The sequence below is a fragment of the Emys orbicularis genome, chromosome 2, assembly GCF_028017835.1.
Source record: "Emys orbicularis isolate rEmyOrb1 chromosome 2, rEmyOrb1.hap1, whole genome shotgun sequence".
Classification (NCBI taxonomy): Eukaryota; Metazoa; Chordata; order Testudines; family Emydidae; genus Emys; species Emys orbicularis.
This window is the reverse complement of record NC_088684.1, coordinates 113,603,491-113,675,579: the sequence shown is the minus strand read 5'-3', so window position 1 is coordinate 113,675,579 and position 72,089 is coordinate 113,603,491. Positions and strand designations below refer to the sequence as shown.

The 72,089-nt window shown below is 41.8% G+C and overlaps 1 protein-coding gene across 2 annotated transcripts; it reads right to left on the bottom strand.

Annotated features, from left to right (window-relative positions):
• Positions 1-39,837: 39,837 nt before the first annotated feature.
• Positions 39,838-49,359, bottom strand: RBM24 (RNA binding motif protein 24). 2 transcript variants are annotated; one of them, XM_065398594.1, is made up of 4 exons: positions 48,842-49,359; positions 47,725-47,848; positions 46,412-46,466; positions 39,838-40,235 (listed from the first exon to the last, which is right to left on the bottom strand). In XM_065398594.1, the coding sequence occupies exons 1-4, from the start codon at positions 49,007-49,009 to the stop codon at positions 39,902-39,904; spliced, it is 681 nt and encodes a 226-aa protein (XP_065254666.1). In that variant the 5' UTR covers positions 49,010-49,359; the 3' UTR covers positions 39,838-39,901. The 2 variants fall into 2 exon arrangements, with proteins under 2 accessions (XP_065254666.1, XP_065254667.1); XM_065398595.1 differs by lacking the exon at positions 39,838-40,235 and adding an exon at positions 45,481-46,081.
• Positions 49,360-72,089: the final 22,730 nt, after the last annotated feature.

The following is a 72,089-nucleotide window of genomic DNA, read 5'->3' as shown; positions in this document are numbered from 1 at the left end:
GGTAAATTCAATAAGAGGAGAAAATGAATATGATATTGTAAATGACCTTGAAATACAGAGGAAACCTAGTAGAAACAAAAGACCTAAAAACAAGTATGTGTCAAAATATATAGTCTTAAGAGCCATGTCCACATGCATCCGAAGAAGTGGGATGTAGCCCACGAAAGCTTATGCTCAAATAAATTTGTTAATCTCTAAGGTGCCACAAGTACTCCTGTTCTTTTTATGTCCACTTCTGTTGCTATATAAATAATAAAAATAATATTAAAAGACAATACCAGGAAATAGAATTCTTATTAATGGTCTTCTAAAAAGGATAAAAGACCTGCAAAATAAGTCTTATGAGCCTATTTGTAGTTTACAGAATACTGTATATGCAAAGGTAATGAACAGATGACTCATTATAAACCATTTCAACCTCTCAAGAAAAAAAGACAAGCTTTGGATCGCAATAGAGGAGGTGATATAAAACTATATGATACTGACTTCAAATGGAAATACGTGTGTACGTAAGGATTGCAGGATCAGGCTGTAATGGCTGAGCACTCTGCCCATGATCCAGCAAAACATTTATCCAGGTGCTTAACTTTATGCACATGAGTTGTCCCATTGACGTCAATAACAAATAATAATGATTACCTTTCAGCATGTGCTTAATTATTTTTCTGGATTGTCAGTGTGTTCAGTCTCTTTCAGGATAAAACCCTAAATCTTCAGAGAGACTTCAATACTACTTATTAATTTATGGAGGCCTGTCCTACAATTCGTACTCAAGCAAAACTCCCATTGAAATTAACAGGCGCTTTGACTGAGTTAAAAACTGCAGTAGTAGCCTCTTGCTAGAAAATTTCTGAGATTAAATTTTAATGCTGCATGAAGTCTGTTGTGTTGTATTTTAATGGATCATGTTTAATATACCTTTGGTTGTATCATTTTTTCATTTTGCTTTTTGACTTTCACACAGATTGTTGCTGCACCCAGGGCTTACATACTTTAGTTCCTTTTCTGGAAGAAAGAGTAGTTCTGAAATTCTGAACAGATCCCACAATGAACTACAGAGTCTGCTACAGAGATATTCTATGTCAAGCTCTATAAAATAAGAGAATTATATTCTATTAAAAAATACTATGATGCACTTTTTTACCTGCATACTCATTTTTACAGAGAAGGAAAATGTTAAAAATCCTCTCCTCAATCCCTATAATAATGCACTGGGAATAAAATTACAAAGCATATGTTTGAATTTGTACTGTTGAAAATTTTACCAATGACATAAGCCATATCTGAATGATAGATGAAACTTGGAAACAAACAAATATGGTTATTAGTTACCTTGATTTTATAAAGGCTATTTTGTTGAAGCATTGCAGAACAAAATACCATTGATTAATATTAATTAGATATTGATTTCAAGCCAATATATGTATATAACACAAATGGGAATAGTTTATTGAGAACATCTTGGCAGTTTGAATTGCGAGACATACCTATCTCATATTGCAATCTATTCAGGACATATCTTGATATCTTTCATCTATAAAATCTGCATCTTAACCTATTGAACCAAGTACATATATATAATTAATTAATGGAATGGAGCATTTTGTAGACACCTTGCCTGTATCAGATATCAAGATATGCAATGAATGAAAGAGATACTACCAAAAAAGCAGAAATATACGCAAACTAGTTAAAAACAAGGGGAGAATCTGTCTTCATCCAATTTGACCGCCTGTAAGAAAAGGTTAGAGAAGATTCAGATTACGTGTAGTCTCAGATAGGGTATTATACTGCCTCTTTTTGGTCTCATTTACTTGTTATGTCTTAGCTTTTAGATTGTAAGCTCTTTGGGGCAGTTACTGTTATTTAATGTATATTTGTACAGTGCCTAGCCCAAGAGGGTCGTGAGGTGGCTGACCTTTAAGTACGACCACATACAAATGTTAAATAATAAACACATGGTTAGCTTTAAGCATGTGGATAATCCTTTCCCTATTTAGCACAGCACATAAGCATTCCACATGTTTGGATATATCTACGTAGCAAAAGATACACCCAAACATGAGCTAGCCTACCTGAGCAAGCTTGAATCCAGCTAGCATGAGTAAAAATAGAGTGAAGACAGCATAGCATGGAATTCAGAAAGGGTTAGCAAGCCAAGTACACCTCTACCTTGATATAACGCTGTCCTCGGGAGCCAAAAAATCTTACCGCGTTATAGGTGAAACCGCGTTATATTGAATTTGCCTTGATCCACCGGATTGCGCAGCTCCGCCTCCCCGGAGCACTGCTTTACTGCGTTATATCTGAATTTGTGTTATATAAGGTCGCGTTATATCGAGGTAGCGGTGTACATACCCGGGTCCTTACCAGGCTTGGACTGCCCACAATGTGTTGTCTTCACTGATATTGTTACCTGTCCTAGCTGGATTCAAGTTAGGGCTAGCCTAACTCATCTATGCACAGCTTTTGCTTAAGTGGTCTGCTAATCAGAGATGGAATTACTCACACACTTAAAGTTCAGTAGATGCTTAAGTGTTTTGCTGAATCAGGGCCTTAATTTTAAAAAAAAGGTGTAATCTAGTGTCCTGAGCACTTTACTAACATAAATAAAGTTATTCAGGTGTCCGTTTCATTAAGTTCAGGGGACAGTTAACGTGGGTAAAGCACAGGATAAGGCCCTAAATGTGCTCAGTTTTTGCATTGCGCTTCTCCATCTCTGTGACGAAAGGATGGGTAATGATTTAGGGTTACAATATACAGGTATTCATTCTATTGATAAAGAAAAAGTCCTTCCCTACAATATTGCTTTTCTGAATCAGTTTCAAATGAAGTTTTATGTTTTATGTTTTCAATACAAAATAAATAAAAACACAACAAACACACACACAAACCCAAGTGTTTTCAAGCAGGGTTACTTATTTGAGAACCAGGAAAAGCAACAAAGAAAGAACAAATTCAGTTTTCATGAGAGCCAGCACAGTGTTGCTCTGTATGGATTTACAGCACACTGCCCCGCACCAGAGAGCTTTACATTTAAAGGTGCAGCACACACTGACCCAGACTAACTTTTTGATGCACTTCTGTCTCATTAGTTTGTAAGCACCGATGAAACAATAACTCCAAAGCAGTTGTGTACTCTTAGCCATAATGGGCTATTAACTTTTTCAGCATCTCACTTTGAGCCCTATTGATCTTCCCATGCTTTTGGCTCTCTATTCTTTTCATTATTCTTTTCACCTATGCAGATTGGGTTCCTTTAAGAGATTGTCCGTATGTCTTAGTGGTATTGCAGTTGGATGGAATGAGGCACTACTTCCAGCATAGTAATTGAATGCACTGCCTCTGCTTTACGACAAACTCCAGCACAAGGCCACCATGCCTGCCCCAAATGCAAGTTATGAAGCATCTGAGTAGGGTAATTACAGCTAGTTAAGTGTCAGTGCTGGAAACCTGGTCATTGCTCAGGGCTTTGTAATCCATCTGTGCCTGGGGAGTAGATGTGAAAACCTGATGCTTTCTGCATTTGAGAAGCAATACCAAAAATTCCACCTCTCTTCTCCAGACCACTGATTCTCCCTTGTTGGGTGCATTCAAAATGCCTTATCCAGGAACTCCAATCATCCTCAGGCCCTGTAAGTGGTTCAGGCCTAAGAGTGTAAGGAGGGTTCTTACTCTCCCATAAATGGGCTTGTGCTGCGAGTCACAATCTAGCCATAAATATATATCTCCTGTAGACAGATTGAGTAATTTTAGCACAATGAATGGCCATGTCAATATTATTATTTAGGTGATCGCACTCATGAAAGGTACTGAACCGAACTAACCCATATTTTTTTCCCCACAGAAGAGGATCGGGGCAGCCACAGTGTGAGCTTTCCCCAAACTCCATTTCCTCTGTGCCTCAACCAAGAACTTGAAGAATCACATCTAGGATGCAGGATATCTCCGTCTCTGTGTCCTTCTCTGTCCTCTTAAATGAGTGTGATGACATGGATGCCAAGGTACATTACATTATATTAATTGTTCAGTTTAGTCTATCTGAATCAATATCTTTTACAAGTGATGGTTCTTTCTGCAGGATTTGTTATCGCTGAAGCCTTTTTTTCAAAAAAGAAATCAAATGTAGCCTTACTGTTTTGGGGTCTTTGCAGTGTTGATTCATATTGGTCCTAGCCTTAAAAATGGCATTGTACCCAACATAAGCATGTTTAGTGTCCTATCAGCACAGTGTGTGACTGGGGGACAATGCCTTTAAGGGCTGAGCTTCCCAGGCGGAGAATCTGTGTGAGGTGCTATGAAGCATCTTGTTATGCACAGCCAGTTGGAACTTGTTACCAGAGACAGAATAAAGCAGAGCTCTTGAAATCACCTGAGGCATTGAATGATCAATGACAACCACACAGTGGTTCTCAAACTGCGGTCTGAGAACTCCCTAACAACCTGTGAAAAGCTGGATGGGGCTAACTCACCTTGTTTCCAACAGATAAGATGAAAATCAAAAGAAAATTTAAAATAACATTAAATACTTTTCTAATATTAATTTTCCACATCAGCGATTGATGTAGTTGCTACAGTAATGTCATGAATGTGAGAGAAGCGTCTGCGAGACAGTTGTTCTGCTACAGTGTGATCCAAGCTATGAAATCTAGGGTGGTCATTTTGTATTGTAAAATACTGGTGAAAAAAATAAAGGGCATCCTGCAGACTTGACTCAGGCACAATTTTCATTCAGGTCAGTGAGCAAGGACTGCATGATTGGTGTAGGTATGCTCAGTCTTTCCATTATGATACTCCATCACTGTGAAGAAAGGACTGGTATCTTTTTAATTTTTCAATTTGCAAAGGGTTCTTTTATGGTCAAAATAAAATAACTTCATCTGCAGTCTATGGTTTTGCCATTCAATTTCAGCAGAAGGTCATCTTTCTTTCAGTAAAAAAGAAATAATAATGTGTGTTCTCCCTTTGTAAGTATTGCAGTATGAGGGTCTTAACAGACACAGCTTTCTTCTTGTACCTTGGTTTTTGAATTGTGCTCATCTATGGATGAATTTCTACAATGAAAATACAGAATACATAAAAAATAAAGAGAGCGAGAGGGAGGGAGGCTTTAAGATGAATGTTGGCATTGCAAAGGCTCTCATTCCATTTGCCATATTTTGCTTTAAAAATGTAGCAAAAATTAATTCATATTGATGCATAAAAAATGGACTAGAATGATCTGTAGATGCTTCAGGCTCTAGGGGTGAAATCCCAGTCCCATTGAAATCAATGGGAGTTTTGCCACTGCCTTCAAAGGGTCCAGAATTTCACTCCAAGTTCCAAGACTAAAGATTGGCTTGAATAAAGATAGGCTAAAATATTTATGTAGGAAAGTTCAATACCATGTGTCAGAAATATTTTTCTTTTTATTTCCAAACCATTCCTTCATTTAATACCTCTCTTTCTCACACACCCCCATCCCTGTATTTACACTAGCTCTGTACCATATATAAAAAGGCTATAATTTTCCTTGGAAAAGGAATTGTTTGTTCTGCTAAATATTTCCTCTTCAAAGTTCTCTTATTAATTCCCCATCAAATACTCTATTCCAACATCTTTCAGAGAGAAAAGAAATGAACAAAACATTCTAAAGCTGATTTATGAATTAAAACATGAACATAAAAAACCCATAAAGGGTCATTACAAATTAGAACTTCAGGCCAGATTCTGATTTCAGTTACACCTGTGTAAATCTGGAATAAGTTCACTGACTACAGGTTTTGATCCGTGTAACGAAGATCAGAATTGGGTTCTTTACATTGTTTGAAAGATAAGCATAAGAGAGAGGATTTGAGGGAAATTTGGTATTTATTCCTGGAACAATATAGTGAATGATATACAAGAGATTTTTGGGGAAAAGATATTAGTTTGTATAATGGTTAGATACCAGAATTAACACAATACAAACACTACAGTAGACAGAATATGGTTTGTAATGTGTGCATCTGCAACCACTTCCTTTATCACTTTTCTTCCCAAATATGTTGGTAAACTACAAATACTTTAAAAAGAAAGGAAAAAACCATAGTGTAGCCACTAAAAAACTGTGGCACAGAGTTACACCACGTGTTCAATCTTTCACTCTACCTACTAACTTATATTAAATCCATAAATGAGATCAGTGAAGCGGCCTTTTGGCAGCATGCACCGAAGTTCAATGGGAGCCTGTCAGTCTCATCTGCAGGAGGTCATCTAGCCCAGCTGTTGAGTTGGAGTATCTCCAAGGATTTGTTGAAAGGGGACCCAAGCTAACTATACTTTTGTCTGTACAAGAAGGGTTCACACCTAGCATCTTACATTTTAGTGTTGTTTTCAAGTCCTATAGCTCATGGATGCTCATAAAACAATGCGGGATAATAACCAGAACAGTTTTATAGTATCTCCTTGAAGAAGGTGTAAAGAAATGTTTAAGGTCAAGATCATATTAAACACACATGTTGGTTCCACAACATTTAGACATATTAAAAATATATAAAAGACTGTTAAATTACATCTCAGCTGTCAAGTATCAGAGGGGTAGCCGTGTTAGTCTGGATCTGTAAAAAGCAACAGAGAGTCCTGTGGCACCTTTAAGACTAACAGATGTATTGGAGCATAAGCTTTCGTGGATGAATACCCACTTCATCAGACGCGGGTCTCAGCTGTGCAATCCTGAAATCTCAACCTCTCTCAGCTTCTTCAGAAAATATGTCTTCCTGTTCCACTTGGCTCATGATAACCAGGAGAACTGGTTTTCCATTTCTATAATCGGTTGTCTCCGCATGCAGTGCTCCATATCTTGATCACAATTGTTTTCTGCAGCTTCTGTGGGCAACCCCTTGTAGTCCGTTGCGGGGAATGGCTCCTCCTCCTCTGGGTCTGTGGGCGGCCAATCCATCCCACTACATCTCCGAGGATCGCCTGACGTGGGGAATCAGCGGGGCAACGGGAGACATGAGCTTGGGCCTGTGGTCAGGGCCGAATAATAAACACAGTTACGGAGTCCCAGCCACTGGTCGAGGTGGGGTAGCAAAGAATCTCACACTCAGGCCTGTACTCAGGCTGGGCAGCCAACAGTCAGTTAGCCCAGACCCTTGATCAGGGCGGGGCAGTAGCGAGTCTAAGGGCTCAGGTCTGCACTCTGGCTGAGCAGCAAACAGTCAATCAGCCTAGGCTCTGGTTCAGAGCGGGGCAGTAAAAAAAGTCACTCAGCTCCAACCTGCACTCAGGTGGGGCTGCGAACAAAGTCAGTTAACTCAGGCTTTCCTTCAGCTAGCCTGAAGGAGGGGGAGACTGCCACCCACCACTTGGCTGGCAGGGGGGACATAGGCTCTCCCACTCCACTGCGTCCCGGCCCAGGGCCCTAAGGGTGGCAGAGGGGTCTGCCACTGCTTCAGCGGGGATCCACACCGCAACACGCTGACTCACCCTCTGCCAGCGTTGCAGCCAGACAGGGGTCTACTACCCCTGGGCCACTTCCACACTCCCCCTCCAAGGGTACCTGCTGGTCTGGTGAGGTAAGGTAATCGGCAGGGGCCTCAGTTGCCAGCAGAAGCTCTGCTGGGGTTGTGCCAGCCAGCGGTCCGGGCCAGCTGTCTGTCTCCTGCGGGGTCAGGTCATCCCAGGGTCTGGGTGGTCTGGGCCAGTCATCTGCTTCCTGTGAGGTCAGGTTGTCCAGGAGTCCACGTGGTCCGGGCCAGTCATCTGCTTCCCCCGGGGTCAGGTCAGGTTAGTCCAGGGGGTCCAAGTCAGTCGTCTGCACTCTGCAGGCCTCCGGCCAGCGCGAGTGCTCAGGGGACGCATCTGTCCCCTCCAGTGGCTGGGCCCCTACTGAGCTTCCAGGTCTTGCCTTTATACTTCTGGCCCCAGCCCTTGGCTTCCAGGGGGTGGAGCTAGGGGTTAGGGCTCCTCCCACAAGGGGGTGGAGCCACCCTCTTCCTCTGTGTCTGGAGAGGGCCAGTCCACCTCACTACACCCTCCATGATTAATGAGCAAGGCCATGGACCACACTGTAGGACTCAATGGTCACATTTAATCTGTGGTCCAGACTATAACCCCTCCTGTTGTGTACACAGAGGACAATGAGCAATGGACTGCTGAGAGTTTTTTGTGCAGTACTAAATGAGACAAAATTAAAAAGGGGTTAAGGAAGGGGTAGACTGAATTGTCATTTGGAAAAGAAAAGAAAAGAAAAGAAAGGAAAAGAAAGAGTCCCCATGTTAAAATATTCTGCAGGTAGATCTACAGTATCAGTCGCAGGGAGCAACATATGCAATATCTTGATTTATAAGCCATCAATAAAAGTTTAAAGTCATTCATCAGATGTCCCATTTTTAAAGGGACAGTCCCGTATTTTAGCCCTCCTGCAGGTGTCCTGACTTTTTCTTAAAAATGGGCAAATCGTCCCGTATTTTCTGTCTCCCCCGCATCAGTACTAGCGGGTCCTGCTACTGGCCGGATCCCTGCTTGCCAGCCGCCCGCCCACCAGTGGTGAGTGGGGGGAGGGGAGTCCAGTGGCTGACAATGGGGGTTGGTGTGCAAGGCTGGTGGTGGGGCAAAGCTCACAGGGCCGGCTGCTCTTCCTGCAGGTCCTTCAGTGCAGCCCCTGCTGTGTGCCGGCTCTGGGCCAGCAGGGCCCTGCCCTCCGTCCCATTTCCAGCCCGCACTGGCTGCACGCTGTGAGCTGCAGTGGCTAGTGCCTCACCTGCTCACCCATTGGCCCTTTACGTGTTCCCCCTCTCGCTGTCCTCTCCTTGCTTTGCCCCTTCACACATACCCCAGCCCCACTACTCCTTCATATCTCCCCCAACTGGGCGCATCCCACTCCCAGTGTTGTGCCGAGAACCAGTCCCTGGTCGGAGCGCTCAGCTCACCAACAGTCTGGCTGACAGCTCATTCCTTCCCCCACTGCATTGGGCTGGGCTGGTGCCCCGGGAAAGCCCAAGACCCTCCAGCCCGGGGCACTGGCCAGGAGGAGCCGAGCCCTGCGTGTGCCAAAGCCCTGCACAACACTGGCACGGGCCATCCCCTCTGCCCCTCAGCTAAGCTCTGGAGTGGCAGGGGAAAGCAATTTCCAGCCTTTTTGCACCCCAACCCTGCAGGCTCCACAGCAGCCCCTGGGGCAGGGACTTAGAATTTTCTTCACCTGCCCCCCACCGCCCCAGGGAGCATGGGGCTGCTCCATCTCTTAGGCACCCTCCTCTGCAGAGCCTCCTCTCTGGCCAGGTTCACTGAAGCCCTTACAGTCAGGTTCCCTGGGCCCTGGTGCATCCTTAGGGCTTAACACCTTCCTGCCCTCGCTGTAGCCGGGACACAGGAGGCGGCTGGGTTATGTTGGTGGCCAGCAGCAGCCTGGAGGTGTTAGCTGCCTTTCGACACTGTGTGGGCAGGAAGGGACAAGCTGCTTCCAGCCACGGGAGGGGCGGGGGGAAGAGATGAGCTGTGCTAAAACACGGGCCAGGTCATCCCTCCCCTCCCCCTCCCCTGTGGCTGGAAGCAGCTCCTGTCCCTTCCCTCCCACATAGTGCCGAAAGGCTGCTGCTGGCCACATTCTGGTGTGAACGCTGGCAGAAATCTGGGGAGGAGGGCATGTGACCCTGCGTGCCCCCCCACTCCCACGTCGCTTCGGGAAGATGCAGTGCCAGGTCCTAGGAGAGGCATGTCTGTCACGGGGGCCAAGCCAGACATGGAGGGCGGAGAGCGCCAGGCAGGGAGGGTCGGGTTGGTCGGTCACCCCCCTCCCGGGAGAGGTGTACGGGAGTGTAGGTGTGTCACCTTTCCCCCGTGAACCCTAAAGCCTTAAAGATCAGGTAAATAAAAAGAATCCAACTACACAGTACACCTCTACCTCGATATAACGCTGTCCTCGGAGCCAAAAAATCTTACTGCGTTATAGGTGAAACAGCGTTATATCGAACTTGCTTTAATCCACCGGAGTGCGCAGCCCCCCGCCCCCTCCCCGGAGCACTGCTTTACCGCATTATATCCGAATTCATGTTATATCGGGTCACGTTATATCGAGGTAGGGGTGTATTTCTTTTTAACAGGGGCTCAGTCAACTTGATGTTAATTTGAACATTTGTACTGCATAGTTCTGATTGATTGCCGTTGGACTCGCTTGAATATGAGTAATTTTACCAAGTGTCCCGTATTCAGCATAGGGAAATATGGTCACCCTAATCATGGCTGACGTGATAACATTTAAACCAGATAAAGTATGTTTAATGTGCACAACTTTCCCTTGAAGTATCTGTGCATTCCAGAAACACTTCCTTACATCTTTTTTCAATGTCAGTGCACAAGTCTGTCAGAGAATCCAATATTTCATGGCATTCCATATAGTACTTGGAACCATGTTTTTTTAAATACCCCAGTGTCCCAACCAAAACGTTGTAGTCCTTTTGTATGGGCTTGGTCACTCTCCCATTCCAATATTGTTTGGACAGCTGTGGGAGCTATGAATATGTCTTTGCTCTTACTAATTCTAATATTTATTAGCACTACATTTTCTCTGCTGTTGTCATTCCTGTGATGTCGGTTCTAAGAGATGATTAGTCACTACTCTGCGCTTAACATGACTCATAATACCATGTTTTTCAAGAAGTGCAAAGTTCATGTTATAAGTAATAAACTAAGCTAAGCTTCAAATTAACCAAGACTGATTTCTGATTGGTTGCATGCCAACAAATTACAGCAGTTAAAAAATTAGCTTCACATAATCATAAAAAAAAGATTATTTTTCATATTTAGGGTCTGATCCTGCACCATTGGAAGGTTAGCCACTGAAGTTAATGGGCACAGCCGCAGGCCCTTAGATCCCAATCCAGCACCAGTTGAAGTCAATAGGGGTCTTTGCTTAGGAGTTGGCTGGGGCCTTTGGTCTAATATGAGGATTAATATAATAGCATAGTGGACAGCGGCATGTACAGCCACATCAGGTTCTATAGTTCAGAGTACAGCTAGTCAAAAATATTCAAAATGAAAAAAAAAAAAGATTATGTAAAAAAGGGACACACATTTTACAAAAATGTTTGTGAAAAATGGTCTCAAAAGCATAAAGGAGGATGAGTTATTATTTTAAATTTTGATGAGGAAGGGTGCCCCCCTGGTTAGGGTGTTAGCCTTGGACTTGGGGGATGTGAGTTCAATTCCTTGCTCTGTCTCAGACTTCCTCTAAGGCCTTCAGCAAGTCATTTAATTTTACTGTTCTTTAGTTCCCCATCTGTAAAATGGGGACAATGGCACTTCCCTTCCTCACAGGGCTGTTGTGAGGATAAGTACGTTAAAGATTGTGAAATGCTCAGATATTAAGGTGATGGGGAATATATAAATACCTAAAATAGGTAGCTAGGTAGGTAGATTATAGTAACACCAAAAGGCTCCAAATGAGATCAGGCCGCACTCTGCTAGGCACTGTATACATGTTATAAGAGACAGTCCCTTTCCCAAATAGATAAGACCGACAAAGGGTGTGAGAAAGGGACTATTATTATCCTCACTTTACAGATAGGGAACGAAGGCACAGGGAGGTCTGTACCAGAGTCAAGAATTGAAGCCAGAGTTCTGTGGCTTACCCTTCCTCTCTGGAGTTCAGTAAATATTGTGCTCCTGAACCTTTTCAAAGTTGAGTCACCTGCAGTTTTGGAGGACACTGTTCACTCTCCGACACCATAAAGTTATAGACTAGAACAGCAACAGTGTGCGTGCGTGTGTGTGTATGTCCAGCAGTCACCATTCACTGGTGGAGTATTTCACCAGTCACATTGTGTCTCCATAGGGACTGATTACTCAGTTTCTATGCAGCTGCAGTGGATTTCACCTGGAGTGAATACCTAATCGAAAGGCATTTATCCTGCATATCCTCACTTTAAAAAAACACCAAAAAACTTAATGTAGATGCTAGGATGAAAGTCAGTGGCCAAATTCTGAGTTCAGGCACAGCTATATGACCTCCATGGCTGCACAGTTGTGGCTGAGGGTAAAATTATATATATAACTGAACAGTACCAGATCTGGAGGGGGCTGTCTCTCACTATGTGTATATGCAGCCCCAAGCACAATAAGGCCCTGATCTATGTTGGAGCGTCTAGGTGCTACTATAATGAAATTAAATAATACCATATTTGTCCTTGTTACATACATTGTTTTAAATACAATGTGCTACTTCAAAAACACAGTGGACCAGAAACTAAAAAGAAATTCCATTTGCTCCCTTCTCCCTACCCTCTCCCCCCTGGAATCCTTTCCTTCATTGATACTTTTTTGATTTGTGCCCTGGATTTTTTTTAAAGATAGATATTTATTCTGCTGTAGTTTTCCATCACTTACCTGATTTTCTACATCCATAGTGAATGCACTCATGTGGAAAATGAAAGTCTTTTATTTAACATCTTTCATCCAAAAGAATGACGAGATTCCCAGGCAGTACAAACCATCATACTTAATTGACATTGAGAGTGTTAAGCTGATTTACACCATTTGAGAATCTGGTCTCTTTTGAATTGTTCTAAACTCTCTTTCTATATTTAAAGTCTTCTACTTGTTCAAAGAGCTGGTTTGGTCACTCCATATCTGAGCCACACCTTGAAAAACTGAAAGGCTTTACACACCTAATTTAGAATTTAGTCTAATATTAACGCTTAACCTTTTATTTTGTTCTAACTTCCAAAGTATCCTTACACTTAGAGTGCCATTGTACTCCAGTTTTTGGTTTGTTTAGCAAATCAGTTTAATATAAAATGTAGTGAGTTAGAATCAGATTCCCTAAATAATTAATTTTAGGGGCATGTTAGATAAGCAATTGGATAGGGCACAAAATGGAAGCAACAATCATAAATATGTAGCGGGCTCATTTTCTTCCATCAATAGTCGTTGTAAAAAAAGAAAAAAAATCTGTCTCTTGAAAAGTGTGTGTAGTGCAGTGAACAGAGTCAGACTGATAGCACTGTAACCTAAAGTCCTCCATTTATCCACAGAACAGAGACAACTCAGACAGCAGCAAATCAAGCTTCCTCACATTATCTTGCCAATGTCCTTCAACCCTTGACCTAGTGAGTGTAGTATAGCCTTTATGTCCATGGTGTCCTTCACTCCTCTGCTGAGATTTTTAGCAGTGGTTACAGTTAGAGCTATTTGCTTTGGTGTTTTTTTTTTTTTTATGTGGACACTTGTTAAATGGACTGATCCCACCAACTGATTTCACCTAAGAAATGGCAAAGATTTGAAAAACAATCTCTTATTGATTTCTGTCCTTTTAGAGCTTGATGATGATCTAGCCTAAAATATCCACAGCCTTCTGAGCAGCAGAATCCCTGGAAGGCTGGGGAACCTGATTCCATGACAGGCTGACCTTTTCTGAGGAAAGGTCAGCCTGCCACACACAGACCAGCCAAATCTATTGCTTTTCACAGTAGACTAATGCTTTTGGTCCCTTTCTACAGGTCTGTTATGAAGCTTGACCAGCCTACCTCTTTTTGTGATTTTGGGCACACTGGGAGTGGGAGGGGGATTTTGTATTAAATCAGAGTGATTTGTGTGTGTGCTGGAAATAGACTTGGGAATAAAAATGTTTAAAAGTCATCTTCTGACTTCCTGAATTATCTTCTAATATAGATTTTATTATTCCAGACTCTCTAACAAAACAGAATTCTAACAAAATATTTTTTCTCTCTCATTTTCATGTCCACACTTCTTATTTCATCCCATTAAAGTTTGAAATGTATGTGTTCTTCTTGGGGTTACCTTGCAATTGTTCAAATTATTCTAGGGTCAGAAGGTAAACTCTCTGGCAAAGGAGAAAATGGGAAGGTGAGGTTTCTACTTTTATTTTATGGGTCCTTGACTTTCCAGTTTAAATCTCAACACATCATTGCCAGTTCTCCTGCGTACATCAGTACAAATGAATCACAAGTGGCTTGACCTTTTTTGGCATCAGTTGATGAATAGATCAAGTGATAGTACTAAAGGCACATGTTCTCCTCATCTTCCACCTTTTCTTGGAACTTGTCATGGTGAGGAAGATAATAGGAATAATACTGGAAATATAGCAGAAGCTGAATAACAACATGATCTTGTTGTTCTAAGCCTTTTCCTTTCTCACCACATCCCCCCTACTGCTCTTTATCCCCACTCACTGTGTTGTGTCTAATATTAAATTGTAATCTCTTCAGGACAAGGAACCATATCTTCATAAGATGATCTTATGTAAGATGCCTAGGATGCCTTTGGGCACTGTTAAGTAAAAAATAGAGAAATATCTTAGATGTATATTGATTTTATTTTATATTTATATTAAGAACCTATAGTAATTACTCTAGGCCTGATTCTCCCTTGAAAGTCACCGTAGCTGCATTGAAGTCTTACATCAGTTAAGATCTGGTCCTGTGTGCCCCATAATGCGTGTAATTATCTTCCCTTGGGGTTTTGTTAGAATGTAACTTCAAAATAGGAAGGTGCATACTTCTGGTAGTTCGTACCTAAATTTATGTGAATTTATATGCAAGTTTGCAAACTATTGCTTTTTTGTTATAGGATGTTGTCAGGTCTTCATGGAAGCCCCAAAATAGAATTAATAACAGTAATTTTAAAAAGTAGCTCTCTGGCTGCAGATTGTGAAGCCACCCAGATAGTCAGGTCAGATAACATCTACTGTGTTTCACAATGCTTGTTTAGGGGTCCTCTAACCTTCCCTTCCCAGCTGTAAATCAAGCCATAGTCACTCCATAACTCTCCTGTGTCAACAAATAAGGCAGACAGGTTCAGTCGTCAGAGGCTGGGAGTGATGGGTTCCTTCTGGTTGCCCTTTTAATTTCCCCCCCCTAAAACTTTAATAGCCTAATAGTTCAGCATTTCTTTTTTTTCCCTCTTCTGTTCTTCCCCAATCACCTTTTAAAAAACAAAGACATTAAATTTAAAAGAAAATTAATGTGCTTTTAAGTTTGAAAAACCAGTCAACAGTTAGAAAATTCCTTAAATTAAGGTTGCTCTTATAATCTTAACTGAGCAATATTGCACATTTCTAGTATTTGACATTTCTGTTTTCTTCATTAACTATGATTCTTAAAGTATTTGTCTTTTCACAAAGACTGGCTATGGATAGCAGTATGGAGGCAGTTGTTTGGAATATGTCCATCCCACATTCAAACCTTTATACCAGACCATGACATCATGTATTTAGTCTCTCATTCTCCCCCTTCAATATACGGTCCCCATAACAAATTATGGGTTGAGGAGATTGCATTTGGCTCTAATTTAGATCTCCAGGTTCAAGGCCAAATCAGGATTAAGGTTTGTGATCGGATTAGATGATATCAAAATGCCACAAGCTGTTCTCACAAAGTTTTGGTCCAAAAGGTTGAAAGGAAGACAAATCAGCTGTTCTCATGATGTTCCAACCACATCGAAAGGGAGACTAGAAAACAGACACATTCCTACTTTTGGATTTAACACAGATTATCATATAATATCAATAGAAGCATGGTAGAGATCCAAAGAGACTCAGAAAATTTTGGTGCTGGATAGTTTAGGGATGAAGGGTTAGGAGTCTATGTTCATGGGTCAACATGCAAAAAATAGAGAACAATGGGGAGAAACTCAGTGAAGGAAAGAGAGAGGGAGACACATAAACTTCTGGTTTTCTGGTAAATCTACAGGAAGTAGAAAGAAATTGCACCAAAATCTTTGCAATCTGGTGCAAGGAACTGTTCTATGCCAACCAGCTTAATAAAAAATCATAACAGGCAACTGAAACAAGTTGTTGCACATCATAACTTAAAGGGAAGACTGACATTGTCAGATTACATTATACACTGATTCAGAAAATTCTCAATTAGATCAACCAGGTCCCTCTGAATTAGGAGCTGTAACAAAAAGCTCAGTTTGTGAATGTGTTAGCAAGTTGCCCAAGATTGTATTTGTTACAAAGAGGCTCAAGCTTCTTACTATCAAAAAAAGATCAAAGAAGTCCTGCCTTTGAATGAGTGCTCTTCAGGGAGCAGCAAGTTTTTTCCCCCCTTCACTAGTTTGGGTGAACTGGGAAGTTGGAAATAAGAATGTTGGACTTGAAAGTAGGTGCTTTCAGACTGTGGTACTGATGGGTGTCTCATGTGAAGCATCACTGATATGTGTATTGGACATCAGCATTTTGAAAAAAAGATGTCACTTTATTAATTTCATTGACCATTTGGTAAGCCTCAATCCAGATGTTTACTAGTGGAACAGAAGGGGGAAAAATCAAGTTCCTGAAATTTGTAATGGCACCTTGGCTATCAAGAACAGTCCATTTTCAAATCATAGGAAATCAAAGGTAAATTAAGTGGTAGTTATTTGCAGATTGTCCTGCTTGTAGTAAAGTTCCCTCTCAATTCCAGCAGTCAGAAATACATACTGGATCAGCAGGACTTTAAAGAGCACTATTACTTCTCAGTCACTTAGCAAGGATATAACTAGGTCAGTTTTGCAAAATGCATAAGTAATTTAGGGTATGTCTGCACTATGGAGCCTATATTGGCATAGCTATGCCGGCATAGCCCCCTAGTGTGGATGGAGCTTACACTGACAGAGTTTTTCTGTCAGTGTCGGAACACCGCCTTCCCGAACAACATTAGCTATGTGGACAGAAGCCCTCTTCCATTGACATAGCTACATCTATATTGGGGATTATGTTGGCACAGCTATGTTGACCGGGGTGATTTTTTCGCACCTCTGACTGACGTAGCTACACCAACATAACTTTTAAGTGTAGACCAAGCTTTAGGGTATATCTATACTACAAGCATTACATTGGCACAGCTGCAGCTATCCTCCTGTAGCACTGGAGTAGAGACACTTACTTCAGCGGTGAAAGTGGTTTTTCCATCACTGCAGTAAATCCACCCCCTCAAGAGACAGTAGTTAGGTCAATGGAAGAATTCTTCTGTTGGAGTTTCACCAGGCAAGTAGGTGTTGGAACAGAGCAATAATTCTGAAGGTTTCTGTGGTTACTGATTCTCCTGTACAACCGCAAAAAGACAAGAAGCAAGTAATAAAGACCAGCTGTAGGATTCTAATGGACTCTACTCATGTTTCCATTAGGGAATCCACCTGAATATCAGTTGGATTTTGTTACTTTGTTTTCATTGTCACTGCCACTGAGTGCAGAGAACAAGAAATTCAAGACCACTTTAAAATTAGTATTTGGCATTTTTAATTCCTGTCAGGATAATATATTATCACTGATTACTGGAAAGAGCCTCATTGTTAAAGACCACAAATCAAAGCACATTTTGCCATTGTTTCACCTTCTTTGATTAACTGAGTACACACTTTATTGCCCAAAATGTATAGAAAGAGCTGTCTGAGAAGAAGTAATTCTTCCCTATTCTGGCCTGTTCTTTGGCAAAATATTAATTGCCGCATGTGACACTTGAAGGGGTGCTAAGTAGACCACATTCTCATGTATGTTTGATCTGTTTAGACCAGCGTTTCTCATCCAGTGGTTTGTGACCCCCAGAGGGGTCAGAAGAGGCAATCGGTGGGAGGAGGTGTTTGCAAGATGTTGAAAATGTTATTACAGTCTAAAGCAAAGAAAATCTCACTCCCCCACTCCCTGCACATCCTTACTCTTCAAGGTCAAGTATTCTCTCTCAACTTCTCAAAACATACACAAATAAATTATATAGGCTTATCATTATTATCATTGATACAATTTTTACACTGGCTTTTATAGTAAATCTAACAGGGCACTTGGAAGAAGGGGTCACGAGCCTGAGAAGATTGAGAAACACTGATTTATAGCATAGTTCCTGATGTGTCTAAATAGCTTCTTCTCTAGTGATTTCATAGGTTCTCTTGGGTTATTTATGTTCTATGGCATTAGACCCAGCCAGAATTGTTTTGCAGTTTAAAAAAATAAATGTTATAAAGGCACAAAATAAGCAGGTAGTGTTTGGGTGCAGATTGTAAATTCTTCGTAGGGAGGTCAGTCTGTCTCTTGTGTATTTACAGAGAAGTTATTTGTATTAAATATGTCTTATACAAATGTAGAATTATTTTCTCCCTTCCAGTTTATCATGTTTGGGAGATGGACAACAGTCCAGCTGCAACATGATATCCATAACAAACTGGTGATTCACCATATTTAGGCATTAGGAGATGCTGCTAATAAGAGAAATGAGCACATCACAAATCTACTGCATGCACTGCATTTTACAGTGTCACTGATTTGGCAGTTTCCAAGTCAAAAATAAATAAACAAATGAGACTCCATCACATCCAGTGTTATTCCTCCCCCCCCGAAATTGCTAGTTATTTTGGATCCGTGTGTCAACGACACCAAATGCAAGGGGCTTCATAGTACACAGTTGGGATTAAAAGATCAGACATTGAACTTTATGCTGGACTTTATAGGAATAACGCTGCATTATCTTTGTATTTGAGAGTCTGAGGGATATCTGTTATTAAGGATGCAGGACCCTTCTGGTTGCAGTATAACTCAGTTTAGCATAAATGTGTTCACATTTATGTATTTCCCAAGGTATGTAACAAGTTCCATCCGATCAAGGCTGCATCCTGGTTATATATTTTTGATGGTTAAAGATGCAAACAGATAATTTGTGTCAGGGTCCGTGGGAGAAGGCAAGGGAGTACATTTAAATCTGATCTTCTGCCGGTTTATATATGATAGTAATTGCATTTTCCTTTAAGTTCTGTCTGTTTCAGAAGGGTGACAGACTTGAGCTTGTGGGTGTCCTGTCCTTTGGAAGGCCTAGAAGGAAGCCAGTTATTAGACGGACAGAGAGGTATATTTGAGTCTGGCAGTTATTTGGGCAAGTGTCAGAAGGGATGAACTGTGATTAGCAGATACTCATGTTGTGTGTGTTTAGTAGCAAACATTTGGTTGTCTCCATGGGTTGTATCCATAGACAGGATATCTTTGGTGAGTCAAGAGTCCAAAAAATGTGAGGTATTAATGGCAGAAATGCATAACACAGTGCTCAAATGTGTATTATTGCTGTGTTGCAATAATTGAAGGTATGTTAGCTTTTCCATTATGATCCCCTAATTTTAGGGATTTGAAAGTCTGATGTAAAGATTCACCAAAAAGTGAAACTTTCTAGCAATTTTCAGATCACATGTGAATTTATTGTACAACTTTTAATATAGCCCCTCTCCCTCCGAATATTACTAGTTTCCAATTATCTTATTAAACAATTACTCCATAACATGGGCCAATCCCATGCATTAATTTTTATAACAAAATTAACCTTTAAATCAGTACCTCTTTCCAGATTACCGGTCCTACTAGTGCTTTAGAGGATTTTATATGTATTGTGTGCCTCTCCCTTCAAATGGTGGACATGGCATAATTAATTTTGAAAACCGGTATCTGTATTTTCCCATTAATTACTTTTCAGAGAACATTCACAGTAGAAAATTATGGGACAAAATCATTGGGATTACACCAGGGTGAAACCTGGCTTATTGATTCCACAGTTATACCATAGCTAATAAACCCCTCAAAAACATATTAATCGTATTTCTTATAACACTACAGAGTTTACAGTCTGTGCCCGGATTAGAAATTTGTAAAGATCTGGACCATGAGGCACCTAAAATATTTGGAAACCATATATGGTCATCCTAGGCTATTTTCCACTTCATGATACTCCATTCTGTATGAGTTATCTGGTGATCCCATCTCCCACATTTCACAAATTCTTTCTCAATCCACAGGTGCATGCACACACATAACTACACCTAATAATAAGTGAGTGATCAAACTGATATTGTAGTGTGTACCATGTACAACATGGGATTTACTGATGCAGAGAGGATTTAAAAATAATTATATATTATGCATGTAATCAAAAATTTTATCTCAAGCTCACAATTTTGTGCAAATTAGCAGAAAATAATCCCATGTGGAAAAGACATATGTGTATTATACACATAATGGATTACATATTACATATGTGTGTAAGCTTTTATATTAGTTCCTATCTGAGACCAAACTAGGAATATATTTAATATATAAATATGTAAAACAATACACTATTTATATTGCATTTGCATATTACCTATATATTTTTTCCATGTGGGAGAAATTATATCTATCTATCTATCTATCTATATATAAAAAAATGGGATATTTGTTTGTGTCTTTGAGATAACATTGCAAATGATCATTTGTATAAGCCAGTGGCTCTCAACCTTTCAAGATTATTGTACCCCTTTCAAGAGTCTGATTTGTCTTGCATACCCCAAGTTTTACCTCCCTTAAAAACTACTTGCTTACAAAATCAGATATAAAAATACAAAAGGGTCACAGCACACTATTACTGAAAAATTGCTGACTTTCTCATTTTTACCATACAATTATAAAATAAATCAATTGGAATATAAATAGTGTACTTTCATTTCAGTGTATAGTATATAGAGCAGTATAAACAAGTCATTGTCTGTATGAAATTTTAGTTTGTACTGACTTCACTAGTGCTTTTTATGTAGCCTATTGTAAAAATAGGTAAATATCTAGATGAGTTGATGTCCCCCCTGGAAGATCTCTGCGTACCCCCAGGGGTACGTGTACCTCTGGTTGAGAAGCACTGGTATAAGCTAAATAAAAATATGGTGTTTTTTTAATCTTTCTCTGCATAAGTACTGTAGAGTGTGCATGCAACAATATCAGTTTGATTATTCACTAAATACTAAATTTGTTGAAAGAGCACACTGTAAAAGAGTCAAAACAAAATATTTATATCTTTCCTCTACAAGTACTTACAGATCATCCTTTTCCCTCCCATTCATAAACGTATGTAATTAATAGTAAAGCTAGTTGAATTTTTTTTTAACATAAAGGTATTTTCATTTAAAAATTACCTTTTTCCATTTTTTTTGTGATAGTTATCAACATTTTTCATTTACCAAAAAATGTTTTTTTGGTGTTTTGGGTTTTTTTTTCCCCTGTAAATTTTTTATTCAAAGCTCCAGTTTTCAGTAAATTAAAAACGTTGATAATGGTTTCAATAAAGAAAAAAAACAGAATAGGAATTCAGTAAATGAAAAATCAGTCCATTCTGATCCCTGTGAAACAGAAACAGCTTTGAAATATCTCATGGACATTTTTAATTATTTTGACTCACTGTACTTAATAGTTAGCATGTCTTGTACGTATCTCTTATTGTTAATCTTCTTCATTATCACTTAATGTTGTATCTTTCACACTGATAATATGATTGTTCTAAAAGCTAGCAACAAAATAATAATGCTGGTAATAACAATAGATTCCCAAACTATAGCTTGGCTGCATTGTTTTTATGATGGTCTATACAATCTATCTTTAGTTGATTGTCTAACAGTTCAGTCTTAAGTTAGAGACTCAAACTAAGGCACTGGTTGTATTAAATATTTAGTTTGAAAAACTAAAGGAGAACTGCATAAAGGCAGTCCAACTTTTAGTAAAATAAATGGGAATTCATCTGAGATTCTCTTAATTAGCTACAAGTACAGTTTTGGATTAAGAATTTCTTTTAAAACTAAATGTATATCCAACAGAGTGCAATACTGTGGACTGGTAAAATGCAATATATAGTGAATTAAACAGTGTTTCTGTCTAATTCACTTTAAGGAGGGGGGGACGACATAAATATCTTCTAATCTCAAATATATGTTTAATCCCATTCCTGTTACCGAATTTGATATATCCCTTGATCATCCAAAAGGGTGGAGCTGTGTGGGTATGCTGAACACAGAGACATACCCGGTACTCTACTTTCTCACTGTCAAAGATATCTGGTGATCTAATATGGGAAGTTCACAGTGCGGTGTTACAGTGAGCATATTTGGTTTCTTTGAAACTAGGGCATCATTGGCTTAGTCTTTTCCAAATAACAGCATTTCTTATTAATAGAGTTCTTCACATGGCCATGGATTATTGATAGTGCTTGATCGTTATGTAGACCTGCTTGCTATCCTAGACCTACGTGGCCGATTAACTATTTAGTTGTAGAGTTTACCTCTGCTGCAGCTCTTGAGCTAACACACAAAACCAAGTTTTCTCAGATTGTTGTCAGAGATTCTTTTGGGGGCAGTAAAATCTGAGTAGGGGAACAATATTGGGATTCTTGTTCTCTGGCCTGGTGATGATCAGGTACCTTACCAAGACCCTAGGGTTGACATGACAACATTACACATTTTTAAACACCACTGCCTTTGTCTGCACTAAGTTTGAAAATATGTTGATTAACCCGTTAGCTAACATTTGTTAAAAACACCTAATTTCCTAGTCTAAACAGGGCCTCATGCTTGATCCAAAGCTCATTGAAGTCAATGGACATTTTCCTATTGATTTCACTAGGCTTTGGATCAGGCCATTAGACTCTGAGGAAGGGCAATGGATGTATTCTCAAAACACATGCCCTACTGGCTAATTCATGGCGCACCACCTGCTTTGGTCTTGGAGGATGTCACTCAACCAGCCCATTAAGGTGGGGGAGGTAGAGTGGTCCAAGATTATACCAGGATAAATAGTTGCGTTACAATGAAACTATGCAGCTACAGTGATTCAGATAGGAAGTAAAGCTATGCAATGATAAGACCTTTATGTTCTGTCTTTTGTATTACTTTATGATCCTTCAAGGATGTTTTGTTCAGATGGCATTTTCCTATGGGGCTTTTATAGAGTCCTAGCCAGGTTTTACATAATATCTCCTACGTACCCTCAAGTTCGTAAGCACTTTCAAAAGTCTTTCTTGACTTCAGCCAAAATAGTGGAAGACACTAAAGGCTTAATAGTAATGTTTGTCGAGGTTAACTTAGAAATTTACTTCTGCAGCGAATGTGAAGATTCATCACAGTAGCAGAACTAGCCAATGATCACAAGGTACTTAGGCTACCCCAGATTCGGGTTTAGGTGCCTAATCCCAGTTTTAGGCCCCACTGTGATCCACAAAACTCCCACTGAACCCTGTAGGGACCTAAACTTATTTGGCACCTGACTTTTCAGGGTAATAGTTCCCTCAGCACCTTGTTTATGCCTCTGGGCATATCCACTGTTGCCTCACTCTAGGCATCTGGAGGCCTATTTTCTGCCTAAGCCCCACAGCAATACATGAGCCATGGGGAGCTAGGCATTCATCCACCTATCTTGCATGCAGGGCCCGATCTGGTAGAAGTGCTCAGAGGTCACCTACCGGATTGGGTCTTATTCAAAATCTGGCTGCTGGAGGAGGAGGTGCCACCCACCTTATAACTTTTAGCTCAATGGTTACAGCACTCCTCTGGGATGTGGGAAAGACAGGTTCAATTCTCACCTCTGCCTGAATTTGAATAGTGGTCTCCCACCTCTTAGGAGCATGCTCTAGACTCTGGGCAATGGGATAGTCTGATGTGGGGCTCCCTCAGTCTCTCCTGTTGAAGCTGTTCCACTTTGTATAAATACTTAGGGTTTATTGGGCCACAGAGCAAGAGTGACAATGACTTTGTAGCCTGGTGCTTAAGGCAGCCACATGAGAGACCCATGGTCCAGTCCCCCTGCTCCAATCACTCTTTTGTTATACATGTTGAATAGCCCACAGCTCAGTGTTTAAAGCATGTGCCTGTGTGTAAAAGGCTGCTGTTCAAATCCTTTCTCCCCCTTAGGCAGAGTGGGGCATTGAACCTAGCACTCCCACATCCCACGAGAGTGTGCCAACCACTGGACTAAAAAGTTATAAGGTGGCTGTTACCACTGCCCCTGCAATCCAAAACAATAGTTTAAGAATTAGGTTTTTGGTGTATTGATGACATTAATTGCATGCTGCAGGAGTAAGGAAAGAATCAGGAAATTGGTTTACCTAATCATTCTGAGTTGTTGTTTGAAATTTTTCTATATTTCAGTATTTACATTTTTAATGTAATGTGGGATGCTGAGTAGATTTTCTTAAACAGAGGGTGTTACAAACTCCATGAAATGATCATAACTGAGCTTTAGTCATACTAAGGCAAAGAGAAATCTTGTACAATCATGTCTTTGATAATTTAGCACCATGTGTCTTTCTGTCAGCTTCCCAGCTTTGCCCTTAGCCATAAGGAACTCACAGTTGGATTCATGACAACTGTGAAGAAGCTTAGATGAGATTCTCTTTAATAGATTTCTATATGGTAAGAAATTTTTCAGATTTTGGAAGACAATCATCCTTGTAAAATTAATCCACGATAACATGCTAAAAAAACATATTCTGGGGAAGAGGGGGGAAAGGGGGAATGAAAGATGTCTGGAGAGCCAAATGTGGCAGCTGGAGGAGAGAAAAAATAGACAGATGGAGTAGGCAAGAAATGCTACAAGGGGTAAGAGAGGCAGCTGGGAGATTTAAAAGAGATGGCCTGAGAGATGCCAGGAGTCTGTCGGAGAGAGAGACTGGGAGCTACGTGGCTCTGGCTGTAACGAGAAATGTGCCAAAAATGAGAAGAAAAACAGCTGTAGGAAACAGAACTTCAAATGTTTTAAAAAACATTGGTGGATGTGCAAATTTTATAACTACTAAATGAGTACATGGATTAACCGCTCCTTTTCTTCCGGGGTACCTGATCTTTCGTGGCTCTGAAACCACGCTACCCTCCCAGCTCGGCTTTCACCCGGGACCTCTTCTTCCTCCAGGCCCTTCAAGATTCTTCTCCTGCTCCCATGTCGTACACCCTGGTTTCCTGATGCTCTGCTGACCCCTTCTACTGCTGTTCCTGGATGCCTTCTCCTCTGCGCTCTTGGAGTCTGATCCAAAGCCTGCTGAAGGCAAGGGAGACTACCATTCACTTCAATTGACTTTGTGCCAGGCCCCTGTACTGCCTCTTTTGCTGTTCATCTTTCATTTCCTGGCCAGCTCCTGTCCATTATTCAGAGAATGTCAGTTTTAATAGTGGGACATCTGTCTCTCTAAAGAGGATGTGCTGGCAGCAGACAGTTTTAATAGCTCCTACCCATAAGGAGTTTTTACTATAAGTTTCAAAGGCTTATACTCTAAAGCACTAATTGGAAGAGGAGCAGGAATTGGCAGAATTGAAGTGTCTGACTGAACAGTTCCTAGAACTGGCAGGTTCTTTCACAAGCTTGTAATGAGCACACACTGTCTTTGATGAAAAGGAAACAGAAAAAACATGGATGGTTAGGCACTTAACAGGCCATGTGCATGTACAAATGTACAAGCTGTGCACACACATTGGGGAAATACACATATAAGCTAGGCAGATGCCAATGTCTGTAAAGTATATACTTGTATGCTCCTACCTTTGAAAACCTGGCCCTGTTGTTGTTAATCAGCAGTAATGACAAAGGGAAAGAATGATCAGAAGGAATTAAGGTTGTGGAATGAAGGGCCTGGAGCAGGACTGAAGGAGATCATGGTGAACCCTCTTCCATCAAGAACTCTGTTATGCAGCATCATGAAAATTACAGACATGCTGTCTAGCTTCTCCAATGTCTCCCAGGGACTCTGATTTACTAAAGAGATAACCAAGGGACCAGGAGCTGCAGCACACTCAACTAACACATGGGAGGACAGAGATAGACAACCAGAGATCCCTACAGCAGTTAGAGAGCACAAGGAAGGAGGGTGGGATGAAAGAGAGTGTGTGTGTGGGGGGGGGAAGTGGGGGAAGAAATGGAGACCAGAAAGAACAAATTTCCCACAAAAATAAATAAATCCCTACTATGCAGCAGACTTTTACAAACTGCCTGACCTGTTGTGATGTTTTGGAGTCCACCCAGACCCGTAAGGAATTCTGTCACCACCTGCCCTATAACTTTGGGAGCCTTTGTGCTGTGCAACTATGGTTCAATTCCTTGACACCAGTAGCTTGCCACAAGCATAAGGTCTCGCCCTGGCTTTCACCAGCCTAATTACTCTCTGCAGGGTGAACCAACAACTCTTCCAGTCCTAGGTCTCCCCAAATATGTTCTTCCTGAGTTCTTAATTACCAGATACTCAAACTATTCCCCTCTGGTTTGCACACCTATATGTTACCAACAGTAATAAGGGCAGGAGAAGGAATTTTGGGGTTCATGAACTAGGGTGGTAGCATAATGAATAGTGGCAGAAATTGCAGGGCTGCATGTGTGTGCATGCGTGCGTGCACTAGGCACATTACACAAAGAAGAAGATAGGGTCCTCTCTCCAAAGGAGTTTATAATCCAAGCCGACTACATACCAATTGAAACAGGCAGAGCTAGAACAATGCTTAAGCATGAGAGGGTTATGCAGGCTTTGGAGTGAGGGAGGATCAGTGGTGATGGATGTAGGAATGACTGAGCAAGAAACTTTCACACTGTGTTTATTTTCAAATAAAGAGTTAAAAACAGCAGAGGCATTCCACTAATTGGAAATCTTTGATTTCATATTTTGAAAGAGAAGCTTTTCTATGGAAAAATCTGACATTGTTCTTGTTAGGGCAAATCAATTAATTAAAAAATAATTATATATATATATATATCCCAGCATTCCCCTCTTTTTATTTAAATAGTTAGAGGAAATTATTATAAACTTCATGTGGAATAGGAGATTTCTGCATGCCCACATAAGACACTCCAATGTTCCTATGATTAGCAGTGGCGTGGGGAATTTCATATTTTAAATTGTTTTAAAGGTAGATTCCATTTTAAAAAATTGTTCATGGAAAATGATCAAATTGCACAGATGCTTATGGAAAAAGATACATGTTGATATAAACAATAGAGGTAGCATTTCCCAGCTATAGTCTCAATGCGTTCTCTTTCATGGTAAGTTGAAATGGCAAATTGCATACCAAATTGCCCTGGTTTCTGATTGGTCAGAAGAACCCTCTTCAGTCAATCTTGTGATTTAAGTGACCACCAGACCTTAAATGGCTCATGTCCATCTAGTGGAGACTCCTAGGCCCAGATCTTCAAAGGTATTTAGGTGCCTAACTCCCACTGACTTCAAGGACTTGAACAGGGGGTCTCCCACCTCTCAGGAGGGTGGCCTAACCCCTGGGCTATAGAATATTTTGATGTGGGTCTACTTCAGTCTCTCCCGTTGAAGCTGTTCCACTGTGTATAAATACTTAAATAGTCATTAGCTCAGCGAGACAGAGACATTCTATAACTTGGCAGTTAGGGCACTGAGGTGGGAGACCCAGGGTCGTTGGCCTGTGCCAATGACTCTTTAGGCAGAGATAGGAGCTTCCCTGCAGCCTGGACTTAGGTGCCTCACTCCATGAGGACTAGGGGCTTGGCCCCTCTCATCAGCTTCCTTTTGGCTATCTTAGGCAGCTCCCCTCCTAATGTGCTGGCTTTGTGGATCCCATTGTTAGTTGCCTCTCTCCCCCCATTCATTCTATAGGGAGCGTAGGCACCTAACTCACGCTTTGTGGATCCCAATGTTGATCCAGTGATTTCTTAGGCACCTAAAGGTTAGGTGTTGCAACCCCTAAGTCCCTCTGTGGAGCCAGGCCTTACTGCCTCAATCAGATAGTGTGATATCTACCTATGGAAGGACAGAACCCAGCAAAAATGGAGATGAGCCTCTTTAGATCATGAATAGGGCAGGAGGTGCCTGATGCTTTTGGAGTACATTCTTGGGCCTACCTCAGATGTCAAGATTTGCTCTGTAGCTCCATTCTGTAACAGATGGTCTGGAGTAAATCTGGCAGTCCTCCGTTCAGTTGGATCTTCCAAGGAAAAGTGGGAGGAATTGAATCTCTCAAAGTCATTAGAGAATCCACGAGATCTGTCCCTTCCCAGGACAGGATTGTTCTACAGTATTTTCTCTGATGTTTTGGCCAGTTTGTTTATAAAAATTCTACCCACTTCCCATGAGACACTATCCTCTACTGATAGATATCACGCCACCAGTCATCAGCAGTAATAAAACCTGAGGCCTTCAGCACCTAAAATACAATATTCTACCCTCTTCCTCCTTGTTTCACATTACAATAAAGAGAATAGGAAAACAAAAACAAAACCAACAAACCCTCCCTCCCCCACATTCATAATTAAAAAAAAAATCATGACCGCAACCACAGCCGCTCAGAGCCTGTTTGTGTACACTGGAACAGCCAGAAGCTATGGCAACTCTTTTCTGAAGAGAGGTCATTGAATTATGGGATTGGTGAGCCAAGCTGTGAAGTTGTTTTGGTTTGGTTTTTTCTTGAGATGATTTCTGTTTTATGAAGGCCACAATACGTTTGTTGTTCTAAATTTCTCACCTATCTTTATGACAAAGAGCTCAGACTATGTAATAACCTGGGCTAGATTTAACCTAGTAAAGGGTCCATAGTCTCATTACCAAACTCCTGCATTCCCCTTGCTCTAACGTTGTAAGATTCTATTAGTTTTGTCTTTGAGAATCATGAAAACTGGAATAATTTCACTAATTTTTAACCAATAATGATCTGGAAATTCTGGTTTTACATTTTCCTGCCCACCTTCACAAGAATCAAAATACTTTATTCATAGCCTTTTGATCTGGTAGGACCCAGCATTGCAAAACAATGTTTACAGCATGTTAGAGACAAGATACAGGATCTCTGAAGCTGACAGCTTGGTCCATTGCCTTTCTAGGATGTACTCAAGTGTTCTTATTTTATCTTAAGCCAGTGTGTTACTTCCCTGGTTGCTCTTAACTTTATTAAATTAGATCAGTACATTCACACCAAAAAGTCTTGTAACCCCAATATAATCTATACAGTGATAACTAGGTTACAGATCCGTATCCTTAGGTACTTACATCACAGCTCCTACAGTATTTATGACATAACTACATATCGCCTCCACTTCGGTCATGAGCACTTTGAAGTTTGAACAGCACACTTCTGTTTTCACAATCCACAGCTACTCTCTGGGTTTCAATCTAGATTTTGATTTCTTTTGGCAGGTTCTCAGGTGGTGTTATACAAGACGGGGAAATTGCTGTTCTTGATAAGGTCACAGGAGAGCCAAGATACAGTAGTGTAAGTGGAACTGGTGACATTTTAAAAAGATCAAAGCTTAGAGATTCTTGAAAATTACCTTATGCTTTTGCAGTTGAACTCTGTCTTGTATGAATGACAATTTATAGCATTATTACGTTCAGATGTTACTCAAAGAATGCATTTCATAAAATAAATGTATCCGTTTTTATTTATTCTTAATAGTTCACCAAAGGAAAAAACCACTACATATGAAAAATAAACAAAATATGCTTAGACTTGCAAACTACAGTATAATAATATTGGATTTTAAAAAGACCATATTTTCCTTAAATAGTGGTTCTGATAACATCTACTCCTATGAAGGGAAACTGCATTGCAGTTTGTTTTATGATAAAATAGGATTTGTATGCATCACCTATGACTAGCAAATTAAATATAATATGAATCTTCTAAGGTTAGTGATAGCACATTGGACTAGGAGAGCAGCATACTCAGTGTGCTACATAACTAATGTGATGAACAAATGCACTGGATTTTGTTTAGTGCAATAGTCAAAAGAACGACTAAAATGGTCTTTGAAATATCATAGGGATGGGCAACTTTTGAAATATCCAGAGTTTTAATTCAGTTAATCCTGCCCTGCCCCCCAGATTTGCATACCTTAACCAGAACTTATCCAAATTATTTAAATATCCTGAGTCTTCATAATCCAGTTGGAAATCTTGTGAGAACAAGATTTGTTTCCAGCTTTCAGTATTTCATAAATATTGCACTAACAACCAGGAGAGGCATATTCTAGTAGTCTGTGCAAATGACAAGGAACCAGGGAGTCCTGGATTCTAACTGTGGCTCCGGCACTACCTCTGTGGCCTTGGGGTGAGTCTCCCTATCAGCTTCCCTCTCCGTAAGACGGATAACTGCCTGTTTCACAGGGGTGTTGTGAAGACTATGTAATGCACTTAGATACTGCGGTGAAGGGCACTATTAAGAAGCCTACGATAGATCAGAAGTTCCCAAATATTTTTTCTGTGCCCCCTCCCCCACCACTTTACAGATTCATCTCTCGTGTGCCCTGCCCACCCTCGTAAGAAACAGTATTTCAGTATTTCTGAAAATGATAAGGGACTGGGAGCCCATCTTGGCCACTCCGCCCCGCTGCTCCCTGGCCTGCGAATGTCCCTTCCTGGGACATACTCCGAGTGGACGGTTCTAGCAGGACACAGCCAGCCAGGTTGCACCCCTATCCTCATGCTCCTGGCCCTGGGAACAACCCAGAATCACTCACAGGCCAGAGGCTCGTCTGGCCTTGACGCAATCCCATGCTCACATGCGCAAGAGTCTCCCAAGAGAGTGCATGCACATCAGCCTTTGGAGAGACTAACAAGTTGGAATACCCCCTTGTACAGGAGGAGGCCACACCCCCTTGCTCCTCATCTCTCCCTCCTCCTAGGTCTTCCAGCCTGACAGTAGCAGAAGGAGATCCAGATAGTGAGAGGAATTCTTATTTTATTAACAATATTTTCAAGAAACAAGAAAAAAATTCTTAATCAGTCAGGTCCTCGCCACCCCTCCCCGCCAATAATCTCATTGCTCCCTGCATGGGGGCACACCCCACAGTGTGAAAACCAATGTGATAGATAACGAGTGCACAGAGTGTTACAGATGAACACCTACCCTGTATAAAATGCTAAGATTTCCTATTCGGCACCCCTGGTTCTTGCCTCAGATGGCATATGGAAGTGCAGAAGACAGTACATAATGGAGAGAAGGTGGGAGGAAGGAATTGTTATCTCAACATTTTCAGACTTCACAAGGCTGCTCAGTTCAACTTCAGACGAAGGAATCAGGGTTTTTCTTGTTTTAACCCAACTGCTTCACTCATTTTGAAATGGAAAGCAAATGAACCACTGCTGGAACCCCCTGATGCAGTGCCGCAGAACCGAGCACACAACACAGAGTCCCCACCTTTGCAAAGGCTCAAACTACTAAGCCCAGTATAGTTCTAAAGTAAAACCAAAAGGGGTTGAACAAATTGGTGACATTGGATATAGCGGGCCTTGTAGCAATTAACTCTGCTTTCCTTAGCCTTTCACCTCTGTGTGCTGTGTGCTGAATTAAGCTTTGTTCTTTATTCCAAACAAGGAAAATAAATAAATAAAAAGACATGGGCCCAAATTCAGTTCTGGCATAAACTGGCCCAACTCCATAGGTTTTAATGCAGAACTTGGCCAATCGATTGAAAACAACTATGTTTCAGAACTGAGCTCCTACCATTGTGAAGGGCTGATACTCTCTGTATATTTCTGGTTGCTTTGAGCACTCTGTGCCTTATTTCAATTTTTTGCTTACCATTTGACATTATACCTGATCAATTCTTGCTCTCAGCTTTAGACTGAGCTTTCCCCCCCCTTTTTTTTGGAGCAGGGGAGATATGTAATTTGTCTCTGTGAGCATTTCATTGTAGTTCACGCTGAGCTCACAGTGAAAACTCATATATGCCTTTAAAGGAGTCTGCACTTGCTACTTATGACAAGATATTGTCTTAGTTCCATTTTGTCATAGGTCAGGGGTACTGCACCTGTATTTCCCCTCGGGGGTCCAGCAACAGCACCTGCTCTCAGGCTTCTGGTTCCCCTGGCAGTCACCTCTCTGGGGTGGAAACACAGGTCTCTCTTCCTTCTAACTGAACAGCTCCCTGTCTTCACTGTGTTATTCCCAGCAGAGACTGGCTGCCCAAGCAGGCCTGCTTGCTTTCTCTTCAGAGAAGGTAAACAGTGTGACTGCCCACAGTTATAGTGACCAGACAGCTCTTTTTATGCTAGTCTATTTTATTCTTAAGGTAAAAGCACTACAGAGAAAACATTAAAAACAATAAAAGAACTTATACAATGCTAATGAGCTTACCAGAGATCACCCCAACCCTAACATGGGCCCTGGGAGGAGCAGTCCTTCAAACCCCACCCAAGGGGTTTCCTTGTGGTTTCAAGTTCATCACAGGTTCAGCTCAGAACATGCATGCAGTCTTATGGGACCTTGTTAGCCCAGTCCTTCTAACCCGTCCCTAAGGATTGGGTCCTTCTGTGGACTAGAGGTCTTGTCCATTTACTGGATCAGGAAGGAGGCCAGGGGTGTGTTTAAAACCAGGCTATTTATCCAAAAAAAAAAAAAGTATGTCTTTTGGTCCCTGGAGAATCCAGTTGGAATTAGTATATGTGTAGATAAATCTCTGATAATTTTCATATGACTTTACATTGTGCCTCTTCATATAACCTTGTAGTGGGTCTACCCACGTGTGACCTCTGTTCATGAAACTTTGTATCAAAGCCTAATATAGAAACCTTGTACTGATGTCAAGTATCAGAGGGGTAGCCGTGTTAGTCTGGATCTGTAAAAAGCAACAGAGTCTCCTGTGGCACCTTTAAGACTAGCAGATGTATTGGAGCATAAGCTTTCGTGGGTAAATACCCACTTCGTCAGACGCATGTAATGGAAATTTCCAGAGGCAGGTATAAATATGCAGGCAAGAATCAGTCTGGAGATAACGAGATTAGTTCAGTCAGGGAGGGTGAGGTCCTCTGCTAGCAGTTGAGGTGTGAACACCAAGGGAGGAGAAACTGCTTTTGTAGTTGGCTAGCCATTCACAGTCTTTGTTTAATCCTGATCTGATGGTGTCAAATTTGCAAATGAACTGAAGCTCAGCAGTTTCTCTTTGGAGTCTGGTCCAATACATCTGTTAGTCTTAAAGGTGCCACAGGACTCTCTGTTGCTTGTACTGATGAGCCTTGGTATATGCAGGGCCGGCTCTAGGTTTTTTGCCGCCCCAAGCAAAAACATTTTTGGCTGCCCCCCGTCCCAGCCCTGGGCTCCTCGCCGCACCCCCCTGCCGCCCCAGCCCTGGGCTCTCACCCCCCCTGAACCGCACCCCCCTGCCGCCCCAGCCCTGGGCTCTCACCCCCCCCAACCCGCACCCCCCTGCCACCCCAGCCGTGGGCTCACACACACACACACATCTCCTGCCGCCCCAGCCCTGGGCTCACCCCCACCCAACCTGCACCCTCCTTCTGCCGCAGCCCCGGGTCACTGGTAACTCACTCCCAGGGCACGTCATTCAGCAGGGATTTTAGATGTGCACAGAACACAGACAGGATTGGTTCCCATATGGTTACAGAACTGCAGTAAAGTGGAACAATTTTCAGCTTGTGTGATTGGAGGATATCTGGATGCATATTATAAGACTGTCCTACATAAATGAGGAAAAGTTGAGGTGCCTTTATTATTCTTTTGTTCCACTCTTTCTTTCTATGGGGAATTTGCCAATGCAATATCACTGTCTTCCTTTTAAACAAACATACAAAAAAAAGGCAATGGCTGTTGAAAATAGCAATTCCAGTCCTAATAACCACTGGGAAGCATTTCTTGCTCAATTTTATCCTACTTTTTCTACAGCAAGTTACAGTGGATCAGTATATTGGATTTCGGAGAAATGAAGTAACAGCCGCCCAAACTGAGCTTGAGCACTCCTGAATTTTGAGGTGTTCAAATCTGGAAGGCAGGTGCTGGGGGGAGGGGGCTGTGGCTCCGCAGGGGAGCACAGCAGCATGTATGCAGCAGCGTGTCTGGCGCTGCGCAAAGCCAGACACGCTGGTCTGAGTGGCACGATAAGGGGGTTGGGGGGTTGGAGAAGGGGTAGGGGATTCTGGGGGAGGGCAGTCAAGGGACAGGGAGCGGGGGGGGGGGGGTTGGATGGGGTGGAGGTTTGGGGGGGCAGTCAGGGGACAGGCAGCGGTTGGATAGGCATGGGAGTCCCAGGGGTTTGTCAGGGGACAGGTAGGGGGTGGGGTCCTAGGGGGGAAGTTAGGGGGGGTCTCAGGAGGGGGCAGTTGGGGACAAGGACCAGTGGGGCTTAGATAGGGGGTGGGATCCTGGGGGGCAGTTGGGGCAGGGGTTCCGGGAAGGGGCGATCAGGGGACAGGGAGCAGGGGGGGTTGGATGGGTTGAGGTTTCTGTGGGGGGCAGTCGGAGGGATTGGATGGTGGCAGGGTAGGGCTACCCTCCCTCCCTGTGGAGTGTCCTATTTTTTGAATGTTAAAATATGGAATCCCTACTCACAGTGCAGGTCTCCATTCACTGCAGCATGAGGTCTCAGCTACCTACCTCCCTCCCCCTCTTTCCTGTTGGTAGTGGCCAAGGGAATGCTGGGAAATGTAGTTCTTTCCCCGCTCCAGGGCTGGCTCTATAGGCAGGGAGCTAACCAAGGAACTTCAGCTCCCAGGGCCCCCTGTTGGTTCTCAGCTCCCATGCTGGATCCCTGGCACCCCTGCAAATGGGCTGCCCCAAGCATGTGCTTGCTTTGCTGGTGCCTAGAGCCGCCCCTGGGTATATGGAAACTTTGTATCAAAGCCTCATGTAGAAACTTTCTGTTAAGCCTTGGTATAATGTTATAGCCCATAAGGATAGTTAAAGTAGAAGAAAAATGTCTTTTTGCTAGGAGTAGAATAAGATCTCCCCCCCCAACCCCCTTAATCAATTGCCCTGTTGAATGAATGAGGTGTGAATGAGGAAGGCATGGAAGGCAGCACCTCCAGACAGCTGCAACAGTTGGAGAGGGGCTGGGAGCCAGACCCAAGGACAATAAAACGTGTCAAGTGGGCTCACTAAAGAAGAGCAGACATATTGACGGCCTCGGGGGGGGGGGGGGGGGTTAGAAGCGAGCAAGTTTATCTTGAAAACACCCTCTTTGAACAGCATTGGGACAACACCCAGAGGAAGCAGCACAAAGGAACAACGGACAGATTTGCATGAGAGGGAAGCTGCTATAAATGTGAGGTGTCTTGCAGAGGACCCCGGGTCTCGTCTTGTCAACATGGGAGCATCGATCCGGATCGGCAGAAGCCCAGCTCCACCCCTTCCCCATCTAACTCACCTGGCCAGTGAAGTTAAGGGGAGCAACTAGTTGGTAACAACAACAAGATGGAGTGTGTGTGTGAGCTGAGGCGTGAAAACATGATCTAATATCTATCATATGCATATGATACAGTGTTAATTAATACATGTATTACTAATAAATGTGGCATTTTGCCTTATTCTCCCTGAAAAGATCCTGTGCAGTACTTTAAGTACAACATATGAACCTCTCCAGGAGCTGATAACTAGAGGAATTGCATCATCATCCCCCTCCTCCTAGAGGAGTTGCATACAATTCCACAATAACACACACACAATTGCATTTTTAATACAGTGGACCCAAAGGCATTCAGCCTAATTCAATAAAAGTTTACCCAGGATATTGTCAGCCTGTCACACAGTTCATGCCAATACAGCACACATGCTCCTTGGATTCTTACTGCCAACTGAGATACTAATTTGAAAGCAAGACTTCTACCAGCACTAGCGTGAAAGATTGTGATCATTTCTCCGCCATTACCCTAAAAACTAAGCTCAGTCATACAGCATCCCCCTAATGTTTTCAGCAATATATCTGGATGCAAACTTTCCAAACTTGTATCTTGTTATAGTCTTCTTGACATCCAACTTATCACACAGATGCTGTACAATACTGATATGTGTTTAAAAGAAGAATATTTTTCCATTTCTTATGTTATCCTAGTCTCCTCTTTCTTACATTCACAGGAGCTAATGCTACACTTAAAGTTGGAACTCAACTTCTATCACAATTCCAAGTTTTCATTCATTCCTTCATCAAAAATTCCCTGAAGGCTAAAACGTTATATGCTTAGACTTTGCCCAGAGGTTGTTTTATTGTAAGTCTGAGGAAATTTCACTTACGTGCTTTTGAGTTACATGAACAGAAAAGAAATGAAGACTTTCTGCTTTGAAAATGTTGTTTAGAGGTTTACTTGTGCACAAATAACTGAAAAGGAGCCTGAACTTCAAAATTTCAGAAATAAATTTAATAGTTTGTAGATCTTTAAAAAATTATTTTTATGCAGGTGCAAAATAAAATGTATCCCTTTTTAACTGTGTAATTGCAAGCAGTACTATGAAGTTGCACAATTGTGTTTTGTGCAACTCTATGGCAGCCTAGCTAGTGTATAAGTATTGAGATAGCACAGTTTAAATAGTTGCACTATACCAGAGTGCTAGTAGGATATTTTCCTTTCTTTCACTTTAAAACAAAACAGGAAAATTAAATACAGAAAGCTATGTTACTACCAAATTAAGCTTGTAAATGTCAACATACAAATATCAGTAAATGAAGAAATTACAATTCCTCTAGCAATGTTAATTCTAGTACTTCAAAGCTCTGGATTTTAAGATTCTATCTGTTCTTCAGGAAGGGTGTTTAAAAAGCAAAAACTAAACATACATACACTCAGACTCAATGTTACTTAGCCTGATGTGTAAAATCATTTATGGGTTGGGTGAAAATGTAAGACTCCAGAACTGTACTGTTTATAACTTATTGCTAGTTGTGTAGTTATTGTCTCTCAACTAAATGCACAAATGTGTTAATGCAATGGTTTAGGTTGCACAGTTTAAAAAAGAAAAAGAAAAGAAAAGAAAAAAAGACATTCTGAAGTTTAGGTCCTAAAAGCAGTATTAACATGGTCATTGCATATGTAGTGGGTCAGCAAATGTACACATTTTACAATATAAAAATATACTACACTAAGAAGAATAAAAAATGGGAGATACAGTCCATGCAACACACCTGAGTTAACTTTGCTGTGGGAACCTTAATGTTTGTATTTCTTGACTCGGTTATTTTAGCTGTAGCACCAAAGTGATTTACATTTAAAAGGGTCTTCAACAACAATCTTTTCTCTACCCTTACATAACTCATGCAATGGCCTGTCACAAAGCAATCCCTGGAGTGCAGTGTGTCCCCTCTTCATATCTCACACAGGGGTTCACATCACCTTAACAGCAGGGAAGAACAGAGGTAGGGCCTATGACTATGCATCCTGCCCCCCCGCCATCTTCCATGGTGGCCCAAGGAGCAGACCCAGTGCAGCAGCAGGGGAGGCTAGTGTGCCACTGGGCTTCAGGAAGTGCGACATGTTCTTCTTGCATTCTGGGAGGAATTGGTATTTCTGAGGCTAGCCAATCCCATGTCTGAATTTAGGCCCTCATTTTCCCCTGTGGGCCTAACCCATGTAGGAAAGAAGTAAGTGAGTTTAAACTAGGAATTTCTGACTCATTCTTCTACTGGGTGTTTATATATCCCCAAGGAAGAAGCAAAGGAGATTTTTCTCCCTGAGCCCATGGATCTCAGGTGATCCCACAGGAGGCACCCCTCTCTCCCACCCCTACTAGGCTACGAGCAGTTCACTGTTTGTTTAGAAGGGGAATTTGATGCTTGTGAACATGAGTGCAGTAGTCCTGGAGAATTAAGTCCTATGTTCACCCAAGGTGAAGTTTACCCCAGAGCAGCGGATCAGCACCGCTGAAGTCCAACTCATGCCCGCAGGATAAGACTCCAACAGAGCACACACACCTTGTGTTGACACGCTGTATGGGAGCAACTTTCACCCACAGAACTGATGCAGCAGACATAGCAACAGAGGAAGCGTTCTCTATACCACTCCACGTAAGTAATCCAGTGTGCAGGGGAGACTACGTCTAGCAGTAAGAGAGCAAGTCTCCATGCTCAAACTTTCATCTCTGTCATTTTTCATTACAATCTTAGCAATTAGCATCAATTATAGTACAGTAGTGATTTTCAGGACGTGGATAACTTGTTCAGTAAGCATTGGCTGAGGCTGCCATTCATTTCATATGAGGCTCCTCTTTTAGTTGTTGGATGACAGTGGTTTTTGGTCATTAGCAACTTGGGCTGATCATGAACAGATAGTTCATGCTGTCTGGCAGAGCTCTTCTAACGCTAACCACCGAACTCTCCAAAGCTTCCATTTGTAATGTTGGGAAATGTTAAAGCAAAAAAACACCAGCCCCCTCCCTCAAATGTTCCCTTGCACTAAATGTTTAATAACTTTCCATCCAAAGAGTTTATTTTCTACCCTACATCATCTCTATTCTATGATTTGCTCAATATAATTTGACAGTGCTCCATTTACATTAGTCTGCAGCTCTGAAACCATTGTGACACCTTGTTCTCCCCACAGTCCAGGAATTTTACAAACAAGTCAAGGCTTCTAATTACAGTTAGAAGACATCCACTACTGGTTGAGCACAAATGTAAATAGACTGGATGCAACAATATTTTTTATTATATTTAATACAAGTGAATAGATTAGAAGATCTGAAATGTTATAAGGCAATATACATACTGAATAAATAGCACAGGAGTCATGTCTACATTATAGAACACTGGCTAGTATTCAGAATACTTAAAATAAATCCAGTGACATTGGATAAAGTCCATAAAAATGCTATCCTGGATAAAGTCCATAAAAATGCTATCCTGTCTTCCCTTGTATGAAATTGTTCAAGTATAAAAAAATCCAATACAGTGTAAAATATTAAATTCCAATTAGGTCAAGAATAAAAATTGCAAGTATTGCAGTTTCACAGGACAATGTAAAGCAGCATTCTCAAGCAAATGAAAAAACAGTCTACATACAGATGTGTGGAAAAAAAAAATCTGTACTAATGTATTTGAGAGGCCTACATGAAAAAAAAATACTTAAGAGGGAAAAGCCTGGAACTAGCAATATTTAAAGTAAAAACCTAAAAAGTGTTAATTTAAGAGTACCCTCATACAGTGCACGTACTGAATTTAAATAAATCCAAGTTAACATCTTTAATTGATTAGGTTAATATTTAATATGCTACATCTAAACCTGCTAAATAATTTATGCCATGAGATGAATACATAATTTTACAGTGTCACATCTAAAGTTGCTTTCTTTAGAGCGCAGCATAGTAAAACTTTCAAAATAAATATTTTTTTTAAATAGCATTACAATTAAGGCACAGTATATATCACATACCATTAACCCTTGAAGAACTGCAATCTCAGTAACAAAAGTTCTCGTACTGTATGTTCTCTAATAAATATTTTTAAATATTCTGAAATAGATACTAAAATTGTACAAAGTTTCAAAAAAGGAAAAAAAGAAGTTCCCTTAAAACAGTTCTTAAAGGTTTAAATTCAGCAAGCTTCTTCCTGCCTTTATTCACAAACCATGAACAGATGCAATAAATAGAAAGAGAAGGCTGTTGTAGTAAAGGGCTGATCCTATTTCAGAATCAGAATAGCTGACACGAGCAGTTAAAGTTTCCCAAAAGTGAAACAGGATGGAGAGAGGGATTAGAAAGTGACAAGCTCATCAAACGAGCACAAGTGATGTGTTCTTTCCAGAACTGTCTGTGTTATTGATTGTCTCTACAGCTGTTGCGCCCATTAATTCCACATCACTTGCTCCATAGTTCCACTCATCCAGAGGACAGATAAGAAAATAACTTTGGTGCCTGTCCACCATTTTATCAACCGGCCATGTTCCTCAGATTGTTCGATGCCCATTAATGAGATAGTGAGAAAATATTTTCCCACTAAAACAAGTTCTATAGGCCACAGTGAAAACTAGAAATGACAATCAGTGCTTTACACATTTAAAAATAAAAAAAAAATTAAACTTGATACAGGCAACGTATTGCTCACTGATTTTTTTTTTCCCTGGTTCAACTTTTTCAAATAATATTTTCTCACTTGTAAAAGGCAGTATGCTTCCCTGATACTGTAAAAAATACACATTTACTTTTTATTTTATTTTTTTAATATAAAGTCCCATTGTTACTCCTGCCATGGTTTCATGACAGTACATTATAGATTGTTTCTTCTCAATTGATACCTGAAACTGGTACTCCCACCCCACCCTTTCCCTAATAGCAACATTATTTGGATGCATGCTGTATGAAGACAGTGGAATAAAAAAAAATTCTTTAACTTTGCAGTAGCATAGCTTTTCTTAAAGCTGCTTAGTTAAATGTTAATTGTCTCTTATTAACTACTTGTATTGGAAGGCTGGAAGAAAGGAAGAGAAAGAAAGAGATCTATCTTTCTTCAGAAGTCCATCTGCTATTGCATGCGGTCTGTTTGCAGCTGTTGTGGCTGGTACTGGCCAAAAGCTGCAGCAGCTGTCCCAGGTGCTGCAGCAGTGAGTGGTTGCTGGACTGCATAGCCATAACCCCCAGCAGTGACATATCCTGCAGCAGCTGGGGATGCTGCATACGGGTACTGGTCATAGGCAGCAGCGGCAGCAGCAGCTGCTGCAGCTGAGTATTGTGCATATGCCGCTCCAGTGTAATCAATGTAAGGTGTGGTGGAGGCAGCAGCTGCTGTAGGTTGGACATGTGGAATTACAACTCCTGGCTGCACAAAAGCCTGTGGATAGACATAATGAGCAGGTATCCTGTTGAAAGATGGAAGATAAAGTTAGAGGAAAACTTATGAATTTTAAGTGCTATTTCCATATTCAGAACTAAAACAAACTCAATTTAGTTGTTGTTATGAGCATAGGGTTGCCACAATAGCTAGATTTATTTAATACACCAATGTATCATTTCAATAGCACAAAGAGATGCATTGCTCAAAAACCCAGCATTAGGAGATGACTTAATAGCATTAAACATAACACCATCAAGCAACACTAAACGTGTTCACTTTAAAATCTTTAGAAGGGCCAGTATTTGGGATGTCAGCTTAAGACATCTGTAAAAAAGCTTAATTTGTTTATTCCAGATCCAAGCTTGGATTGTTTATTTTTAAAATAATTTGTAAGTGATTTTGTTGCCCTAATTCTGACTAACCTCATTGACTATTAGTAAAATTCTTTGTTATGAATACAGGTTTTATTATAACAGCTATGCAATTTGACAGTGTAGTCACTGTAATCAGTTTGCCAGTAGTAGATAATGCAGCTAAAGTTTTTTAGTTGGTCAGTTCTGTAGCCCATCACTCTCTCCCCCCCACCCCCCCAATCTTCTTGTAAAAAAAAAAAAAAATTGTATTGTGGCAACCCTACTTAGATTGCTATGCAGACTCAGCACACATTAATTTCTCTGCAACCTCAGTCACCCTTATTAAAAATTAAAAAAAAACAAAAAACCACAGGCGACAAAGGAGTTTAAAGTTCACAAGTGTGGTAAACACAGCACGAATCACACTTTCCAAACGAACTATAGTGCAGCTCACTCGGTCACAAGAGGCCATAGAGGAGAAGCTACATAGATGCTATTAAAATTCATAACAGTGATTCCTAAGTACATGTGCATCACACTTTTGTAAAGGTCATAAGGACACAAGGGTCAAACCTGTTTGACTATCAGGCCACTGATGTCCTGTTTTGTGCCAGCTTGTTTATTTCTATGCAAGACATACAGCATAGAGTTTTGGGAGATGGGGGTAGGATTAAATCTAAACAGATCTGGTGTTTAACAAAAGCAAAAAACAAGTTTATGGCTCATTAAATAACTGTTTGAACAAGTCAATAGATACACTTTCCCATTTCCTCCTCCAAATCAGAGAGCTTTGCTTCCTTAACTTACTAGCCCATGATTGAACTACTTTTGATACCAGTAGTAATCCTCTCACATCACACATCTGCATACAAATTAATCCCATCATTCCATTGTATCATGTAATATTAAAGACATGCTTTAGAGTAGAGTAATACCATGTTCATTATACACTTAATCCCCCAATCCTGCAATTGGATCCATGAGTAGACTGAAGTCAGTGGGGCTCTACGCAGCCACAAAGTCTGCTTTTGCAGCTCCCAATGCAGGATCGGAGCCTTAGACTTTGCATGACAGTTAAAAATTTCCCTTTCCGGCTGAGTCTAAAGACAACTCCAGCCTTTTACCATTATATTTACATTGTAAACATAGCTGGAAAATTGCAGCACTACCATTTGTCCTCTTCCTCCAGCTTTAAGAGCCAGACAGTTTTTTTGAAAATAAAATAACAGTTTTACTTCCAGTTGTCAACAGTTCAATTAAATGGGACACTGTCAACTAAATTCATCCCAAGATAAAAAAGCCAAAGCATTAAATCTGATTGGCTTTTTAAATTATAAAAACTTAACATCCAACAGTCAGTTTAACATCCATGTAGAAGTGAATGAGCAGCAGTAGTTATGACTTAAATATTACTTTAAACAGTGAAAAGACAGTAATACATACTACATTTCTAGATCTTTCTCTGTGCGAACACAAATGACGTTACCGAGGATTTCTTAGAACACTTGTACATGTACTTAACTTCTTTTTAAAAACTAGACTGAAAGATACACATGCTCCCACTTAAACCCTTGTGACTTGTTTCCTTTAAGCCAAGAAACAAAACAGGTGGTGAATTACGAAACTATCCCTTTACAACAGCATTTTAGTCTGCATTATACATGAACCCTGTGCAGGCCCCCCACCATCATGCCATTTCAGATATGGTGATTGACAGTATAAGCTGCAGTGGGGCTATTTTTGATCCATCTATCATGAGACAAGGGTTTCAAGCAGAGTAAAATGACTTTATAAGGCCAAAGTAAACGTCTATCTACTGCAAAGGCAAGCATGCATACATCTCAATGACACTGAAACACTGCTCTTTAATCTTTTGACCTCAGTTTCCCATTGTGCTGTGACACCTTAATAAAACACTCAGGTTTTTATAAAGAGTACTACTTTATAACAGACAATATTATATTGGGACAATATTTTAATTATACAACGGTCTTATGGCAAGGAACTTTTTTCCATTTTGTAGTAAAGCTACTCCCTTAAAGAAAGAAAAAAGGCAATGTTTAGCACCAAGTAATTTTGGTGCATACAAGTGCTCTTGCCATCAGACTTAAGATTTTCATTAACCTAAGCTGTAAGAATACTTTTGCAAAGTTAGAACGTTAATTAGGTTTAATACTATAGTAGCTGTATAAGTAACAGTAAACTGCCAAATATATTATTGTAAGTGTTATGCATACAAAATACAACTGAAACAAAAAGGTAGCCTAGGCTGATCTGGAATAGCTGCAATACATAGGAATTCAGTATTAATGGACAGAACAATTGTGATACCATTGAATTCTTGAACAAGTAGTTACTGGACTGTGCATGAGACCTGTTCCTTCTATTCTGGATCTTGCATTGCTTCATCTGTTCTTTGTAAGTACAATTAACTAGCAGATTTAATTCAAAAGTTCAATATTGAACAGCCTTCTTATACCAGAACAAGAGAGTTATGCACACTAAACAAAACAACAACAAAAAATCAAGCATGTTTTGGGGGTTAAGTTTGTGCTCAATACCTTCTGCAGTATACTGAAAAATATATAAATTCGGTTTTCTTTGACCATGGCAGTTTCATGCCACAACTGTTTCAAAATTATCAGCTGCCTGATGTTACACAGATCTTTTAATCATCAACTGAGGTCAGAACTCTTCCCTCCATCCCTTATAATCAATTATTAGGATTTTGTAAAACTTAGAAGTGACTTAGCAAGTGTTTGATATCAGCTAACCATTCGTTGGCCAGCTTGTCCTCTTGGGACTTAATTCGGCTGTCATTGAAGTTGGTGGGAACTTTTCCATTTACTTCAGGATCAGTCCTTAGACGAACAGAGAAAAAGATCTAACTATTCACATCCTACGTCCACCTCTCCCTTCATGCATGTAATTTTCCACTGATGTTAAGTGGTAATTATGCATGCAAAGGAAAAGAAGCTACCTCAATGGAACAAAATAAAGATCTTTTAAAAAAACGCATTAATTCAAAATGAATTCAATAGCAGCATTTGGTGTTTCAGTATACAGCTATACTTTTATGAGTCACAGTGGGATAAGTAACCAACACTGAACTCTTCAAGGTCCCTTCCTGACCTACATTTCTATGATTGTGGTCAGATTCAGCATGCCAGGTCTCACACATATAGTAAATGAGATTCTGGATGTAAAGAGGGGGTGAGATCAGGAAATGTTACTTGGGTGAGAGAATTAATCGCTATAGCATAGAAAAAATAAACCAGAACTACAAGTATTTTATGAACAGGAACTAACGTTGCTTCTCTTAGCTAGAGTAAAGCCGGGGGGGGGGGGGGGGGGGGGCGGGGATACCGTACTCAGAACTAAGTATATTCTCCCACTAAATCTGATGTAATGTGATGCTGAAAGTAACTGCATTTTGTCTGAAAGGTAGAACTCTGACAGAGCACTGCTGACAAGAGCAAAGTAGAACCTCACTAATTTGCACTTTGCTAATTAATTCACATGCAGAAATGGCACTCTGCTAATTAAGCCACACAAAAATGGCACTCTCTCCCCTTTTACTCGTAGAGCACAGTTCTGAGGTTCCATATTAATTAATTTTACATAGCATATGGAAGTACACTTACTAGTATTCACAGAAAAAAATTAAAACTCAAAGTACGTTTCAATGGAGCCCAGCTATCACCTCAAAATATTACTCTTTACAGAAAAATTCTGTCCTTTTTAGCAGACCCAAACATTAAAATGTCTGAAAAATGAGCCCTTACACAACCCAGCCTGTTCCCCTTTCTCATACAGTCATCACTCTCTATTACTCCACTCAGTTTTCACTGCTCTCCCCAGCCTTTATCCCCTAAAATATATGCATAGATCAAAATAAGAGTTTAGTGGGAGATTATTGGAAGTGCATCTCTTGAACATGAAGTTAGATTGTATAATCTCTTGTAACTGGAGGTAACAGAAAAGGTACAGGGAACAAGGATAAAAATGAATACTGGATTCTGCCAGTTTAAAGCACATACCACCCCTCTTTGCAAAATATGCCTCTAATTCAGATTGATATACAGTGTGTTAGAACCAGAGAAGGCTGATGGATTGGAGAAGAGCATCCATTTTTATTAAGTCCCTTAAGCAGTATATAGTCCCAGTTCCTCCTTTCTTGCTATGCTAGGCAAGTACTTCCTCTTCCTCACAGCTGCTCCCCTCTCATTCCACCAGCTCCTCTTTGTAACCCTGCTTTTATGCCCTTCTAGGTAACCCCTCCCTTAGTGTGAGCATCAGATTATCATATATTCTTTTCAGTTTCCCCACCATTTCTCCAAGAATATTAAGAGATGCTGGCTTTGTTGAAGTGAAGTAAGACATATCTGGGAATATTATAAGAAGCAAAATATATATATATATATAATAATTGAGCTTCAGATACATTTTCAAAACTAGTTTCCTGATTATTACCATGCTTCCCAGAAAACCACTAAACCACTCTACTGTGAGATAAGAAGTTGTATGTGAAGTTTCTGGAAGACTGATTTCCCATCCCCACAACTTTTCCAAAAGGAAAACGATCAACTTCTAATGGAAAGCTAGCTTCAACTTTAACTATGGAGCAGCTACTGCCATTTCATAATACCAAGGTACAGTATATCTTAAATCTACACTTGTCAAGTAATTGAACAAAGTACATCCTTTGATGCATTCTCCTGCTTTGTTAGCTTATTTATTAAAATTAGCAAAATTTATTATTTTGCAGTGACCTAGTCAGCGTGAATTAGTGAGGTGTACAGGACAGAAAATTTAAGCAGACTTCACCTCCTAATTTTAGGTCTCTAAAAAGCAAGTGTTAGAAATACTTAGGAATAGTATACTTGTATTTTTATTTTATTTTTTATTTTTAAAGGAAATGCACTACATATTGAAGTCTGATGGAGAAGTTAAAGACTGGAATTAGAAAGCCCAAGTGGAAGCACAGTGTTAATCAAAAGAGCTCCACACCCCTTCATACCCCTCTCAAGGAACAAAACCAAGAACTATAAACATGCAAGCAATATGTTGATTTTCTTTATTAAAAAAAAATCAAGATGTCACACAATTTAGCACTCAATACAAAATACGAATATGGTTAAAAAAAAAAAAAGTCACAGGCTACAGCTTGAAAGCAAGAAAAAAAAAAAAAGTCCCTTTGCTCCCCATGGCAAACTCAACACTCCTCAACAACAAAAACAAAATTAAGAGACCCCCAAAAAACTTTCACTACAGCTCTTTCAATTAAATAAAAGCACACAGTTTAGCTATCAACACCACTTCATTTCTGTAAAAAATAATAAAAAAAAAAGCACACGGAGGTCTATTGACTATATGAAAAAACATACATGCATCGTTAATCACCATTTTAGCTTGTTTGTGTTTGAGTCTACTGGTTACAGTGTTTAATTCCAAACAGAACTATTCCACCTCTTATCATCATATCCTTCTGATCAGTTATCTTAACTGTAAACGATCCCTGTCAGATTAGAAAGAGATAAATAACATTGAGTCAAGCTGGGGGGAAAATAAATAAATGGGGGGCACAGCGATCTTGTATAAAGTCATACCACTTTCTTTTATCAGAGGGTGGTATGGGTCTGATCCGCTTGGGTTGGGAGGGCTGCATACTTCGTATACACAACTCGACTCAGCTGTGGTCTTTAGAGCATTACCAAAGAGAACATATTTACAAGGCATATGTTTTTAAGTCTGGAAATTTGAATGGCAGCATTATAAAGTCAGTGACAGTACTGTGAGAGGCCATCCAAGGTTATACTTTGTTTGTGGACCTGTTTTATAGACTTACCCAAAAGGCCTCTGTATGAGAGCTGGATGAAGATGCTGAACACCAAAGGCAAAACCTACCAACAAAACACATCACATTCTCTATATGAGCATTCCATCAGCTGCTTATTTATGCTATACACACAGTAACCTTCACTAACAAGCACTAGTAAAGATGTTCAACAGAGCAAAGAACCACAGGTTACAGAATGAGTGTTTTAGATAATTTCTTTTACAATTTAAACCAGAGGTACATGATTGTGACTCCTGCCAATTTTCAAAAAGACAACTTATTTGGCAACAACTAGGAGAATTTCACTGAACTGTTATTTAAAACCAAATGTTTTCTAGCAGCAAAGTCTAGTCCTTAACTCTAAAGCCTAAGAATTATAAATTGGATTGTAACTGGATGAATATATGTGTTTCTACAGACTTAACTGGGAGCCATGCATGCAAACATAAGGGTAGAATTACTCATTCTGTAATATACACTGACTTCTTACTTCCTGAAATATTCATATTGGGCCTGATTGCAAGCCCCTTAGTCATGTGAGTAGACCCATTAACTTCAGTTGGAATATTCAGGTGACTAAGTTCTCACATAGGTGACTAAGTACCCACCAATGTGAGTATTTAGTCACCTGGAGTATTTCCACTGAAGTTAATGGGTCTACTCATGTGACTAACAGCCCACCAACATCAGTAAGGGGTTCACAGTCTGCCCTCTTTAAAATATGAACATTAACGCACTACTATATTCCCATTTATTTTGCTGTGAAGCTGTGGTATTGAACAGGGCATGAAATCAGTGAGTGAGTTTTGGATCAGATCTGGCCTTGTGATAAATCCATTCCTTTTTTCATTCAGTGCAATAGATTCCATGTGTTTTAGAAGTTCCCATTAAGAGACCGACTGTGTTAATAAGACTGGGCACATCTAGAAGTTCTTGTATCCTAGCAATAACTCTTTTACCTCAATTATACTGTAAATTGTGTTTGTCATTTCATTCATAATATAGGGTCCAACAAAATGGAAATTTTGTATGGAGGAAATTTCTCAAAGGGGACATGTATTCCTCTATGTACAGTGCACATGCACACCTTTAGTTTTTATGAAAGCATTCTTACAGATAGCCAAGAAGTTATGGATTATATACAACATTAAAACACAAACACACACACACTATACTCCACAGAAAGTGGTGGCATTGCCGGAGAGAGCTTTTTTTTTTTTTTTTTTTTTTTAATTTTTAACTCAGACTGAAGTTTTGTTCTTCTCAGAAACTTTGTTGAAGGGCAGGGGAGGGAGAAAAAGAGAGAAAGAGACTTTCCTCACCTGGTTGCATTATCCTTGGTTTTGCTCCCAGGTATGCCAGGTTCACATTGGCCTTCCTGCCATCAATGATAGGATTGGGATCTTTGCAAGCCCTTTCAGCAGCTGCTCTATCAGCCATGGTGACCTTAACAATATACAATGCTATGAATTAAACCACTTTTGCCATTGAAAAAGAAGCAGAATTCATCTTTTCACTAAAACAACCAGCTTCCCCCCCCACACACAAAAAAAAGACAGTATGAAAAATATGAAGCTTCATCTCCCTAGATGTTTTTGGTACAAAACTAATGGGCTTGCTTGAATAATTAAGATAAATCGGGTTTGTTTACATGAAGAGACTGAGGAACTTTAACACGAATTAACGAAAGGACCGAGAAGTTAAAATGCATTAGTTAAAGCACGTTAAATCCCCTCGTGGATGCTCTCATTCAGAAATAAAGGGACCTTAGTTCTTTAGCTTAAAACTCATTGAAGTACAAAAAATACCCTTCCTTTGTTCTGTGCTTAACTGGTAAACAGACACAGAAATCAGGTTGTTTTAAGCTTCTAGTTTGCTGCAGTACAATATTAGGGGTGTGTACATGTATAGGAGCCCCCTGTACTACCACAGATAAAACTTCTAAGTCATATCAGTAAACAACCAGCTAGCCTAATTTGTTGCCAGAAATCTGCACTAACTTTTCACGTGCAAACCACGATCCAAATCCCCTCCATCAGGGATTCCCCATCCTTTCCCCCTCCCTCAAAAAAATTAAATAACTCCTCGAAACACAGTACCCTTCCCCCCCCAGTCAGACAAACCCTTTATCTCGGGCTGCCCTCTGGATCTACGGTGCAGCAGCATGCTGGCCTTTGCCTCACAAGAAGTTTCTTTCCGGATTCAGGCGCTTATCCGGCTTCACCTGTCTTCCCACCCCCACAGGCGATACAATGCTGGCTTCTCAGCTTGTTTTAGTTTCCCCAGAAAGCGGTCGGATCCCTCCCACCCACAAAGCGGACCGAAGCTAAAAACGATGCAAAGAAGCCCCGGTGCCACCCAGCAGCAAGTTTCCACCCACTGGCTGGAGAAGCAGCAGCGGCAAAAACGACCCCCCAGAGAAACACCCCCACGACTTACAAATCCGTATCCCCGGGACTTGCCGGTCTGCCTGTCGGTGATGACCACGGCTTCCTCGATCTCCCCGAACACCTCGAAGTACTTGCGCAGGCTGGAGTCGGTGGTATGATAAGGCAGGCCCCCGACAAAGATCTTGGTGTAAGTGGTGTCCTTCTGGGTCGTGTGCATCTTCCGCGTCGTTCGCTGGCCCTGCCAGCCGGACAGCCCTAGGCAAACAAACGGGGAGAGTAGTATGCGCCTGAGTGCGTTTACACGTGGTGAGAGGGGGTCTTATTCCGGAGTCAAGCCCCTTTTGCAACTACACTGCGTTGCCTTTTGCAAAGCAATCCGCCGCTGCCTCCTCCTCCTGCTACTCTCAGGGAGGGAGCCCCGCAGCCTCCAGCAGTTTTGAGGTAGGTGTTAGAAAAGGAGGATGGAGAGCGTCCAGTCTGGCGGAGGCAGCAGCAGCAGCTACTGGAGAGAAATGCAGGGCCCGGACGCTAACAACGGAGTGGCTTTTCTCTGTTTGCTTTCCCCTAAAAGCCGGGGCACCCTGGGATCCTCCGCCTCCGTCACCAGGGGCGGGGATGAGGCGGGCCCTTCTTCGCCTATTGGCCCGCTTGGCAGCTGGAGCGGACACACAGCTGTTGCGAACAGCTGGGGGGTTGATTCTCTTCTCGTGTGTCTGGCAGCCCGGGCTGCAGGGAAGGACTCGGGAGAAGCGCTGCACGCTCAGGTTTCCGCTTCAGGACAGGAGCAGCCCGAGCAGGAGAGGCGGATTCTCCCGGCCTAGTGTGAGTGGGAAGGGTCTTGAGGCTGCTCTGTGGCAGGGCTCGTGGAAGTCGCTAGCTCACACCCTGGGGCGAGGTTTCTGCTTCAGCTGCCACTTTCCTGCAATATCGCCGATCCCACTCCTGACTCCCCCGGCGGTGGGAGCATTGGACGCTGGTAGAGCTGCTTCCTCGGCCCTTCTCTTCACTAGCCCCTTTTCCTTGCGCAATCACCACTGGAGAGAAAGAAGAGACCTAGAGAGCGCTGAGGGGCAGGGATGGGGGCTCAGAGCCCCAGGGGTGCCTATCACAGTCACAGAACTCCTCCCTGTGCCATACAGGTAGGGGAATTTGAGGCGGGAGATTGGTAGGGGAGAGGCAGGAAGGGGGCAAAGGTAATAGGAAAGAAAAGCAACAAAGAGTCCTGTGGCACCTTATAGACGTATTGGAGCATAAGCTTTTGTGGGTGAATAGGGAAAAAAAGGACATAACAGGAAAGAAAGGTGAGTGAAAGACAGTTGTGCATCAGTGTAGTATTGGGAAACCAAAGCTATTCACCTCTGCTCCCCCACACCCTTCTTAGTGCTACTATTGACTCTTCCCTCACTCCTCTGTGCTCATTTGCCCCTTTGGCCTTTTTCTTTGAACCCACCCTTGCTATAGATAGAAGTCCCCTATCAATTTGCAAGTGGGACTTTATCGTCGAAATGGTGTCTACGTTGATCTCTCTGTAGCTTCCCTTACCAGAGTATCTGTGTGCCCTGCAAGATTAAAGTACACAGTTTACCTGTAGAGGACCTCTAGCTCTTTCGTTCTGCAGGCTACTTCACACAAGAAAGCCTTATGGCCCATCTCTATTCCAAAATTCTCCTACATCAAAATAGGTGGTTTTAAAAATGCTCCCTTCCACACATCAGGAAGAAAGGCTCTGCAGACTTTTTGTGGTCCATGATCTTCAGTTTAAGAAGTCTCTTTCCCTCTCTCTCCAGTGATCAGGTGTTCATGGTTAAAAAGAACTAGATAAATTCATGGAGGACAGATCCATCAATGGCTATTAGCCAGGACGGGCAGGGATGGTGTCCCTAGCCTCTGTTTGCCAGAAGCTGGGAATGGGCGACAGGGAATGGATCACTTGATGATTACCTGCTGTATTCATTCTCTCTGGGGCACCTGGCATTGGCCACTGTTGGAAGACGGGATACTGGGCTAGATGGATCTTTGGTCTGACCCAGTATGGTTGTTCTTATGTTCTTAAGCCGATCGATAGAGCTATTTATCTGTTTCCTGATTCAAAATATTAATGAACTTCCTGGATAGGAAATCTGTTTGTCCCTAATACATGTTATTTTTTTATAATTACTTAATATACGATTTACCTTAAGGGACAGGTGCAGTTCCTTTGTGGCACTACCTTTCACTTCTAGGAGTGTCACACACAAAGTTATTCTATGTTGTTTCTTTTTGAGTTAGAAATAAAAAACATTTAAAAAAAGAAAAACTCAGCATAGACAGATATACAGAACTGGAAGGTTAAAGTGTGTTGAAAAGCATTATGGAAGAGACATTGTATTGCTATAAGTGCCACTCAATCCTAGCAACACTTCTGTAGTCAAAATGGTGTCTACGTTGACCTAATCACAAACTAACAATCTGATCATAAATAAATTGTGTTTGGGCTGAATGTACCTGTTTATAAAACGTTTCTTCCTGGAAGCATTTTTTAAAGCAAGAAAATAATTTTTAGCAGCTTTTAAGTTAGAGGAACATGATCGTTACTGGCATTAGATATTTATCTTTGTATGCTTTTGGCTTCCACGTCAATTTGGAACATTACTTAGTGCTCTGAGACCCATGCCCAAACTTTTCAAGTTGTACATTTCAAATTGGATAGACTTCTGGGTATGTTGAGTTCTTTCCCCCTAGGCTTTGGAAGCCAAAGTTGTAGAAGACATTTTTGAATCATGGGGGCCCTATTGTAATACCCTCTTTTTTTAACTCAAGCAGAACTCCTTATGGATGCTAAGGGGGAAATCTGCTTAAAAACTGATGGTATGACATGGCCTCAGGGGCTGTGCACATACAGCCCTTTTTATCTGTGTCCAGAGCCATCCCTAGGGTATGGCGAATCGGGGCCCAGGCCCCATGCTTTGGGGGGTCCCGTGCTTTGTGAGAAGGCGGGTGGGGAGGTGAGGCTGGGGGCAGGTGGGGGGGGGTGAGGAGGAGCCGCCCCCCCAACCTCCCCCTCCCCCCAGTGCCTCCTGCCTGCCCCTCCCTCTCCCTCCCAGTGCCTACCGCCGATCAGTTGTTTCGCAGCATCTGGGGGGGAGGGGAGAGGAGCAAGGGCGCAGGGCACTTGGGGGAGAGGGCAGAACTGGGTGGGGAAGAGGTGGGGCAGGGCGGGGAAAAAGCAGGGCGAGGGCAGGAAGGGGTGGGGGAGGAGTGGGGGTGGGAAGAGGCGGGGCTGGGGTGGGGCCTTGAGGGAAGGGGTGGAGTAGGGGCAGGGCCTGGGCATAGTCAGGGGGAGCACTCCCTGGTAGATAGAAACTCAGCGTCCATGTCCTGGCCCTGCACACCCCTAGGGACGGCCCTGCCTTTGTCATGTTCCATGGATTTCCATGAACCTTCAGATAGGAGGAGTGTGCACCTGCAGATCCTCATTCAGCCTTGTCTTCATAATCTTTCCACTTAATTGAGGACATAAGGTGGGATCCATGAACGGACTTAGGCATTGCAATGCTGAGTGTCACAGTGCTTAACTTTTAGGCACTTAGAAAAATCACAGGAACTACACTGTGATCCACAAAGCTGAGTTAGTCACCTAGGCTTGCTATACAATGAAGTGGAGCCAACATTCTCTATTTTGCAACCAGGGCCCCAATTCTGCAAACACTCTTGCACATGTTTAGCTTTAAGCACATGAGTTATCCCATTGAAATCATAAGTGAGGTGTAAAATGGTGTTAATGGGACTGCTCATGCACATGCTTAAAGTTAAGCACATATGTAAGTGTTTGCAGGACCAGGGCCTCAATTTACCACCTGCAAATACCAAGCAAAGAGAAAAGTACCAGGGGCTAAGCTTAATAAGGGAACAAAGTTCAGCAACACTGTCACATTAACTTACACAGCATGATAAAAATTCCTTTTGATGAGTACAGGATTTGAACAATCTCCCATTGGTTGATAAGGCTATATAACAGGGATGGGGGGAAATATCCACTTACAGTATATGTTCCATAGTATAATGTTTAATAAAACAGAGTACACCAGGGAAAATATGTCAAGACTTGCTCAGAAAGCTCCCTTCCAGATTCCACACTGGATTGTTTTTTTCTTTTCTTTTAATAGATCACAGTAGTTTTACTAGGGAGGCCTTGACCCAGAACAAATGTCTTATTGGAGTGAATTATTTGGGGCTGCGATGGGGAAATGACTGAAGCAGAAAAGCTTCCACAAAATAAGACTTTTTATATTAAATATTTTGCTCTCTTGAGTCAATGGGCTCATGTTTAGAAAGATCAGTTGTTTATGGTCTGTTTAAAGTTCTAATCAGCCTACTGACCATCCATGACAGGAAGTGGCTAACCCGCACTCACCAAACACCCAAGACAAGCAAAAACCAGGTCACCTGTGAGCAAGTGAGTTCTCTCTCATGCACCTGTCTCGATCAGGGAAGGTGTAAGTAAATCCAAGGCGGGAGATGATGTATTAATTCTGACGGGCGATGGGCAAGGGGAATTCAAGAATTGTCATTGGTTTATCGTTACAATATTTGTTTCAGCATGCTCCTAGAAAGATAGCATAGTTGCTTTTTATTATAAGTCTAAATAAATATACATAAAAGTAACAGGGGGCCAGTTTCCTATGCAGTTCAAGCTTCTGATAATTTCCTCTTTCCTGAGAAGCAATCATTTTCCATCTAAGCCCAGCTTAGTTCTTGTTTTCTCTGTAATTCTTGCCATGAGAGGACACATTTGTTGTAAACCCCTCACTCAGGCATAGGTTTTAACTTTTTCTATACCCAGGACTAGATCAGTCTCTATGGGTACGTCTACACTGCAATAAAAGAGCCTTGGCACAGCCACGGCGGGCCCATGTCCGCTGACTCAGGCTCACAGGATTCAGTAGGGTGACCAGATGTCCCCATTTTATAGGGCCAGTCCCGATTTTTGGGTCTTTTTCTTATATAGGCTCCTATTACCTCCCACCCCCTGTCCCGATTTTTCACGTTTGCTGTCACGTGGGGCTAGAAAATCACAGTGTAGATGTTTGGGAGGGATTGGGCTGGAGCCCAGGCTTTCAGACCACACAAGCGGGGAGGGTCTGAGAGCCTGAGCTTGAATAGCTACACTGCTGTTTTGAGCCCTGTGAGCATGAGTCACCTGACTGAGGCTCTGAGACTTAGTGCTGTGGGTATTTTATCACAGGGTAGACTTATCATCTGTCTCCTATCCTTGCCTTCCATGCAAAGATCCGCCCGATCATTTTTGTGGGGAATTTTTTTAATTTTTGTCTCTCCTGGAGCTAACAAGTTCTCACATAATGGATTATTTATGCATTTATATGAGGTGTGGAGGCATTGGCTGTCACCAGCCTTTCTGTTTCCATCAATCACACACTTTGGGTGCATAATGAAACTTAGCATAAAAAGTTCAGCAACATCCTTCCTAAAAATGTCACCTAGTAATAGAACTGAACAGGAATTTTCTAACTGAACAGGGTTTAATTGGAAAAGGAGTGTTCTGATCATCTACTCTGATCACCAGTATAACGCAGGCCATAAAATTTCACCCTGTGACTCCTAATTTAGGAATACTAAAGTTTTCAAATCTGCAATAAGGGCTTCCTGAGGGGTTTTGAACCCAGGATCTTTGGTTCCATAAGCAAGAATTAGGTCGCTTAGGCATTAAGGCAGATATTGTTCATGATGAGGATTCTTCTACAGGGAATTTCAGCTGGGTTTAGGTTTCTCTTAAGCAAGGAAACAATCCTTTGAGATGCACTTGTTTTCTTATAGAGTCACCAGAAATATCTTTCATATCGTGTGAACTAAATCACAGAGGTTGCTGGGATGCATCCAAGGGCAGAATTGAACCTTGTCAGTTTTAGACTTTTGAACCCATTTCATACATGACCTATGTTTTGGGGGAAGACAATGAGTAATGTCCTCCCTTTCACTGTCAGGCCTTTAGCCAACTTAACAAGTTTGATTTGTTAACATTATCAATTTAAAACTGAAAATAATTTAGTCACCAATAAACCCCCTAAATGTTGATTAATGCCCATATTTTTTATAATTTATTCTGCAGACATCTGTGGCTCTCATTTTCATAATTGCCAGTAAACAAAGGTATATTTATTTTAAACAGAAACCTAATCCATGTTATCATTTGATTGTCTAATACAGCTATTAAATATTTAGTTAATTGTGTGTTGATTAAAGTAGATATTTTTCTCTGAAACAAGTATAAGGATTATAATAATTGTTTGAATAGTTAAGCACATACACTGTAGCTTGTATTAATATACTAATGTTTAAACAAATGTAACTGTGTAAAGCTATTTAGCCTTAAGATCTCTGTTATACAGGAGGTCAGACTAGATGATCACAATGATCCCTTTTGGCTTTATAATCTTATGCATCTATGGAGAGAAATCTGAGTTTGGGCTAGCACATTTATTGGAGCAGATGGACTGGATGCTGGGTCTTCCACCCTGGTAACATAACCACTGGATTATAGAATCACTCGCACACTTGATCTCTTTCTCTGGCTCAATGACTCTTTAGTTAACCTCAGTGGAACAGCTTCAACAGGAGAGAGTGCTACATTAGAATATCCCATAGCTCAGTGGTTTGAGCATGCTCCTGAGGTGGGAGGACCACTCCCCTCCCCCATTCAAATCCTTTCTCCTTCTCCAGCAGCCTGGGGAATTGAACCTGGGTTGCCCATCTCCCAGGTGAGTGCTCTAACCGCTGGACTGTAAAAGTTACAGCATAGGGAGCGAGCACCACCTTCTCCTTTGCCTGTGTTGCATGGACTGAGGCAGGTACCTAACTCATTCTCACTAGAAATGGCTTAGGTGCCTAGGCCGTCTGATTCCAGGAGAAGGGTTCCTGGATGTGGATTGCAGCAGTCTAGACTTAGGCATCTATCACCATGCGAGGGGAGGGGGCTTAGAAAACACTCTTGTCCTTGATAGGACACTCCCACCGGCTAGTTTAGGTAGTTCCCTGCCTTGCATGCTGGCTTTTGTGGATCACATGCTAAGGCACCTGTCATTCCCCATTCATTGTATAGGGAGCTTAGGCACCTAATTCAGGCTTTGTGGATCACAGTTTATGCCTGAGAGTTTCTAGGCACCTAAAAATTAGGTACTACAACACTGGGTGTTGCAGTGCCTAAGTCCCTTTTTGGATCTGGGCCACTCTTCTTTGTGACTGTCTGATCCTGACTATTCTCTCCCACTTCAGGGTTATGCCCTTAAAGGATTTTTTTCCCATCATGCCTTTTTTGTGACTGACCCTTTAAATCTGGCAGAACCACAGCCTTTCCCTCCCTGAGGTAGCCATTTTGAAACTGGCTTCTGCTTCCCAAGACTCCCTCTCTTCTACCTGGTATGTACTCTGTGTTCCCATTGATTTTCCTTTCTTATTACCAAGGAGATGGCATGTTTTCATAGTACTACAGAAAATAACAGCAACAACAGTATCAATGATAGAAATACAGAGGATGGAAAGAGTAGAAATTCACTAATTTCACTTCAATGGCTACATATCTTGGGTAATAATTAGACATAGTAGTAGTAATGTAGGGGCTAAGTTGTATTCTTGATTACACCTGTACGAGCTAATGGAAATCAATGGGGCTGCACAGACACAACAGCAGAATTTAGTCCTTGGTGTGCAATATACTTGGGAGATTAAGTGGCCCCAGACTGACATCTTAACAGTGGTGCAATGCAAATATTTCATAGTGTGTCCTCTCTGTGTTGCAGAGCCCAGATACAACTGAGAGTGTCTGTGTAGGTCCCCCTAATAGAGAAATCTTTCACAGCAGAGTGTAAATTTTATTCACTGAGCCTGGTTTTGAGCTCATTCTGTTCAACTCTGCTGACTTCAGTGCTGCCCTGCCCCCCCCCCCCAGCTTGAAGTGGTTTCTGTCATATAAAGCATTTATAGTTTGATTCAATGGCTCTCAGCACCCCCATTATACAATTTGTTCCTGCACCTCTGCCCTGTGTGTTGTTTGTTTGAGGAAACAGCACTCATTTACATCTTATAAATGTAGGGTTGCCAGGTGTCTGGTTTTCAACCGGAACGCCCAGTTGAAAAGGGACCCTGGCGTTGGTGCTGACTGTGCCGCTAAAAGTCCGGTCAGTGGCGCAGCAGGGTTAAGGCAGGCTCCCTGCCTGACCTAGCTCCGCACGGCTCCCGGAAGCAGCCAGCATGTCCGGCTCCTTGGCACAGGGGCGGCCATGGGGGCTCTGCACACTGCCCCCACTTCGCATGCCAGCTCTGCAGCTCCCGTTGGCCAGGAATCGTGGCCAATGGGAGCTGCTGGGGAGGTGCCTGTGGGCATGGGCAACATGCAGAGCCCCCTGGCCCTTCTGCCTAGGAGCTGCAGGGACATGCCGGCCGCTTCTGGGAGCTGCCTGAGGTAAGGACTGCCCAGACGGAGCCTGTACGCCGAATCCCCTCCTGCACCCCAACCACCTGCCCCAGCCCTGAGCCCCCACACACACACCAAACCCCTCGGCCGCAGCCCTGAGCCCCCTCCAGCACCCCAAACCCCTCATCCCCAGCCCCACCCCAGAGCCCACACCCACAGCTGGAGCCCTCACCCCCTCCCACACCCCAACCCCCTGCCCCAGCCTGGTGAAAGTGAGTGAGGGTGGGGGAGAGCGAGCGACAGACAGAGGGAGGGGGGATGGAGTACATGGGCAGTTAATTTAGATACTGCTGATGTTGCTGAGGTCCTTAATATTAAAAGCACAAACCTGTGGCTGATGATAACGTAGTGTAACTTAAATAATTGATAGTCATGCATCTGAAGATATAAATTAAAAGGCTGTCTAATGTTTCTTTTGGGAAAAGCAATAACATAGTTTAACTGAAGAAGCCCCAAAGGCTATCACCTGCAATTAATCATTTTTACTGAGGCATTTTATTTTATTCTGTCAGGATCACTAGGAGTAGACAGCTTGCCAGTTTACCAAATGTTACCAGCTACTGAATTCAGTGGTATCAACGTAATTGTATCGTCAGCCTCTTTATTTATTTATAAACACCATATGCCTGTCATGTCCGAGACCAGTGGATGTCATGTAGTCATTCATTAGGATGCTGAAAACAACAAAGCCCCCCTGATTATATTGCACTCCATTCATTCTTGCCAATGCTTTATTTCAGCATGTGATAATGACTTGTGGGACATTTGGTATACAGTGTCACAGTATAACCAAATTAATATGTCTTGGATATTTGAACCAGTAATAAGGTCATCAGAATGCTTGTGGCCTAAACCCTTACAATTATTATGTAGGATTGAAGACAAAAATCAAATACTTCCTCTTTTGTTTTCCTAGGAAAAACACAATCTTGGCTACTGGGAGTTGTATTTCTGTTACAGTTCCATAATGCCCTGAAACTGTGAAAGTATTCAACTGGTAATGTTAGACATTGCTTTGTCTTGTAATCATCACATTTGTGAAAAGTAAAGTCCCACTAAAAAAGGGAACAAAATGTCTAATCAGCACTCTGTTCAATATACATTACACAGGAGATAATCTGACTTTATGCTAGCAAAACTTAAATCCTATTATAGATTGACTTGGTATCTGAAAAGTACACTTGCATTTTTATGTTAACATCTATGTGCAGGAGACTTAAAATCATCATAATTTTATCCATTTTCCTGCCAATGTACAATTGCTACCTATAGGATGTTCTCAAGTGCTTTGGCAAATTTACTTGGAAATTATTCAATTTACGAGGCTTCCACCACTTTTCTTGGGAGATTATTTCTCCATCTTCACAGACTTCACTGTTTTTAATTTTTTTTTCTCTGATATCCATTTATCTAGCACCTGTTGTTGTAGCAGTCAGATGATAATTAGCCTAATTTTTTCTGTTGATCATTTTAAAGTTAAACCCCTAAACATAGATTGACAGGCCCCAGATTTGCAGCCCAATGGGAGTCTTGCCTCAATAAGGACTGCAGGAACAGACTTAGAAAGTTCCAACTATTCAGTGGTCAAAATTCAGAGCTATTGAAACTGTGGATGAAAGTCACCATGCTAGTATATGGCGATATAATAGGTACTATGGGTGTAGCCTGAGATGTAAGATATGCTTGTAGGGGATTCAGAACACACATAAGTAGGTGTAACTGGAGCAAGTTGTAGGTGGGGGAACCTCTTGTAGGGGCTGAGGAAAAAAGGTGAAATGTTCATCATTACCCAAATAATAGGGGGCATGTGGGATGAGATGGACATATGGTGGTTCAGTGCTAGTGCAAGCTAGAGGTAGGTTGATATCTAATGCCTGGCAGAAAATAAAGCTGCCCCAAGCTGGTGTAACTGCGGAAGACATCACACCACACACTGATCCTGGCAAAAATTCAAAACGTCCATATGGTTCCAACCACATCATGTCACAGGTTGGGTGTTAAGAGAATGATCATTCCTAAGATCTGCAAAGGGAAATCAAGCAGCACAAAGGAATGAGTAACCTCAAATAAATGTGGTCTGGCAAACCAGCTGAGGTGCCAGCTGGAGAGTGAAAGGCAGAAGCGGAGGCTGGGCACTCACCACACACCTGCCTGTCCCAGCCACAGGCAATTGAAAAATAGTCTCCTAACAAATCTAAACGTCATTTTGAGACACCTGAACATTTATTTGCCCTGTACAATGATAGCTGGATGGCTAAATACAATCCTCCCTCCCCCAGTCCCACTTGCATCCAAAGAATTGCATGCACACTCCCATTTTGGTAACTGACAGAGCAGTACGTGTTCAGAGCTGCCTGCTGGGGCAGACGCCCATAGGCTGCACCACCACACCCACGTAACTTGCTCCATGGCTGCATTTCGTATATGCAGAATGAAGAAGCCTGCGATGAAAAATACTGTGGGTGAAATTCTCAGCTGGTATAAACTGGTATTAGCTCCAGCAAAGTCATGGAGCTATGGCGATTTACACAATATGAGGATATGATGAGATAACTGCCTTGTGGATGACGGTAAAGCAGTGGACGTATTATTCCTTGACTTTATCAAAGCTTTTGATGCGGTCTCCCACAGTATTCTTGCCAGCAAGTTAAAGAGCTATGGGCTGGATGAATGGACTATAAGGTGGATAGAAATCTGGCTAGATCGTCGGGCTCAGCGGGTAGTGATCAATGGCTCCATGTCTTGATACCATGGCAGCCAGTATCAAGTGGAGTGCCCCAAGGGTCAGTCCTGGGGCCGGTTTTGTTCAATATCTTTATTAATGATCTGGAGGATGGCGTGGATTGCACCCTCAGCAAGTTCGCAGATGACACTAAACTGGGAGGAATGGTAGATACTCTGGAGGGTAGGGATAGGATATAGAGGGACCTAGACAAATTAGAGGATTGGGCTAAAAGAAATCTGATGAGGTTCAACAAGGACAAGTGCAGAGTCCTGCACTTAGGAAGGAAGAATCCCATGCACTGCTACAGATTAGGGACCGAGTGGCTAGGCAGCAGTTCTGCAGAAAAGGACCTAGGGGTTATGGTGGACGAGAAGCTGGATATGAGTCAATAGTGTGCCCTTGTTGCCAAGAAGGCTAACAGCATTTTGGGCTGTATAAGTAGGAGCATTGCCAGCAGATCGAGGGACATGATCATTCCCCTCTATTCGGCATTGGTGAGGCCTCATCTGGAGTACTGTGTCCAGTTTTGGGCCCCACACTACAAGAAGGATGTGGAAAAATTGGAAAGAGTCCAGCGGAGAGAAACAAAACTGATTAGGGGGCTGGAGCACATGATTTATGAGGAGAGACTGAGGGAACTGGGATTGTTTAGTCTGCAGAAGAGAAGAATGAGGGGGGATTTGATAGCTGCTTTCAACTACCTGAAAGGGGGTTCCAAAGAGGATGGAGCTAGACTGTTCTCAGTGGTACCAGATGACAGAACAAGGAGTAATGGTCTCAAGTTGCAGTGGGGGAGGTTTAGGTTGGGTATTAGGAAAAACTTTTTCACTAGGAGGGTGGTGAAGCATTGGAATGGGTTACCTAGGGAGGTGGTGGAATCTCCTTCCTTAGAGGTTTTTAAGGTCAGGCTTGACAAAGCCCTGGCTGGGATGATTTAGCTGGGGATTGGTCCTGCTTTGAGCAGGGGGTTGGACTAGAAGACCTCCTGAGGTCCCTTCCAACCCTGATATTCTAGGATTCTATGATCTGGCCCTGTATGAAGATTAGACATAAAGGGATGTCTACACAGTTGCTGGGAGCAAGTCTCACAGCCTTGCCTTCGCAGGTTACGCGAAGATAGGGTGACCAGACAGCAAATGTGAAAAATCGGGATGGGGGGTAGGGGGTAATAGGAGCCTAGATAAGAAAAAGACCTAAAAATCGGGACTGTCCCTATAAAATCGGGACATCTGGTCACCCTACGCGAAGATAGCATGTGGACCTTCTGGTTTGGGCTGCAGCTCAGGCTCTGAAGCCGGGGGGGAGGGGGGGAAAGGCGTATTCAGAGCCTGACTTCCAGCCTTAGGTGAACATCAAAGCAATGGCTACACAGTTACTTTTAGTGTCCCAGCTAGAGGCCCACTAATGCAAGTCTGTCAACCCAGGCTGAGGACTCACTCCCAGCAGCTGTGTAGACATACCTAAAGGCTAGTGAGCAGAAATACATTGATGGTGGTAAATGACAGAAGTCACTAAACCCAGTGTATTATAATTGCAGATGATTAAATGGATAGTCAGCAAAAACTACCCTCAAATCAGCCTTGTAGCATAGCGTACATCTAGTGCTGGCCTAAATCAGGTACTTAGTTCAGGAAGCAGAAGGTGAATGTGTATGCACCTTGTACAGAGAAAAATGCATTAAAATGCATGGACCTGTGCAGCCAGCTATCATGTTGGTGGCACACAACTGGGGAACCTCCTCTGTAAGCAATGGCCACCTGCCTGTGAATCCCACCCCCACTGCAGCTCTTGATTCAGCAATTGACTTTCATGCGGTTGCATCCTGCTCTACAATCTGTGCTCTATGGCCTCCGCAGAACTGACTTCCATCTCTACCTTAGAAACCAACAGGCTCTTATTTACACTTATAGGATGCCACATCCTCATTGCCTGACTTTAGCCTGTTTTTGTTTTAACAGAAGGAATCAAATATTTTGAGGGACTTCTTGTATTGTTTGTACTATGCCATCCTAGCAAATGGAACTTAACTGTCACTCAACCAGCCAAGCTACTCAAATATAGGACAAGATTGTCATTTGCCCTACAATCCCAAGGGTGTGTGTGTGTGTGTGTAAGAGAACATGCAGTGTTCACTTTCTCTCCTGCATGAGCTACCTGCCTGTTGGGTCCCAGTGTGGGCTGGGGGAGCAGTCTCCACAGGGTAGCTACAGATTTCAGTGGAAGTCAGGCATAAATGGAGTGGAAGTCAGGCCCAATGAAAACAAACAATCAAAAATACCTAGATAGAATAATGAACCTGGAACATTGAGCGCAAATGTCCTATTTCTTGGAAGATCTAAAATTCCCTCTTATAGACTCAAAGACTTTAAGGCCAGAAGGAACCGTCTAGTCTGACCTTCTGCACATTGCAGGCCACAGAACCTCACCTACCCACTCTTATAATAGACCCCTAACCTCTGGCTGAGTTACTAAAGTCTTCAAAACATGATTTAAAGACTTCAACTTATGGAGAATCCACCATTTACTCTAGTTCAAACGAGCAAGTGTCCCATGCTGCAGAGGAAGACAAAAAAAACCCTGCCAGGGTCTCTGCCAATCTGACCTGGGGAAAAATTCCTTCCTGACCTCAAATATGGCAATCAGTTGGACCCTGAGCTTGTGGGCAAGACCCACCAGACAGACACCTGGGAAATAATTCTCGGTAGTAACTCAGAGTCCTCCCCATCTAGTGTCCCATCTCCGGCCATTGGGAATATTTGCTAGAAGCAGTCACAGACCACATGCCATTGTAGGCAGTCTCTTCATACCATTCCCTCCCTAAGCTTATCAAGCTCAGGCTTGAGGCCAGTTAGGTTTTTTGCTCCCACTACTCCCCATGGAAGGCTGTTCAAGAACTTCACTCCTCTGGTGGTTAGAAACCTTCATCTAATTTTAAGCTTAAACTTGTTGATGGCCAATTTATAGCCATTTGTTCTTGTCAACATTGGCACTTAACTTAAATGACTCCTCTCTCTCCCTGGTATTTATCTATCTGATGTATTTATAGAGAGCAATCATATCTCCCCTCAGTCTTCATTTGTTTAGACTAAACAAGCCAAGTCTTTGTGTCTCCCTCATAAGGTAGGTTTTCCATTCCTCTGATCATCCTAGTAGCCTTTCTCTACACCTGTTCCAGTCTGAATTAATCTTTCTTAAATGTCAGATGGTTATATCAGATGCGAACTGCAGTCTGTAGAAATAAATTCTGCATTTTCTAATGGTAAATTTAGATATATTCATTCTATTTTTTTAGTTTCTATTCAGTTTCACCAACGTAACATACTGTACTCCCATTCTTTTTTTTTTTTTTTTTTTGCATTGTCTGTCAGGAAGTCTAGAGTAGCTCGCGTGTGTGAGTACCAACCTCAGGGCAGACTGTCAAGAAACAGGGCACAAATCCCTGGTTGTATGTTCTATAATTAGATTTCACCAACCAAGTAACAAGTGTGTGAACTCCTAAAACACTATAACAGCCTTAACATGGAGTCACAGACAGTCCTCTTGGGCACTCTAGTCTATATTGCCACCCAGGCAAAACTGCTTTTGATAGATGGTCCCTTACACCAAAAATCACAACAATATTCAGGTTGCACCCAGTCCCAAAGGACCAGTCACTTACCCAAGGGCAATTGTACCTCAGATCTCAAATCAAAGACAACTCTTGTAGCCAATCCTGTAATTCTAACTAAACATTTGCTAACTAAGAAAAAGAAATGAGAGATATTTGCAAGGTTAAAGCAGGTAAACATATTAACGTGAATGAGATACAGTCTTAGTCTCCAAAAGGCAGCTGCTATCATATGCAAGCTCTATATGTCCTTATGGCTAACCCAAACCAAGCAGCTTGGGGATCCCTTGCTTATGAAATATTGCCCTTTCTGAATTCCGAGCAGCATAGTGATGATAATTCCTCCTTGACAGGGATTTTTATGCCTTTCCCCCAGAGTTGAAGCTGTGATGGGATGAGAGGGCTTGTGCACGTACCGTCTTCATGGGCGTGGGGGAAGCCATCCACAAAGTATTTTGACTACTGATGTTTCACAATGGCTTGTCAGGTGTCTGTAGGCCTTCTTCTGTTAGGGAGAAGATGACACATCTTGTGGTAAACTAGCATGTCACACTTGGTAATGCTTCTCCCCTGACTGTGGGGGTTTACAGTCTTAGCAAACATTTGTATAGTTACAGAGTAAACCCTTAAATGTTACCTTATAACATGGGATACAGTTATTATAAGTAAAATGAATACATGCAGAAACATACAAGCATTTCATAAAGTCTAAACACATTCTTATAATCCTAATATTTATTTTAACAATACTAACACATAGGTGAGCCAGACTGGTTTCCAGCTGTGCATTTGTCAGTGTTCAATGAGGCCTACGGTTCTTGGAAGGAGCTGGCACCTGGTCTGCTAGCATCACAGTCTCGTGTCAAACTCATTGTTGGAAATAGTAGGAAAAGGTTTTTAGATTTGGAGGGTGAGCTCCTGGCCCCACTGAAGTCACATTGGAGTTTTGCCATTGACTTCAATTGGGTGAGGATTTTGCCCAGAATGAGTTGCCTATGGAAGTTCACCATCAAGCTGGAAGGAGTCGAATACCATCTTGCTGTACAAGAAGGGGGATTGAGAAAATCTTAAGAACTATCGCCCTATATGCCTGCTCTCTCATATCGATAAACTCTTTACAAAGGTGATAACGAACCGACTCTCGCAGATTCTGGATGAACAACAGCCAAGAAAGCAGGCAGGGTTTTGAAGAAATTTCAGCATGATCGACCATATATTTACCCTTAGCCAGCTCCTAGAAAGAGCGAGGGAATACAAATGCCCGCTGTGCGTTGCTTTCGTCGACTATGAAAAGGCCTTCGATAGCGTCGAGTTCAACGCAATATTAAAGGCGCTCGCAGAGCAGGGCATTAACACATAGTACATCAGTTTGTTGAAGGAAGTGAATATTGGATGTACAACAGACATTACTCTCCTCGAAACTCCCCTCCGCATCCCAATCGAGAAAGACGTAAAGCAAGGAGATACGATTTCACCGAAACTATTTACCGCCTGCCTTGAAATGGTTATGAACAAGATCAATTTGAGGAGTGGTGTTAATATAAATGGAGAATGATTATCTCATCTCAGATTTGCGGACAACATTGTACTAATTGCTGAAAGCGCCAACCAACTGCAGAGTATGCTACGAAGACTCGACAAGAAAAGCAGTCAGGTCGGTCTGAAAATGAACCATCGCAAAATGAAATACATGCGATCAGACGTCTTACCGAATAACAGTAACAGGAGAAGAAATTGAAGAAGTGGAACAGTACATATATTTGGGCCAAGAAGTTAATATGCGCCAAGACATGAATGGAGAACTCTTGCGAAGGATTCGGGCAGGATGGTGTGCGTTTAATTCCATCAAGGACATCCTCAAAGGAAAAATCGACAAGACCACACGTACAAATATCTTCAATTCAACAGTGCTGCCAGCCATGCTGTATGGCAGTGAAACGTGGGCACTGACGAAGAGAGAAGAACAGTGGCTGTTGGTAGCTGAAAGGGCAATGGAAAGAGCTATGTTGGGAATTTCCCTTCTGGATCGTATCCCAAATGAAATGATTAGAGAACGCAGCGGTGTGAAAGATATTGTTGTGGAAAGCAGATGTAATAAGATACGATGGGCGGGCCACATAGCACAGTTCACGGAAAATAGGTGGACCGTAATCATTACTGAGTGGTACCCATGAGAACAGAAAAGACCACCTGGTCGGCCTCCAAGAAGATGGGAAGATGACATTGTAAAACGTTTCGGACGAACGTGGAGAAGAAAGGGAAGAATGGTGGACGTGTTGTGATCAGCGCAGTCTTAACGACAGCTGAATACCAATCGAGCCAGGTGATCCAGGTGATGGAAGTTCACACACACACACACACACACACACACACACACACACACACACTTCGTAGCAATAGCTCTCTCTCTATCTATCTATGTCATTAAGAGCCCAGTCCTGTCCTGTGTTTCACCAATCTTGGTGAGATTGAGCCCTAAATATAAACAAAAACAGTTTAGAATATACTTATTCTCAGAACCATAATTAAAATTTGGCTTTATAAGTATATTAAGATGTTTTGGTATAGGGATATAAAAGCAATTATAGGGCTTATCTGCATGGGATACTCAGGAAAATTAATCTGAGTGAATTTTTTAAGTGAATTAGTTAAACAGTGTTAAATACCTGTGTGGACACACTTAGACAGAATTAAAGTGGCCTTAATTTGATTTAGTTTAATTCACTATTGTACTGAGCATGCTACTGTATGGAGCAGAGACTTGGCCGATGACAGAGGCTAACAGAGATTGGAGGCTGCCCATCACAGGTGGCTGAGGAAGATATTACTCATTTCATGGAAAGACAAAATAACAAATGTCAGAGTAAGAGAGCTGATAGACCAGGACATGTTAGAAAATATCCTCAAAGAAAAAAGGTTCAGGGTGGTTAGGGTATGTACATTGTATGAAAAATGGGAGACATGGTAAGCAAGCACTGAATGGGGTACCCAACGGAGGAAAGAGAAAGTGAGGAAGGCCAAGGAAGAATTGGCAGGAGACAGGGACAGAGGATATTGAATGTGCTGGCATCACCTGGGAAGAAGTACCATAATTAGTGATCAAGTGTAATCAGTGGAGGAACTGGACTGTCCAACGTGTCAATGGCACACGGTGGGTTTAAGGTAAGGTTAATTCTGAATCACCACAGTAAATTGGATCTCTTCAGCACTTATACCTAGGAGTTGTTTTAAAGACTATTTAGCTCTCATACATAGAATATTATACATTCCATAGTGGAGGTAGGTTACATTAAACAGAATCAAGAAGAATTAGTAACACAAGGAAATCTTTGTGTTAAAATGTGATTGCGTTGTTTATTTCCATTGGGAAGAAGATTGGAGGCTTTAGCCTATTAAATGTTCCCTGGCTATTTTTTCCCCTACTTCATCTTTGAAACTGAATAGGGAAATGAGATACAAGCATAAATAAATCAACAAGAAGGTTTCTCAGCACCAATAAACTAAACAAAAGAAACATTATACTAGGTGGTGGTTACTTATTGATGGCATCTTCATGAATGCTTCTCTTTTTGGAGGGAAGGGAACATTTTTGTACTTGTTTAATTTTCAACTATCTTACTCAGGTTTTGTTAACATTGTAAAAGAGGTGCTTGAATAAAATATAGAAGCAAAATTTAACACAAGTTAGAAATTCATGTGAAACACCAGGGAGGAAGAGGAATTGTTTAAGGAGGTATAACATAGGGGAAATAATTTCATCCTATTGTTCTTAGTTAAGGAGAGGAAAAACTAGGTAACAGGAAGGCTGGTCTTGTGGTTGAGGCATTGGTCGAGACTCGGGAGATCTGGGTTCATTTTTCATCTCTGCTACAGACTCACTGTGTACCCATGTGCAATTCACTTAGGCCCTGATCCGCCAAATACTTGTGCGCATACTCTTGCCCTTAAGCATGTGAGGAGGCCCACCCAAATCAGTGAAACTCATCATGCATAAGTGTTTTTAGGACTGGGGACTTTATCCCTCTGTGCCTAAGTTCCCTGCCCTTTGTCTGTCTTGTTTGTTCATAGATTCCAAGGCCAGAAGGGACCACTGTGCTCATCTAGCCTGACTTCCCATATGACACAGGCCATAGAACTTCCCCCAAAGAATTCCTAGGGCAGATCTTTTAGAAAAACTTTCAATCTTGATTTAAAAATGGTCAGTGATGGAGAATCCACCACAACCCTGGGTAAATTGTTCCAATGGCTAATTACTCTCACTATTAAAAATTTACGTCTTATTTACAGCGTGAATTTGTCTAGCTTCAACTTCCAGCCGTTGGAACATGTTATACCTTTCTCTGGTAGATTTGAAGAGCCCATTATTAAATATTTGTTCCCCATGCAGATACTTATGGACTGTAATCAAGTTACCTCTTAACCTTCTCTTTGTTAGGCTCAAAGAGCTCAACCAGTTTAGCTTATCACTGAAGGCATGTTTTCTAATCCTTTAATCATTCTCGTGGCTCTTCTTTGAACCCTTTCCAATTTATCAACATCCTTCTTGAATTAAGCACATCAGAACTGGACACAGTATTCCAGCAGCAGTTGCCAAATACAGAGGTAAAATCACCTCTCTACTCCTACTTGAGATTCCCTTGTTTATGCACCTCAGGATCACATTAGCTCATTTGGCCACAGAGTCATACTGGGAGCTCATGTTCAGCTGATTATCCACCATGACGCCAAATCCTTTTCAGAGTCACTGCTTGCCAGGAAAGAATGGGCTACATTTTTTGTTCCTAGATGTATACGTTTACATTTAGCCTATCCAAAATGCATATTGTTTGCTCGTGCCCAGTTAGTCAAGCTCTGTATCAGTGACCTCTGTTCTTTTCATTATTTACCACTCCCCCAATTTTCATGTCATCTGCAAACTTTATTAGGGATGATTTTATGTTTTCTTCCAGGTCATTGATAAAAATGTTAAATAGCTCGGGGTCAAGAATCAATTCTGGCAGGACTCCACTGGAAACACACCCATTCGATCATGATTCCCTGTTTACAATTACATTTTTAGACCTATCAGCTAGCCAGTTTTTAATCCATTTAATGTGTACCTTGTTAATTTTGTATCGTTTTAGTTTTTTTAATCAAAGTGTCATGCAGTATCAAGTCAAATGCCTTACAGAAGTCTAAGTATATTGCATTTACACTATTACCTTTATCAACCAAATTTGTCATCTCATAAAAAAATATTAAATCAATTTGACAGGATCTATTTTCCAAACTCTCATGTTGATTCGCATTAATTACATTACCCTCTTTTAATTCTTTATTAATCGAGTCCAGTATCAGCTGCTCCATTCTCTTGTCCAGAATTGATATCAGGCCAACAGGTTTATAATTACCGGAGTCATCCCGCTTACCCTTTTAAAAATTGACACAACATTAGCATTCTTCAGTTTTCTGGAACTTCCCCAGTGCTCCAAGGCCAATTGAAAATTAGTATTATTTGGATTACAAGTATGTTTAGGCAGGGACTGTCTCCTACTAGGAGACAGGCTGCATTGTACAGCACCTAGTACAATGGGATTCTTGGTTGGGGCTTCAAGGTGCTTCTCTAATACCACCCCTAATAAGTGTCAGGAAAAATTTCCTAGCTGCGAAATCTAGTAGGCTGTGCATATCCCCAAGGGAAGTCATGAGAGTTTTATTATCCGAGTCATTTACAATTAGACTGGGCAAAGTACAAGAAAGTACAGTCTAGGAAACCATGCTGCCTTGGCAAGGACATGGACTACAGTCTCTAATGAGTCTTTTTCATCTCTAATTCCTATTCCAATCTGTGAAACTTCTGCTCTCACTGAAGTCTATGAAGTCAGTGCATCTCTAGAAGTGTCAGCCCTCATAGGGTCAGGTGCAGCAATACATATGGCAGACTTTGTCATTGGGGGAGAAGGTATGGGAATCTTTCAGCAAACCTTTCCAAGCTCCCTGCAAGTTGAGATGAAGCTTATGTGCCTCCAGCATTTGCAGATGACTTAGACATCTACTGGGACCTATACATTTGGATGCAATGCAGTGAAGACTTTTGCCAGCAGTGAGTTACTGCTGCTCACATCATCATTTCCTTAGGATTAGTGTTCTGTAGTAATCTGCTTTGTAATTCCATGGTAGTACATGTAGTGCTTTGTCTTTGTCCTGACTCTTCCTACATTTTTCCAGACCCTACGTCCTTTGGGGGAATTTGAAGCTCTTTGATGACCTTCTGCATTGGACTTTTTTTTTGTAAAGTCTGTCACCATCTGCAAGAGGGAACCCAGGGGGCAGCTTCAAAAATGTTTAGTTTTTGTTCCAAACAGCTTTCCTGAGGGGCTTGTGTACAATCACAGAACTATAGAAATGTAGTGCTGAAAGGGACCTTGAGAGGTCATTTAGTCCAGACCCCTGCACTGAATGTCCTAAGCACAAAAAAAGGCAAGATACCTCTTCAGCCAATATCACTAGAGATAGAAGAACAGGTTATGCCTTCCAGGTGCAGATCTCACCCTCGCAGCACAGAAGTCACAATAGTCTCCAAAATGTCCCCAGACCTATGGAGAGCCAGACTCTGGGGCCTGGAGATCCATATGAGGGGACAGGCTGGGGGTGATTGTTCAGCCTCCCCATCACTATCTTCTCATTGGAAATCCACAGAAAAGTTAATGCATCCTGAGATTGCATCATGCTTCCCATGAAGAAGTCCGTGCTAGGGGACTTTTGCTCCCTTTCACACTCAACAGGCAGTAGGAGGCAAGGGAAGCCCTGGCAGAATCTCTCCCTTGAAACCTTGCTGCCAAGGAGGTGGATTCACAGAGCAGATGGAGAGGAAAAAGGGAGCAGATGGACCTGGGCCTCTGGCAGATGCCACTTGATTTGGGGGAACTTTGGGTTCTGGGGGCCTGGAACCCCTTTCCCCAGTTCTGGGTGTGTAGGGACAACATATCTTCCCCCTTCCCCTGCCACAATGATCTGGGGAAAACTCTAAATCCCAGGATTTTCCTCCCCAGTGGTGTTTTTCTGTGAGCGAGAGCAATCCAGCCCCTGGAGATCATTATGCACTTATGATCTTTTAAATTTGGTGGAGCCTAATCCTGAGGTCTTCACTCAGGTTTTACTCAGCCCTCACTCAGGCAAGGTTGCACTGAGTCTGCGAGAGGTGGTCTGAGTAAAGAGAAAGCAAGGGCTTCAGGATTTAGCCCTATATTTTAAAATCTCTAAGTGTACCTGTTGCCATGATAACTGGCGACTTTTGTCCTTGATGCCATTTTTAGCAGAAATTTGGAACTTTTGTATGACACGAGAATTTGCTTAACACAAAAACCAGTGACCTCCTGCATTTGCAGTGTTCACACATCTATGTGAAGATGACCATTGTGTCTGAATTAGTTTATGAGAAAAAGGTGAAACAAGCCAAATAAAATAAATGAGAGAGGTGGGAATAAACATTTGTCTGCCTTGGCAAAGCCAGAAAAGGACAAGTAAATTCTGTAACATGGGGACTGAGACAGTCACAGAAAGATTATGCTTTGATAACACAGTAGCCAGAGAAGGAGCTGGAAACTTGCAGTCGTGGGAAGCTGACACCTCCAGCACTTTATGTGCAAGAGGCAGTTGTCCATCAGTTCCAAAATGACTCTGTGCATGCTGTTATGACAGCTGTTGGAAACTGTTACATCAGTGTGCCCTTTCCCCCTCTTCGGGAATAGGAGATGCTATGCTATTTTGGATACGTTTAGTACTCTGCTTGGTCTGGATCACAAGTGAGTGAGAAACACTGATAATTTTAACCCAGTATTGCGCAGACCTGTTTGTTTCTGACAAACATTTCTATAAGGAGACCATCGTTTCCCCTCTCCCTTTCCCTGGCAAATAGTGCTGCTTTAGGTCCTGGTTCTGAGGCACTACTCCCTTCCAAAAGAAGCGAGTCTATCTGAGTTCTCACTTTGGCACCTGGTTGTCACTTCCCAAGCAATTTCTTAAGGGATACTGTCAGTTTGGTACCGTCTATTACAAAAAATGAATTAAAAGTAGTTTCAGCTTCTACACCTGCCTGAGTCCCACTGCAGTGCTGTATTTTAACCATCACATTTCCTGATTTGCTCTTCCCTGTTGCTGTGTGATTTGCAGAAACAATGGGAGAAAGTGACTCGTTATACATAGGAAATAGTAAAACTGACTGTACAAAATAAACAAACTGAATACAATAGAGAAATTATCTGATCTTTCAGTTATAGTAACATTACCCCTAAAACATTGCAGAGAAGTATGATTTCCCCCCCACTCCAAGTATGTAATTTCTCTTTTCTCCTTATTAGCACAAGGAAAAAATGTCATCTGTGTCTCAGAAATTCAGCATAATGTGGTAACCCGATGGGTTAAAGAAAAGTCTTCTGGTCGGCCTTAGCACTGCAAGGAAATTTGATTTATCACTTGTTGACAGGAATGCAGGGCATGTCAAGTGTTCGTGCCATGTC

Bases quoted from the DNA above. Each gene is read 5' to 3' on its own strand.
- RBM24 (XM_065398594.1), bottom strand. From the start codon at position 49,009: ATGCACACGACCCAGAAGGACACCACTTACACCAAGATCTTTGTCGGG. The intron at 47,849-48,841 runs GTAAGTCGTGGG...TATATTGTTAAG, and splicing joins AGTCCCGGGGATACGGATTT to GTCACCATGGCTGATAGAGC. The intron at 46,467-47,724 runs GTGAGGAAAGTC...TTTTGTTGGTAG, and splicing joins ACCAAGGATAATGCAACCAG to GTTTTGCCTTTGGTGTTCAG.